The sequence below is a fragment of the Talpa europaea genome, assembly GCF_964194135.1.
Source record: "Talpa europaea genome assembly, chromosome: 1".
NCBI classification, from domain to species: Eukaryota; Metazoa; Chordata; class Mammalia; order Eulipotyphla; family Talpidae; genus Talpa; species Talpa europaea.
The window spans coordinates 8,607,728-8,679,816 of record NC_140073.1 but is presented as its reverse complement, the minus strand read 5'-3'; the positions used below and the strand labels follow the sequence as shown (position 1 = coordinate 8,679,816).

General features: G+C 37.2%; 8 protein-coding genes across 8 annotated transcripts in view; all 8 read right to left on the bottom strand.

Moving 5' to 3' along the window:
- LOC311167169 (olfactory receptor 5B2-like) overlaps positions 1-485 on the bottom strand; it is a gene marked incomplete at both ends in the record, with an annotated part of 954 nt that extends 469 nt beyond the window's left edge. The window contains one exon of the mRNA XM_084228002.1: positions 1-485. This exon is cut by the window's left edge and continues 469 nt beyond it. Within this exon, the coding sequence (XP_084084128.1) occupies positions 1-485 (485 nt within the window).
- Positions 486-5,914: 5,429 nt separating this feature from the next.
- Positions 5,915-7,230, bottom strand: LOC311170527 (olfactory receptor 5B12-like; the record flags this gene model as incomplete). Its single annotated transcript, XM_084232938.1, has 1 exon — positions 5,915-7,230. The coding sequence occupies one exon, from the start codon at positions 7,228-7,230 to the stop codon at positions 6,277-6,279; it is 954 nt and encodes a 317-aa protein (XP_084089064.1). The 3' UTR covers positions 5,915-6,276.
- A 5,412-nt stretch (positions 7,231-12,642) lies between these two features.
- Positions 12,643-13,582, bottom strand: LOC311171012 (olfactory receptor 5B12-like; the record flags this gene model as incomplete). The annotated part of the gene is given in 2 exon segments (XM_084233553.1): positions 12,643-12,669; positions 12,671-13,582. Coding segments are annotated over 2 exon segments (939 nt in total).
- A 12,652-nt stretch (positions 13,583-26,234) lies between these two features.
- On the bottom strand, positions 26,235-27,217 carry LOC311167079 (olfactory receptor 5B12-like; the record flags this gene model as incomplete). The annotated part of the gene is made up of 1 exon (XM_084227885.1): positions 26,235-27,217. The coding sequence occupies exon 1, from the start codon at positions 27,195-27,197 to the stop codon at positions 26,235-26,237; it is 963 nt and encodes a 320-aa protein (XP_084084011.1). The 5' UTR covers positions 27,198-27,217.
- An 8,214-nt stretch (positions 27,218-35,431) lies between these two features.
- LOC311167011 (olfactory receptor 5B12-like) lies at positions 35,432-36,394 on the bottom strand (the record flags this gene model as incomplete). Its single annotated transcript, XM_084227757.1, has 1 exon — positions 35,432-36,394. The coding sequence occupies one exon, from the start codon at positions 36,392-36,394 to the stop codon at positions 35,432-35,434; it is 963 nt and encodes a 320-aa protein (XP_084083883.1).
- Positions 36,395-43,731: 7,337 nt separating this feature from the next.
- On the bottom strand, positions 43,732-44,694 carry LOC311188500 (olfactory receptor 5B12-like; the record flags this gene model as incomplete). The annotated part of the gene is made up of 1 exon (XM_084259678.1): positions 43,732-44,694. One exon carries the CDS (start codon positions 44,692-44,694, stop codon positions 43,732-43,734), a length of 963 nt encoding a protein of 320 aa, XP_084115804.1.
- Positions 44,695-49,773: 5,079 nt separating this feature from the next.
- On the bottom strand, positions 49,774-69,248 carry LOC311188410 (olfactory receptor 5B12-like; the record flags this gene model as incomplete). Its single annotated transcript, XM_084259510.1, is given in 3 exon segments — positions 49,774-50,542; positions 69,056-69,059; positions 69,062-69,248. Coding segments are annotated over 3 exon segments (960 nt in total).
- On the bottom strand, positions 59,259-60,221 carry LOC311179969 (olfactory receptor 5B12-like; the record flags this gene model as incomplete). The annotated part of the gene is made up of 1 exon (XM_084247634.1): positions 59,259-60,221. One exon carries the CDS (start codon positions 60,219-60,221, stop codon positions 59,259-59,261), a length of 963 nt encoding a protein of 320 aa, XP_084103760.1.
- Positions 69,249-72,089: the final 2,841 nt, after the last annotated feature.

Genomic DNA, 72,089 nt, shown 5'->3' with positions numbered 1-72,089 from the left:
AATGTGTCCCCAACATGGATGGAGGCATTCAGGAAGCCACCAACATAGCAACTTAGGGCCAGGCGAGCACACATACCTGTGGTCATGATGGTGGTGTAATGCAGGGGTTTGCACACAGCTGCATAGCGGTCATAGGCCATTGCAGCCAAGAGGAAATTTTCCACGGTGGCAAAGGCTGCAAAAAAGAACATTTGAACAGCACATGCATTGTAGGAGATGACCTTGTCTCCTACAAGAAACCCAGCCATCACTTTGGGAGTGACAGCTGAAGTGTAACCAAAATCCACTAGAGACAGGTGAACAATGAAGAAGTACATAGGTGTGTGGAGACAGGCATCTCCAAGGATCAACATGATCATCCCCAGGTTGCCCAAAGCAGTTATGAGGTAAATGAAGGTGAACAAGATAAAGAGGGGAATCTGAAGTTCTGGGGCATTGGTTAGACCCACCAGAATGAAATTTATCACCTCTGAATTATTCTCCATGGGAATTACTAAGTTCTCTGTAGTTAAGAGAAAAGGAACATTTGGTAAACAGAAAAGTGATTGCACTAAAATTTAAATCTATAAATATCCTGTTTATTTCATTATGACAATAATTTATTCTTCATGATTCGCTGACCTAAAGCATAGATTTGAACAAAAGAACTTAGTAGATAAAATACCTCTGTACTGTCAAAGCTCTAAGCTCCTCACATCTCACATGGCCGACTTCCCACTTGTGCAAATAAACTGAGGTGTACATTTGTCTCAAGTCACATATTTGCCATAAAAATATCTTGCAAGTGAAATCACCTGAGTCTATTAACACCTTGCATTTGTACATGGTTCACTCCAAGCACACAGTTACATTAAATGTTTTTAAATCTATCAAAATATCTCAACAAACATACAAAATATTTTTCACAAGTTTACACCAGTATCAACTATGAGAGTCAAACTTTGAACAAATGCATAATGATATTCAGGATCCATTATTCTCTTAATTGAAACTTAATGAAATTTATTGTAACTATTCACATTTATTCATTGTGTTCATTAACTCAATGCTCAATGTAGATACACAGTAGAGTAATGAAGATCCACGAGTGTTGGTGGGTTGTAGACTGGTCCAGTTCCTGTGGAAAGAAGTGTGGGAGTTCCTCAAAAGATTAAAAAGGTATCTACTCCCCAAATACAAAAAGAAACATGCACTTCTGTGTTTATTGCAGCACTGATTATAATTGCCAAGATATGGAAACAACCTAAGTGCCCCCAAACAGATGAGTGAATCAAGAAGACGCGAACTATCTACATAATAAACAGTACTCAGCAATCAAAAAAAAAAAAAAAAGAAGAAGAAGGTAAAGTCATGCCATTTACAGCAAGATGGATGGAGCTGGAAGGAATTATTCTAAGTGAAATAAGCCAAAAAAAAAAAATACCAGATGGTGTCACTTACAGGTGAAATGTAGAAAAACCAAGCAAATGATCAGACAAAGACAATCTTTAAAATCAACTCTTGAGGGCCTCCCTGGTGGTGCAAGGGGTTAAGCACAGCACTCTGCACTCTGAAGCTATCCGCAGCCTCTGAAGCCTGCCTTCAATCTCCAGACTGCCAGGGAGCTGACCCACATGGCACAGCAGACCTCTCCTGTCTTGCCCACTGCTCCCCTCAGCAGTGTATTTCGTCAGTCTGCCTTTTCTGTTCCCCACTCTGTCTCTGGTGAATCCTCTCACCCCTTGCACTTCTGGCCTGTACCTTAGTTTTTGTATGAATAAATAGATAAATCTTTAAATAAAATAAAATAAAATCAATCCTTCCTTGAAAGCTAATCATAGGTATGTGGCTTTCGGAGTGGGGGTGTGTGTGAAAAACGGAGGACATGTGGGGTGGGGAGAGCACTGCGGACTTTGTTGGAGGACTATGGTGCTTCAGTGGTGGGAAGGCTACGGTGACTACACTGAGGGGGATATCCTACATTCTCACAACATTAGCAAGGATGTAAAACACAGTACTTCAACAATAAGCATAGAAAAGAAAAACCTAAAAAAATAAAAATGAGTCACATGTGAACTAGATGTGAGGAGACAATGCCACAGCAGAGAGACACAGCAACCAGAACAGCATTTCTGGAGAGAAGGTGTGGCACTGGGTGTCAGCACTTAAGCCCTTAAGCATTCAAATAGCGGCACCCCCACTTACCTGCTGGGACTCTGTGGTCCTAATATAACTTCTTTACAACTTCTTCAGTCTCCTTTTCCCTCTATAAAATAATGATGTTAATGGGGCTTGTCAGAAGGGATAATTACAGTAGTTAAATAAGTTAATACATTAAAAACACAGCATCACTATTTGGCACAGGCCTGTGTCTGCAAGGATTGAGCAAGAATCTCCAAGTTGCTTTAGGAAGTGAGTGGTGGTGATATGCAAAGTTGCAGGGGTGAGTGAGCTTGAAGTCTGCTAAACTCAGTTTGCCTTCCCATTAGCTCAAATAACTTACAATATAACTGCACTGTTGCTATTGTATTTATTACATTTCTCACTAAAAATGAATTTGGGAAATAGAAGCTTACCTGTCCCTTAGAAAGTGTTGGAAATCCTGAATGTTTTGCCTTTCTTAGTCTTCTGAAACTGTGCTAGGGAAGAATATATAAATCCTACTATAAAAGCTCTCGCGGGTACTTATCAAAAAGTGTCTTAAAATTGCCACTTAAACCTTAAGCCAAACTTAAGTTTCTTTATTTGTGAACTAGACATATCGTTAATGCAACATATTCACAGAGAGGTCTACAAAACAATTCAGTAAAGGATTATGATTTAAACTCTACTCAATGTAATTTTTATCTTGGAAGCTTTCCTGTCAATGATTGTGAACTTACATAAGTCCTGGGTTTGGAAGACCATCAGGATGTGTACCAAAGCCTCACATTCAGGCGAGTAAATAAATTATCAAAGGGACTCTGGAGATAATCGGTTCCTTCTAAGATGTTAAGCAGAACAATCACATTGGGATTTTAGAAGATAATGAATGGGAACCAGGAGGGAGTTTTAAAGACCTGGAGGTCTCAGGGGAACTGACCCCACCCACGCTTCGCACTTACTTCTATTCCTTGTATGCCACTTATCTAAGAAACATTTTTTTTTTTTTTTTTTGGTGAGCACTGATGCAATTAGTTATTGTCATTTCTTTCTTTTTCAGTTTAGGTATATTCGTTTACAGTAAATTGCATGCATTTTAGTACACAATCCTGCCAGTAGGACAAATGTATAGGGCCACGTACCCAGCACACAATCAAAATAAAGAACAGCCCCATCTGCCAAGAAATTCCCTTGTATTCTCTTACCATGAAGCTTTCCTGCCACCCTCAGGTCCTGGAAAGTGATTTTGTCCTTATGACTTTTTCTTTTCAAGAAATGCACTGGTGGTGGGCAGGGTGCGAAAGTAGATATTGTAGAGGTTTGAACCTATAGGCCCTGGAGCAGATGCAAAGGTGGAAACCTATTTTACTTCAACAAACATAATCTGGAGTAGAAAAATAAACATTACTTTCATAAAAGTGCGGTGACAATTCTATGGGCAAATAATCATAAAGTAATTAAGAACAAAAAAATAAATGTCATGTAAGCAAAATCATATAGAAACTACCTTTTTGAGTTGGATTCTTTCCTGGAGCATAATGTACTCATTGCATGTATTAGTAACTGGTTCCTTTTTATTGTCAGATAACATTCTGTTTATATGGATTTAACTTGATGGCTTATTTCTGGTTTGTATTGATTAAAGTAAACCTGCTATAAACATTTGCATACAGGTTTGTGTATGAACATAGGTTTGTATTTCACTTGATCAAATATCTTGGTCAATTATCTTGCCAGGTGGTATGGTAAGTTTATGTTTAACTTGATAAGATACTGACAAATGGTCTTTAAAAGTGATGCATCATTTTGTTTTCTCACTTGTGATATCTGAAAATCTCAGTTTCTTCATGCCATCGCCAAACCTTAGTGCTCTCTATACTAGAGAAGCGTGCTTTTGACAGAATAGATTCAGAGAATGGATAGATTCAGAAGATGGCAGCAGTTGCTAGCTACCTCTCTCCACCTGCCTTTTGGAATATGGATTTGAATTTCCTCAGTGTCCATTTTGGCACAGTCGACACTGGTCTCCAACATCCAGTACATGCTCTAGATTTGTCCCAAGCCCCAGATCCTTTCAGTCCAATGCCCCCTGGACTATTTTCAGATTATCCTCCCAAGAGAGAAGCAGGGAATCCCCTCTGGTACCTTCTTCTTCCTATCACCTAATTTCTCCTTCTGTGCATAGGTCACTTGAGTTTCACAGGAATGATAATGTGTGTGCATTTGCTTGGTGAAATAAGACAGAAAGAAAAAGAAAAATACCGGATGGTCTCACTTATAGCAGTAATGTAGAGGATTAACATAAGGGATCAGGAAAAAAAACTAATTATAATAAAGTAAAAATCAAAATCAACAGGCAACTATAAATCAGAGACACACTACAGAGGGAGAGAAGGGAGTAGGATCAAAACAAGGGTGGGAAGAGCACAAGGGACCTTTGTGATAGTTCATGGATGAATGGGTGGTGGAAATTTTATGGGGACTATAACCAAAATGAAAATGCCTACATTGTACAATAATGAAAAATGATGATGTAACAAATATATAAAATAATTAAAAATAAATAAATTTAAAATAAAAAAGAAGGGCCTCCCCGGTGGCGCAGCAGTTGAGCACTGGGTTGCAAAGCTGCCCGCAGCCTCTGCAGTGCCGGTTCGATCCCCGGCTGCTCCCCGGCCATGGAGGAGGGTCCCACATGGCGTGCAGACCTCTCCTGCCGCCCGCTGCTCCCCTCAGCAGTGTACTTCGGTCCTTCTGCCTGCTCTGCGCCCCGCTCTGGCTCTGGTGAATTCTCTCACCCTCCCGCGCTTCTGACTGTACCCAGTGCTTGTATAAATAAATAATAAATAAATCTTTAAAAAAAGATTATTAAAAAAATGAAAGAAAAGAAAAAGAAAAATTTCATATTAAGAAAAATTATTGGAATAAATTTTATTGAAGAAACATTGATTTATAACATGACATAAGTTTGATATGTACAACATTATAATTGGACATCTGTGCATATTACATAATGATCATCACCAAAAGTCTTAATTCCTTCCACTACAGTCAACTAACCATCTTCAAGTATTTCACCCACTTCTCAACTCCCTTCCCCTCAGGTAACCACTAATCTTTTCTCACCAAAAAGAGGTTTTTTTTTCCATTTTATTTGTTCATTTGTTTTGTTTATTTACATTCCCCATATAAGAGAAATCATACAGAATTTTTATTTCTTCCTCTGACATATTTCACTTAGCATGATACCCAAAACGTCTATCCACATCGTTGCAAATGGCAAGATATCAACTTTTTTGAAAGCTGAGCAGTATTCCAGTGTGTGAGTGTGGGTGTGTCTCACAACTTCTTTATCCATTCTTCCATTTATAGATATTTAGGTTGTTTCCATATCTTGCTATTGTAAATAATGTTGCAATGAATGTAGGTAAGCATGTATCTTTTCACATTAGTGTTCCGGTATTCTTCTGATAAATACCTAGAAGTGCAATAAATGGATCATATAGTGTTTCCAGTTTTACATCTTTGAGGAAACACCATACTCTTTTCCATAATGGTTGCACCAATTTATGTCCTCTCCAATGGTATATGAATGTTCTTTTTTCTCAGTCTTCTTGCTGACACTTCCTGTTTGTTATCTTCTTGATAATAGTTATTCTAACAAATGTGAGATGATTTATTAATGTGCATTTTCATAACAACAGATAATCAACATCCTTTAATTACCTCTTGGCCATTTGTATGTTTTCTTTGGTGATACATCTGTTGAGATTCTCTATCCTTTTTTTTTTTTTTGAATCAGGCTTTTTCATTGCTATTGTTGAGTTACATGAATTCTTCATGTATTTTTAATATCAACCTCTTTGTCAGACGTTTGATTTGCTAATATGTTCCCCCACTCAGGGGGTTGACTTTTTGTTCTGATAATGGTTCCTTTTGAGGAATTTTTTTAAAAAAGAATTCCATATTATTGAGTGATTCTTCTTGAAGTATTAATCCTAAATTTTATATTTTTCAAGACTTCTGCTTTATATATTTAATCAATAGCCAGGGAAATCATAACAAGAAATTAGAAATTTTGGGGCTCAGAGAAGTAAATATTTTCCCTAAATAAATCTTCTATGGATGAACTCTCTTATTATAAATACTACGTAACTAAAGTATGAATCCTACTGAAGACTTTGCCTTTCCCACTGTCTTTTTAAAGGCATTCTTAACCTCTTTATTCCTCAGACTATAAACAAGTGGATTCAGCATAGGGATAATCATGGTGTAGAATACGGATGCCATTTTGTCTGTGTTCATGGAATGGCTGGAACTGGGCTGTAAGTACATGAAGATGCCTGTCCCATAAAAGATGGAGACAGCACTGAGGTGGGAAGCACAGGTGGAAAAGGCTTTTTGGCGTCCATCAGATGAGCGTATCCTCAGAATGGTGATAAATATAAACAGGTAGGAGATCGAGATGACCAGGACAGAAAAGAGGACATTGAAACCCACCACAAAAAACATTACCATCTCAGTGGTGTGGGTGTCTGAGCAGGAGAGAGTCAAGAGAGGAGGAGCATCACAGAAGAAGTGATCAACCACATTGGACCTACAGAAGGAGAGACTGAAAATGTCCCCAGTGTGTATGGATGCATTCAGGAGACCACAGAAGTAGGACCCTGTGACAAGACACACACACACACCTGTCGTCATGGTGGTGGTATAATGGAGGGGTTTACACACAGCTGCATGGCGATCATAGGCCATTGAGGCAAGGAGGAAACTTTCAGCAGTGATAAATGCTACAAAGAAGAAGAACTGGGTGGCACAAGCATTGTAGGAGATGATGTTGTTTCCTGTGAAGAATCCTGCCGTCACCTTGGGAGTGACGGCTGAGGAGTAAGCAAAGTCCACCAGAGAGAGGTTACTGAGGAAAAAGTACATGGGTGTGTGGAGTCTGGAGTCCAACAGAATCAACTCCATCATCCCCAGGTTCCCAAGCAGAGTGATAAGGTAGATGAGAGAGAAGATTATGAAGAGAGGGATCTGCAGGTTTGGGTCATTGGTTAAACCCACAAGAATGAACTCAGTCACCTCTGTATTGTTCTCCATGAGGATCATTTGGGACTTATGTGACTGCGCTATAGTCCTGAGGAAGGAAGGACATTGAGAAACGGAGGGAAGACTATGCTGAAATCAATCAACATATCCACTCTGACTTATTTCAGTATTGTGGTAACTTGTTTCCAGAAATCTTTAAGATCCAAAGCTTGGCCATGATAGCAAAATGCAGTTTTAGATTATTTATAGATCATTGGCTATTCCAGAGAAAATGATTTGGAGGTTATGTTTCCCAATTTCCTAACTTCATAAAAGAATAAATTAAGGTAAAGAGAAGAAAGAACTTACGCAAACTCATCAGATTAGCTACTAACTGGCGCAACTCAGGCTGATAATTCAGAGTTTATAAAACAAACATTAAACTAGAATAATAGTAAAAATAATGTGAAATTGAGTTAACTTTAATTATTAATTAAATATTGAGTAGTGGAGCTAGAATTTGATGCTAAGTCACTGAAACAAAATCTTAGCTCATTATTATGAAGAAATATTTAAACTGTTCATATTTCACTGAAACTTGGTAGAACAAAGTGACTCATTTAGTTGACTGATTCATTGAGTGATTAAATATACCCTTGGAAATCAAAGTGTGTAATTAAAATCACAAACTTGGAATCAAATATATTTTCCAGTTTGTGCAAATAGCCTGCCTTTCTGGATCTCAGTTAAATAACTAGAATTAGATGTACAAAGGCTTCCAATGCACTTCAACCCCTCAAAATATCCTCAAATAATTCAGAAGGAACATGAGTCTTTAATAGAACCAAATAAATAAGCATACAAAGTGCTGCATGCTGTTCATTCTTTCATCCTTTCTACAAGCACTAAGTAACCCGGTGTGTGCTAATCCAGTCCTACAGTGATGCACAAGACACATCCCCTGACCTGAAAACAGTTATAAAAACCGATGAATATAATGTGCTATTCTTATTTTCAATTCCCAAGAGAGAACATTTTTTCCTCATCTGTTCAGAGCTGTGTTCTGGAGTTTATCTCATCTGCACTATAATTATCACTCGGCCTATATAGTAGTTTATACCTTGGGAGTCTAAAGCCAGATAAATCTTTAGAGGCAGAATTAGAACTTGAGTTTTGTGAGGGGGTGCAGTGAACTATGGTGGAAGATTATGGGTCCTTTGGTGGAGGGTGTGGTGTGTTGACATACATCTGAAGAGGTGTGACCTTGTACCTCTGAATCATATTCAGTATTGTAAATCAATGTTACCTCAATAAAAGGATAGTAAAATATAGGAAAATAAAAAAATCATTTCCATAATTAGATAAATTTTGTGTAACTTTAAACATCTTCGTTTCCGTGCATTTTATATGTGATTTTTTTTAATTGAAATAAACTGGTTTACAAATATTGTTTGTGATTCAGGGGTATAGGATCACAGTTTGAAATCTTGACTATAACTGATTTCTATGCATGATTTCCCCCTCATTGTTATTCTCCATTTCTTCTCCCTTTTCAAACATTAGTATGAGTACAGATTACAATACAACTCTATAAAGATACCCCATATTATCCTCTTAACAATTTGGAATTACTCAAAATAACTAATATTGTCATGTTCACTGAAAGAAAAATCTAGAACTGAAATCGTTTAAATAACTTGCTCAAAGTCAAATCAAGTACTCAGCTGAGCTTCAAGAGTTTCTTGTACATTCCCTAATGTCACAAGATAAATTCACATGTTCTGATAGAATATCTGTAGTGTAGACATATAAACTCTGGTTGTAGGGAAATGATACAGAATTTCAGAGCATCCTAGCCAAAGATCTGAATAAATCAAAGGAGAAATAAATGGCTTTTTGGTTGCATTTTCCCAATTAACCATATCCACGAAAAATTAAAAACAGTAGATTTGAAGCCTTACCTTATTCCCTGAAGAATACAACATCCAAATCCAGCACCTTCATAGGTGTGCAGATCTCAAAGCAGATTCCATCTGCCAGAGAAAGTAAACACCTTATTGGGATGTTCTCCAGTGTTTGATCAAAAAATTTAAAGTTTTCAGGATGCAGAAAAAAATAAAGAAAAGAAATTACTATTAGCCTTGGAATCAGCTAAGTTTTCTAGTTCAAGGTCTGCTACTCATCCTTCTTAGGTAAGTCACTTAACCTCTTTGAGCTTTGATAAAATCAACAATATAATGAAAATAGCAAAAGGCAAGCCCAACACTGTATAGACTGCTGCTAACACAACAAAATAAGAAAGTGCCTAAAAAGATTTATACTTGGTTGGGGTGATTATCATGATCTCAATATTGCTGATACTTGCAGTTGTTTTCTCTGGACATTGCTGCACATTCTTATTGGTGTCAGTTTGGAGATATGTCATTATTGCTACTGGACAACTCTTAACAAGTCAGATGAATAGGTAGATGGTCAAAGTCACTCTGGTTCTTGGGCTGCACCCTATAATATGAAGCCAAATGGAATCATGTTGGGACTTAAAAGACTAAAGAATGGGAGCCCAGAGAGACTTATAGAGTCACTGAACTCTTAGGGGACAAATACCCTAGGAGGACTGAAAAGGGCTTTATCTCACCAACTAAACAAGTGTTTAAAATGTCTGTGGGGAGCCAGTTCTGCTTGTTGAGCATTGTCATGGGCATGTCTACATTTGTAATTATCCTGTTTGATAATGCATAACTCAGACCTCAGTGTGACTCCCAGGACTGCAATGATTGACTTTGTCATTACTTAAGACAAGTGGATCCTAGGAAATAACGCTTCCCTAATTCACCTTAAATATTCACCAACCACCAAAACACACACAGCCCACCGCCATGGTCCACTGTGCTTCCTTCCCACTTTGTTCTTGCTCCTCTTCTCTCCCCCTCACACTTGTAGCAGACAGAAGGTTAGATAAAGCCAAACTAGAAACTAACCCTAGAACGCTGGCTATAGAACAGTGAGTTAATTTTTTTAAAAGATTTATTTATGCATACATGCAAGAGTTGGGGTACAGGCCAGAGGTGCGGGCAGTGAGAGGATTCACCAAGACAAGAGTGGGAAGCAGAATAGGCAGACTGACTGAAATACACTGCTGAGGGGAGCAGCAGGAGAGACAGGAGAGGTCTGCTGTGCCATATGGGTAGCTCCCTGGCCGGCCGGGGATTGAACTAGTGCTGCAGAGGCTGTGAATAGCTTCATAGTGCGGTGCTTAACCCCTTGTACCACCAGGGAGGCCCCCAGTGAGTTAATTTTTTTTAAATGTCCCATCTTTACTTGCTCCAGGTCCTCCCTGATGGTGGAAATATATTGTGATAATCGTTCTGGAATGCATATACAATGAAATTAGCTCACTTACGGGTAAGCTTATGACCAAGAAATCTGGCACATAATTTCAGGGTTGATAACCATGGAGATGGGAACAGGCTAATTCTGCTAGTGAGTACAGTTGTAGACGTTAAGTATAATTTTTAGAAATGTGTGTAAAGGCATTAAAAAACAACAGCAGTAGTCATGAATTGAGATGCCAAAGTGCTACAAAGAAGAAAAATGGACATAAAACATTTGTTTTCTTACTGAAATAAGAATTGAACATATGTCTCAAAAGCATTTTAGACACACAGTAAGAATAAACTAGTAAAGAGCTCAGTAAACATCCAAGTTAAAAAGTGGAGCAAAAAATAGATAGAAATTGAAGGGCATGAGAGACATGAAGAGCCCCATGTAAAGTTTGAAGGTTTGTGTCTTAGAGACTAAAAAAGGAAAGAGAAAGCTAATATGGCAGAAATGATAAGTAAATAACCTGCCAGGAATTTTTTCAAAACAAAAGAGAAAAAACATTGGTTGGCTTTAAGCAACAAATTTATTGTCTTACAGTTCTGGAGGTCAGAAAATTGAGATGGGTCTCAGGTCACAATCAAGGTGATGGCAAGTCTGAGTTCTCTGGAGACTAGGGGAGAACTTGTGTCCTTATCTTTTCTGGCTTCTAGATGCTCCCTGCATGGTAGATTCATTAAATGTTTTTCCCCCAAGTTCCTCTATAACCCTCAATTACGATGTCATAATCAAAACATACCAAAGGACATCGATAAATCTCTCTCAGTGTTTTTGTCTGGACTTGGTATCAGGGTAATGCTTGCTTCAGAATCCATCAGAAAGTGTTCCCTCCTATAATTTCTGAAGAATTCCATATTCATTTTTTTTACAGGGTGAAAGATGAATACTTTTATTTTCATGTGCCTGTTGACCATTTGTGCCTTCTATGGTGAAGTGTCTGGTGCTTCTGTCTGTCTGTTGTCTGTGTAATTTCTGTGTGTTCTTATAGTGGTCAAACTCATTTGGTGGGAAAGATGTTTTAAAATAAAACCCAACACAGGAAGAATTGGTCATTCAAAGAAATCATTTTTAGACTCACCAAAATCATAATTTTCTTTATTTGAAAGCAAATCTATTATTGTTATCACATCTCTGAGGGATTCCTAGTGTGATATATATCAAAATTAGAAAGCTAGGTTAGATAAAGAGATTGTTAAAGACCAATTAGTTAGACCTGTAATTTGAGCCTGCGAGGTAACCTGAGAGCAGAGATAAATGAAAGAGAATGAAATACATTCAGGAGGAGCAGTGAAGACTAAGGCTCCATCCTTACTTCAAAATCAAATGTGATTTTGTTAAGTGAATGAAAATATGCTTTAATTACTGTTTCCCTTTTTTTATTCTCTTGTCAGTTTTTCTTATTAAAATAGTGATATAAAGATGTTACGTCTTGTTACTGAGTCAATAAAAATGAAAATTAGCCCAATAAAAATACCCATGTAATCACAATCACTATCACTGAAAAAAGAACAAAATAAACAAACCTTACTAATAACCCAATATCCTGGTTAGTTGGCAACAACTTGAAGGATTAAAATAAAATAATTGAACATCTAACAATTTTAATAAAAGTTAAAAGCACATACATAAGGGATATGATATTAAAAATTATAGCTACATTAAGGAATGTATTTACAGATAACAAAATAATTAAGTTATACTATAAAAATAGAGTAATACCATTTATTTCTCATTGAAATTATTCTTCAATTTATTCATGGGGGTGTGATGTATATGGGGTTAATGAATCAGGTGTTTCTGGCACTGTACTTAAATTTGTTTGTGACTATAAATGCACATATGGGAGTGTAAATAATTCTGCAAATAAAGAAGTATTGAAATATAATTAAGGAGAACTTTTAAAAGAAGAATTACAGGTACATGTTTGATACTTCTCAAACTGAATTCCTGAAATCTCCTACTCATCAACATATTTTATAGACTTAAAGAAGACCTGAAGGATATACTTCAGGATTTTACAAAATTGCAGATAAAGAAAGTCAGTATTTTCCTGGATACATCTAAATTGCATGAAAGTGCCTTATTGTTGATTCTATGCATGTAGAAATAGGAGCCTTACAGAAGACTTGGCCTTTCCCACAGTTCTTTTAAAGGCACTCTTAACCTCTTTGTTCCTCAGGCTGTACACCAGTGGATTCAGCATGGGGATGATGATGGCATAGAACATAGACGCCATTTTGTCACTGCCCATAGAATGGCTGGAGTTTGACTCTAAGTACATAAAGAGGGATGTCCCGTAGAAAATGGAGATGGCGGTGAGGTGGGAAGCACAGGTGGAAAGGGCCTTCTGATGTCCTTCAGAGGAGTGCATCTTCAGAATGGTGACAAATATAAACAGGTAGGAGATAGAGATGATCAAAATAGAAAAGATAACATTGATGCCCACAAAAATAAATAAAACCAACTCACTTCTGTGGATGTCTGAGCAGGAGAGAGCCAGGACAGGAGGACCATCACAGAAAAAGTGATTAATGACATTGGATCCACAGAAAGACAGGCTGAATATGTTCCCGATGTGGATGGAGGCATCCACGACACCAAAGACATAACAGCCTATTATCAGACACTTACACACACCTGTGGTCATGATGGTGGCATAATGGAGGGGTTTGCACACGGCTGCATAGCGGTCAAAGGCCATTGCAGACAACAGGAAATTCTCTACAGTGAGAAAGAGTGCAAGAAAAAACAGCTGAGTAGCACATGCATTGAAGGAAATGACATTGCTTCCCATAAGGAGTTGGGCCATCACTTTGGGAGTGACAGCTGTGGAGTAACCTAAGTCCGCCAGTGACAGGTTACTGAGGAACAAGTACATGGGTGTGTGCAGATGAGAGTCCACGAGGATTAACACAATCATTCCCAAGTTCCCAATCAGAGTGATGAGATAGATGAGGGTGAATATGAAGAAGAGTGGGAGCTGCAGGTCTGGGTCATCGGTTATCCCCACAAAAATGAATTCAGTCACCTCTGTACTGTTCTCCATTGGGGTCATCTGCGGATCATGTGAATGTCCTACAACACTGAGAAAAGAGGAAGTGGGTTGCAACCATTGTTAGGGACCTCATTTTGTCCATTGGACTAATGTGACTTTTATTGGCATTCTCAGATATTAACAAGCATTTAATAACAAAATACTGTTTTTAAATATTGACAGAACATACAGTGTTCAGGATAAAAAGACTTAGGAGCTAATAAGTAACACAAACTTCTGACTTCATCAGTGATTACACAATATGATAAAGGAATGACTTAATTAAAATCAGTTATTTGTGAGAATATGTTTACCTCACAAGTCAAATTTTCAAACACTGAAATGAAATACTCATACAATAATTGAATTCATTACATTTCAATGACCACTTTGCTATTGTCTTTATTGTATAAATAACACTTATATGCTACCAAGACATAGTTTAATATACCATGTTCTTATCTTCAGTATTCTCATAAGAGATATAGAATGTGATTTTACCACACAGTGGGCTACTACAGAAATTCATGTACAAGGAATAAAGACATGGAAATAATAAAATAAAAAGTATTGGTCTAGACAAGACACTTTGGATAATGACAATGCCAACTCCAGCTCCACCACGCACTGGATGGTTAAGTTGAATCTTTCTCATTAACAATCAGCCTTCAGTTTTCTCTTGAACTCATTATCATTCCAGATATATGATGCAGACTGGTATTTAAGGTTTGACACATCAAGGTGAGGATAGATTTGTTGGTCTATATATGAACTGAAAATCTGCATGATTTAATGTAGCCATTGCACATTAAGATGAAATCTAATGTCCTGTATCCTTACCAATTCATTTGCTTATATCCACTCTCATAGTCCTTCTGTACCCTCCCTTTTTTCATACAATGGTCTTCTTCTAACTATACATTGGCTAGTCCTGCTAACCAAGTAAAAGTCTATTTTTCAAGTCATTTTGCAGAGCTATAGAGTCTGAGCCTCAGTATTCCAAAGTGTAAAATGGGAACAGAAATATAGCCTGACACTTAGCAAGCTTTCAGTTAACATAGATTTTCATAATGTTTAAGACAGTGAACAGCTTTACCTTGGGATCCATTGTGCAGGTGAGATCAAGGAGGACTTCCAGGGGAGAATGAAATCTGGGATCTCGTCAACTCACCCATTGCATTTACTTTTGCACTAACCTCACTAGTCCATGCAAGAGATGATGGTGATCTGGATCAAGGTGTTAATGACAAAAGTAAGGCGCAAGTACTCAATTCAAAATACATTTTAAATATACCGAACATTAATGGGTTCTTGAACATGGTGAAAATCTGGATCTGGATAAAACAATGTACTGAAAAACATTTCCTTTTCTAAAAAATCATCTTTCTTTTCCACAAAGTGAAAGAGAGGGTCTTAATCCAACATTTTCTGATATGTGGGTGAGAGGGATATTAATTGTAGCTCTCCTCCCTTGGTCAAATTAACCTGCTGCTAAAAATAAGAATTTGTAATTTTCCTTGAGACATTTTTGATCTCTTATAACTCAGTCTTGTAATGGGGATAGTTTTACAGATTGTACTTCCACAAACATAGTGCTCTGGACATAAATAAAAAGTGCAATCTTCCTTACATGATGTCCATGTCCTGATTCAATCTCACTATATCTTCAAGGATTGATGCAGATTTCAAAATTTCCAATAAATAATGGCAAGATAATCTCATTTACATTATAGCCCTTTAGCTGAGTCTCTAACAGTTAATCAAACTGGGCATCCCAAGTCAGAAAATATTCACAGCAGGAAAGAGAGTCCTAAGATCTCTTCATACTGTAAATTCCAAATTCTTCCATCTTGTGTGAGATTGACACATCTTTCCTCAATGTACTTTTATAATTTGTTATTGGCCTGATTTCCCCTTCACGTATTCCTTTACCATTTATACCTTCATACTATTAACATTATAGATGCCCAGTGCTGTCCATATTGTAGAGATTTTTCCTGTTGAGATCCCATTTGAAAGTGACAAATCCCAGGGACCAGCCTAAATACCTGATATCACCTCACTCCAAAAAAGGAAGATGAAACTGAGAAATGCTTAATAATATACAAGTTATAAAACATTGTACACTGCAAAACAGGGACACGATGCCCTCCTGTCTTTGCGTCTTGTGGTGTGATAAATGCATGTGTTCCCTGAGGATCTGCATGGTCATGATAGGTATCATGGTCATGATAGGTATCTTCTGTTATTAACCAAAAACAATAAAAATGCTCAACATAGTACTACTGGTTTCTGAATAAACCCAGGGGAAATGGCTGGTTTGACATGTCTGCCTGGTTACCTCTGCCCCTGCAAATTTATACAGGCTGTAAATTTGATCTAGAGGCTTACCTTGCTCCCTGAACAATGCAACAGGCAAATCTAGTACATGTGAGTCTCAGATAAGAATCCCATGTGCGTCTCAGATCAGAAATTCAGTTCATGAGAGTAAGGAACACCTTAGGAGTGGCCCTTGAGCATTTGGTCAAAAGGGTAAAAGTTCTCCAGAGCAAGGACACATTAAGAAACATTACTTGTTAGCCTTGGAAGTAGCTAATGCCCGTTCCAGATTATCTCTCTTCTCGCCTAAGTCTTCTCTCTTCTCACACAACTCACTTAGCTGATTGGAACCTCTGTGTCTCCATCAATAAACTAGATATACTAAAGACTTAGTCAACCAACCACCTCCTCACGGGAGGGCTGCAGCTCTCTTGAGAAAACCGAAGAATCCCTGTATATTTTGTACCTGAATCATCACGGTCATAATTAAGGTCATTATTATTTGCAGATTTGTCCTGGTTTGTTGCATGCTCTCATTGGAGTTCAGTTTGCAGGAAGATCATTGTTGTACTAGACAGTTACTAACAATCATGTAAATGGAAGAATGAATGATCCTAGGGTCTCTGGCCCTTCGACCCGGGACTCTAATGTAGGATCCAAAGGAGTCCTGTGGGATTTGAAAGGTTGAGAATCCTCAAGGGATAAAGTCTCAAGGCATAATACCTCTTTTCTCACATAACTGGGGAAAGCAATTAAAACAATTAAAGTGTCTGTGATGATCGAGCTCTGGCTTGTGGAGGGAGATCAACAGTTTATTTATTTACATATTTCTACTCACTCTCCTTGATAATACAAAATCAAGTGACATCATTACCTCTAGGGCAGCAATTTGACATAAATATTGGAGGAGAGGGACACGGGTTTTGTCATTAAGCAAGTCAAGTGGATACCAGGAATTATTTACTCATTTGATTCATCTGAAATAGTAGCATCATGGTGATAGTGACCCACTCATTCAACCATTTATTGATCCCAAAAGGAATTCAACACACCCTTGAGCCCTGGTGTGCAATGTCCATGCAAGAGAATCATGCTTCTACACATGATGTTTTTCAGTCTAATGGAGAAGTTAAACATGAAACAAACACAGAGATACGCATATAGTTATTAATACAACAAATGCTGACATGTGGATTGAGGGAGAACAGTAAAAATTTTCTCTTATTTGATTGATTATAATATTTTAACAAGAAAATCACCATTTCAGCCAATGCCTAACAGTATGACAAGAGAGAGTTGGAAGGTTGCTGTACACACAGTAAAAATTTTTTGTAAATACCTCAAGGTGTCAAAAGATGTGGGCAGAATCTAAAGACCCAGATTGAATGTAACAGCTGTATTTTGTTTTCATTTTCTGCTCTGGAGCAAAACCTACAAACAAATCAAAACAAAATAAGAATCTCATCCCAAAACCAAAGTTACCCACAGCGACAGGTATGGAATGGTATGTATGGATGATGCAAGAATGGTCTGGTTGTAAGAACTGAAGAAATTCTTGAAGCAAAACCCATTTGTGTTGACAATTAGCAACGAACTGAAGACTACTTTATTCCTAGCAACTTGGGAACCTGTATTATTTTGAACAGATTACCTCTGTTTGAACAAGATTCCATTATTGGCAAAAGATAATCCTTATAGACTGAATGGTTTAAAAGTCACAATGCAGCAATTCCTAGAACTTACCTTGTGATATTTAAGCAATAACATCTACCTTAGCGAAACATGTTGGATGGAATTATCATGCATCAAGGTGCTCACCACGGAATACTTACTTCTCTTATTACTAGAAATGCATTAAAATATTCCTTTCCTCTAAGTTCATTCCTCTACTAATATATTTATAGTATGGGGTTATGAGAATAATGTGCAGACACATATATCTAAAGTTAAATGATGATTTTGTTCAATAGTAATAATATTTGTATAATCCTTCAGGGGCTGGTGCTAATTTTACATGCATATTTGACAAAACCAGTGTTTCCTCAGCTACTGGGTCCTAGACCTGCCTTTTATTAAATTCCTGTTAACTTTCTATGACAAGGAGTTTAAGAGAAATGGATTCCATCTAATATGTGGAGAGCTCTTTGGAGCTGGTTTCAGGGCATGGAGCTGGTACAATTCACACAACATCCTGTGTTTAAAACATCCTGCACTGGATACAAAATCAATGCACAAAAATCAGTAGCCTTCCTATACACAAACAATAAATCTGAAGAAGAAGAAATCAAGAAAACCATTCCTTTTAGTATTGAAACAAAACAAAAAATCAAATATCTGGGAATAAACCTAACAAAAGAGTATAGGACCTATACAAAGAAAACCATAAAACACTGTTAAAAGAAATAGAAGTAGACACAAAGAAATGGAAAGAATCCCCTGCTCATGGATCAGAAGAATTAACATTATCAAAATGGCCATCCTACCAAAAGCAATATACAGATTCAATGCTATTCCAATTAAAATTTCAATGTCATTCTTCAAAGAAATAGAAAAATATTGATGAAATTCATATGGAGCCACCAAAACCCCAAATAGCCAAAACCATCCTGAAAAAAAAAACAAGGGAATGGAGGCCTAGCTCTCCCAGATTTCAAACTATACTACAAAGCCATAATAATCAAAACTGCATCATATTGGAACCAGAACAGACACACGGACCAATGAAACTAAATAGAAAACCCAGAAATAAACCCACAGATTATGGTCAACTAATCTTTCACAAAGGAGCAAAAATATGCACTGGAGCAAAGAAAGTTTGTACAATAAATGGTGCTGGGAAAACTGGGTCGCTACATTCAAAAGAATAAAACTTGACTACTACCTCACCCCATGCACAAAAACCAACTCAAAATGGATTAAAGAACTAGACATAAGACCTGAAACCATAAAATATATAGAAGGACATATAGGCAAAACACTACATGACATGCACATCAAAGACATCTTTACAGACACATCACCCAAAGCAGCGACAGTGAAGGCAAAGATAAAGAGCTGGGACTACATCAAATTAAAGAGCTTCTGCACAGCAAAAGAGACAATAACAAAAAGAAAGAGAAACCCCACCGACTGGGAGAACGTTTTTGCACACAACACTAATGATAAAGTACTGATCACAAAAATTTGCAAAGAGCTGATGAGACTCAACAACAAAGAAAATAATCCTGTCAAAAAATGGGCAGAAGAGCTAAAAGGAAACTTCTCCAAAGAGGAAATACAAATGGCCAACAGACATATGAAAAAATGTTTAACATCACTTGTAATCAGGGAAATGCAAATCAAAACTACCATGAGATACCATCTAACACCAGTTAGAATGGCACATATTAAAAAAACTAGCAACAACAAATGTTGGCGAGGGTGTGGAGAAAAAGGAAATCTTTTGCACTGTTGGTGGGAGTGCAAACTGGTCCAACCACTTTGGAGAGCTGTGTGGAGATTTCTGGACCTACTAAACGTAGAGCTTCCATATGATCCAGCAATTCCACTCCTAGGTATTTACCCAAAGGACACAGAAACATTAATTCCAAAGAGCACATGCACCCCTGTTTATAGCAGCACTATTTACAATAGCTAAGCTTTGGAAGCAACCCAAATGCCCAAAAATAGTTGACTGGATCAAGAAGATGTGGTCCATATACACCATGGAATATTACTCAGCATTCAAAAAAGATAATCACATGCAATTTGCAGCAACATGGACGGAGCTGGAAGGGGTCACGCTCAGCAAATAAGTCAGAAAGAAAAAGAAAAATACCGGATGGTCTCACTCAAAGCAGGAATCTAGAAAACCTAAATAAAAGAAAAGACCAGGAAAAAGAATAACTATAAGAAAGAAAAAATCAAAATCAACAAACAACTATGAACCAGGGACACACTATGGGGGGGAGCGGGGAAAGAAGGGATTGGGGTCAAAATAAGGGGGTTGCAATTGTATGGGGATTATAAAAATTAAAAAAATAATAATAATTAAATAAAAGGTCCTGCACTGGGTTTATTGCTTGGCTTTTCAACTGGGTTTATTAGTAAATTTTTAACAAGGAGTTCCATGTTATTTGTTCTTATGCTGGGTTCTGCAAATTATGTAACCAAACCTGATTCTTTACATTTAAATTACTTCAGATAAGATTTAGATTTTATGAGAGTAACCTGAAGGGAATGGAGATCCAGTTCTTTTTCTACAAAAAGGAAACCTTTCTCTATCAGTGTGTTGCTGTGATCTTACTTGTGGTTCTGAAGGCCATGTCCCAATATGTAAATCTCTCTACTACATCATAATACGATTTATTAACACTTCAAAGCACAAGAGTTGTAAATGTGAGACTCCAGACACGAATGCAAAAATTTTGACTTCACTCTTCCCATTTATCAGTCCAAACTCTAGAAGAATATATACACAGATTATTAGGTCTACATCTATGTATCTATCCATCCACAAAGTGTGTGTTCCAACAGTGTTCCCACTCATTTTGTGGGAAAGATATGTCAAAATATAAGCCAACAACTGGGCCTGCCTGGTGGCACAGTCAGCTGAGCGCGGAGCTGTGAAGCTGTCTGAAGCCTCTGCAGCGCAGGTTTGATCCTGGCTGGCCAGAGAGATACCCACATGGCACAGCAGACCTCTTCTGTCCTGCCCAGTGCTCCCTCAGTGTGAACAGCACTGTGCCTGTTCTGTTCCCCACTCTGTCTCTGGTGAATCCTCTCCCACTTCTGCACATATGGCCTGTACCCTGGTTCTTATATGCATAAATAAAAATATCTTAAAAAAAAAAAAGAAGCCAACCCTGGAAGAATTAATATAAAAGAAATCATTTTTAGACTAAGTAATATAATAATTTTCATTAATTGAAAGCATCTCTATCACTGTTAGCCCATCTCTGAGGGATTCCTAGTGTGACATACATCAAGATTAGAACGTTAGGTTAGATTAAGAGATTGTTAAGGACTGACTAGATCTCCACGTAATTTGAGCCTGAGTGGTGACCTCTGAGGTGTGACCTGAGAGCAGAGATGAACGGAGGAGCATGAGCCATGTCCCTGGATGAGCAGCAAAGATGAAGGGGCTGTCCTTACTTTAAAGTAAATGATGTGATATATTTTGGTGCTCCTTCGTTTGGTGAATATATGTTAATGAGTGTTATTTCTTCTTGAAGTATTATCCCCTTGATCATAATGTAATGACCACTGGGGTCTCTTTTTATCTTTTTAAGTTTGAAATCTGTTTTATCTGATATGAGTATAGCTGTTCCTGCCTTCTTTTTTGGTCCATTTGCTTGTAGAATTGTTTTCCATCCTTTAACTTTGAGTCTATTTTTATCTTTTGCAGCTAAATGTGTTTCCTGGAGACAGCAAAAGGTTGGGTTTTGTTTCTTAATCCAGCCTGCAACTCTGTGTCTTTTTATTGGAGAGTTTAGTCCATTTACATTTAGAGTTAGTATTGATATGTTAGCATCTGTATTTGCCATTGTGTTTGTCTTTCCTTTGATTTTATTTATTTATTCTTTTAATAACTTTCTTTGGCCTTCTTTTGTTGTTATTCGTCCCTCTGAGGTTCTGGCTTTAGGACTCCTTGTAGTATTTTTTGGAGTGGGGGTTTAGTTGCAATGAAATTCCGGAGTTTCTGTTTGTCTGGGAAGGTCCATATTCTTTCTTCAAAGAGGAAGGAGAGCTTTGCGGGATAGAGTATTCTTGGTTGGCATCTGTTTTCTTGGAGTCTGTTGACTATGTCCCTCCACTCTCTCCTTGCCCGTAGTGTTTCTTCAGAGAAGTCTGATGTCAGTCTGATTGGTTTCCCTTTGAATGTTATCTGTTTCTTCCCTCTTGTTAGTTTCATTATTTTTTCCTTGTCTTGGATTCTTGGGAGCTTTACTATTATGTGTCTTGGGCATCTCTGAAAACAGACATCAGAGAAAACACATACGTAGTGGGAGACTTCAACACACCACTATCAACAATGGATAGATCAACAAGACAAAAAATAAGTAAAGACACTAAAGCTCTAAATAAGGATCTAGAGTGCTTAGGCTTAACAGACATATATAGAACACTAAACCCCAAAAAATCTGAGTATACATTTTTCTCAAGCGCACACGGATCATTCTCTAGGATCGATCATATACTGGGGCACAAGACAAACATCAACAGATACACCAAGATTGAAATCATACCAACCATCTTTTCTGACCATGAAGGCATCAAACTAGAAATAAACCATAAAGAGAAGGCAAGGTATTCTCCTACCTCGTGGAGATTGAAACCCACACTACTGGAAGTCTACTGGACTAACGAGGAGATAAAAGAAGAAATTAAAAAATTCTTTGAATTGAATGACAAGGAGGACACCAATTTCCTAAATGTATGGGATGCAGCAAAAGCAGTAATAAGAGGAAAATATATAGCAATAGATGCTCACATCAAGAAACAAGAAAGAACTCAAAGAAACAACCTAATCTTGAAACTCAAAGATCTAGAAAAAGAACAACAAAAAAGCCCCAAAACCAGTAGAAGAAAAGAAATAATAAAAACCAAAGCAGAAATAAATGAAATTGAAACTAAAAAAACAATCCAAAAGATCAATGAAACCAAGAGCTGGTTCTTCGAAAAAATAAATAAAATAGATAAACCCCTTGCCAGGCTCACAAGGGCAAAAAGGGAGAAAGCACAAATAAATAGGATAATAAATGAAAGAGGAGAAATCACAACAGACACAGGAGAAATCAAAAGAATTATTAATAACTACTATGAACAGTTATATGGAAACAAGTTTAACAATCTAGAGGAGATGGACAAATTCCTACAACTCTACAATCACCCAAAGCTAGATAAAGAAGAAATAGAACACCTAAACAGACCAATTACAATTAGCGAAATTGAAATGGTAATCAAAAACCTCCCCAAAAACAAAAGCCCAGGACCTGATGGATTTACAAATGAATTCTACCAAACATTCAGAGACGAATTGGTACCTATCCTTTACAAACTCTTCCAAAAATTTGAGAAGGAAGGTATAATACCTAACACGTTCTATGAAGCCAACATTACACTAATACCAAAACCGAACAAGGACAACACAAAAAAAGAAAACTATAGGCCAATCTCCCTAATGAACACTGATGCAAAAATCCTCAATAAAATTTTAGCTATCAGAATCCAACAGTGTATCCATAAGGTAATTCACCACGACCAAGTAGGATTCATTCCAGGGACACAAGGATGGTTTAACATCCGAAAATCAATCAACGTTATCCAACACATCAACAGAAAGAAATATAAAAACCATATGATAATATCAATAGATGCTGAGAAAGCTTTCGACAAAGTGCAACACCCATTCATGATAAAAGCCCTTGAAATTCTTGGGATACAAGGAACGTACCTCAACATCATAAAGGCCATATATGACAAGCCAACAGCCAGTATCATTCTCAATGGTGAAAAGCTGAAAGCAATTCCATTAAGATCTGGAACAAGACAAGGATGTCCACTCTCACCACTGCTTTTCAATATAATACTGGAAGTCCTAGCCAGAGTAATAAGACAAGAGAAAGACATCCAAGGAATCCAAATAGGAAAAGAAGAAGTCAAACTATCATTCTTTGCAGATGATATGATATATACATAGAGAACCCCAAAAACTCCACAGAAAAACTAATTCAACTCATCAATCAGTTCAGTAAAGTGGCAGGATACAAAATCAACACGCAAAAGTCAGTAGCCTTCCTATATACAAACAATAAATCTGAAGAAGAAGAACTCAAAAAAACCATCCCTTTTATTATTGAAACAAAAAAAATCAAATATTTGGGAATAAATCTAACAAAAGAGGTAAAGGACCTATACAAAGAAAACTATAAAACACTGTTAAAAGAAATAGAAGAAGACACAAAGAAATGGAAAGACATCCCCTGCTCATGGATTGGGAGAATAAACATTATTAAAATGGCCATCCTACCAAAAGCAATATACAGATTCAATGCTATTCCAATCAAAATTTCAATGTTATTCTTCAAAGAAATAGAACAATTATTGATGAAATTCATATGGAATCACAAAAAACCCCGAATAGCCAAAGCTCTCCTGAAAAAAAAAGAAGGGAATGGAGGCATCACACTCCCAGACTTCAAACTCTACTACAAAGCCATAATCATCTAAACTGCATGGTATTGGAACAAGAACAGACATACAGACCAATGGAATCGAATAGAAAATCCAGAAACAAACCCACAGATTTATGGTCAACTAATCTTTGACAAAGGAGCAAAGACTATGCATTGGAGCAAAGAAAGTTTGTTCAATAAATGGTGCTGGGAAAACTGGGTTGCTACATGCAAAAGAATGAAGCTTGACCACTACCTCACACCATATACAAAAATCAACTCAAAATGGATTAAAGAACTAGACATAAGACCTGAAACCATAAAATACATAGAAGGAAATATAGGCGAAACACTACGTGATATGCATATCAAAGACATCTTTACAGACACATCACCCAAAGCAGTGATAGAGAAGGCAAAGATCAACAGCTGGGACTACATCAAATTAAAGAGCTTCTGCACAGCAAAAGAGACAATAACAAAAACAAAGAGAAACCCCACCAACTGGGAGAACATTTTTGCACCCAACACTAATGATAAAGGACTGATCACAAAAATCTGCAAAGAGCTGATGAGACTCAACAACAACAAAGAAAATAATCCAGTCAAAAAATGGACAGAGGAACTAAAAAGAAACTTCTCTGAAGAGGAAATGCTAATGGCCAACAGGCATATGAAAAAATGTTCAACATCACTTGCAATCAGGGAAATGCAAATGAAAACTACCATGAGATACCATCTTACACCAGTGAGAATGGCACATATTAAAAAAACTAGCAACAACAAATGTTGGCGAGGTTGTGGAAAAAAAGGAACTCTTCTGCACTGTTGGTGGGAGTGCAAACTGGTCCAACCACTATGGAGAGCTGTGTGGAGATTTCTGGACCTACTAAACATAGAGCTTCCATATGATCCAGCAATTCCACTCCTAGGTATTTACCCAAAGGACACAGAAACATCAATTCCAAAGAACACCTGCACCCCTATGTTTATAGCAGCACTGTTTACAATAGCTAAGCTTTGGATACAGCCCAAATGCTCAAAAATAGATGACTGGATCAAGAAGATGTGGTACATATATACCATGGAATATTACTCAGCATTCAAAAAAGATAAACACATGCAATTTGCAGCAACATGGATGACGCTGGAAGGGATCATGCTCAGTGAAATAAGCCAAAAAGAATAAGAAAAATACCAGATGGTCTCACTCATAGCAGGGATCTAGAAAACTTAAATAAGGGACCAGGAAAATGAATAACTATAAGAAAGTGAAAATCAAAATCAACAAAAACTATGAACCAGAGACACTTTTTGGGGGGTTGGGGGCGGGAGGGGAGGGATTGGGGTCAGAATGGGGAGATTGCAATTGTATGGGGAATATAAAAATAAAATTTATTAATTAAAAAAATAAATAAATAAATAAAAATAAAGTAAATGATGTGATTTTTTTTGAGTGATAAAATGCTTTAATTATTGTTTCCCTTTTCTTATACCCTGGTCTGTTTTTTAATTACAATTATGACATGAAGTTTTTACTTTTGGATTCTGAGTGAAGGAAAATGATCATTGAGCCCCCCACATCCCATGTAACAACAAACACTATCCCTGAAAAGAAGAACAAAATAAACAAAACCTTAGTAATAACCCAATACCCAGGAGGGTTGATACCCACTTTAAGGGTTAAAATCAAATATTTTAACATAAAACAATTTAAAATAAAAGTTAAAAGCACAAGCATAGGGCTATGCCATTAAAATTATAGCTACATTAAGGGTGTGAGAAGAGATACTAAAATCATTATATTATATTATATTAAAAATAGACTAATCTCATTTCTTGAAATCATTCTTCAATATACTTATGGGTGTGATATATATGAGTTTCAAGAATGAGGTGTTTCTGGCAATGAAGTTAAATATATTTGTGACTGTAAATGTGTAAATGTACTGTTGGGAGGATGAATAATTCTGTAAATAAAGAAGTAATGAAATATAATTAAGGAGAAAATTGAAAGGAAGAATTATAGGTACATGTTTGATTCTTCTCAGGCTGTTATTCCTATTTGTCAAGACATGTTTTGTAGACGTAAAGAGAACTAAACAGAAGTACTTTAGGATGATATAAAATTGTTGATCGAGAAAGTCAGTATTTCCCTGGATACATCTAAATTGCATGAAAGTGTCTTATTGTTGATTCTATACATATAGAAATAAGAGCCCTATGGAAGACTTGGCCTTTCCCACAGTTCTTTTAAAGGCGCTCTTAACTTCTTTGTTCCTCAGGCTGTACACCAGTGGATTCAGCATGGGGAGGATGATGGCATAGAACATAGATGCGATTTTGCCACTGCCCATAGAATGGCTGGAGTTTGACTCTAAGTACATGAAGATGCCAGTCCCATAGAAGATGGAGATGGCGGTGAGGTGGGAAGCACAGGTGGAAAAGGCCTTCTGATGTCCTTCAGAGGAGTGCATCTTCAGGATGGTGACAAATATAAATAGGTAGGAGATCGAGATGATTGTGGTAGAGAAGATAACATTGATGCCTACAAAAATAAATAAAACCAACTCACTTCTGTGGATGTCTGAGCAGGAGAGAGCCAGGACAGGAGGACCATCACAGAAAAAGTGATTAATGACATTAGATCCACAGAACGACAGGCTGAATATGTTCCCGATGTGGATGGAGGCATCCATGACAGCAAAGACATAACAGCCTATTATCAGACACTCACACACACCTGTGGTCATAATGGTGGCATAATGGAGGGGTTTGCACACGGCTGCATAGCGGTCAAAGGCCATTGCAGACAACAGGAAATTCTCTACAGTGAGAAAGACAGCAAAAAAGAACAGCTGAGTAGCACATGCATTGAAGGAAATGATGTTGTTTCCCATAAGGAGTTGAGCCATCACTTTGGGAGTGACAGCTGTGGAGTAACCTAAGTCCGCCAGTGACAGGTTACTGAGGAACAAGTACATGGGTGTGTGCAGATGAGAGTCCACGAGGATTAACACGATCATTCCCAAGTTCCCAGTCAGAGTGATGAGATAGATGAGGGTGAATACGAAGAAGAGTGGAAGCTGCAGGTCTGGGTCATCGGTTATCCCCACAAAAATGAATTCAGTCACCTCTGTACTGTTCTCCATTGGGGTCATCTGTGGATCATGTGAATGTCCTATAACACTGAGAAAACCATTCTTAGGGACCTCATTATGTCCATTGGACTAATGTGACTTTTATTGGCATTCTCAGATATTAACAATCACTTAACAGCAAAATACTGTTTTAAAATATTGACAGATTATACAGTGTTCAGGATAAGAAGACTTAGGAGCTAATACATAACCCAAACTTCTGACTTCATAAGTGATTACACAACGATACGATAAAGGAATGACTTAATCAAAATCAATTATTCGTGAGGATATTTTTGCCTCCCAAGTCAAATTTTCACAAACACTGAAATGAAATACTCATGCAATAATTGAATTCATTACATTTCAATGACCACTTTGCTATTGCCTTTATTGTATAAATAACACTTATATGCTACCAAGACATAGTTTAATATACCATGTTCTTATCTTCAGTACTGTCATAAAAGATATAAAATGTGATTTTACCACCCAGTGGGCTACTACAGAAATTTATGAACAAGGAATAAAGACATGGAAATAATAAAATGAAAAGTATTGGTCTAAACAAGACACTTTGGATAACAACAATGCCAACTCTAGCTCCACCATGCACTGGATGGTTAAGTTGGATCTTTCTCACTAACAATCAGCCTTCAGTTTTCTCTTGAACTCATTATCATTCTGGATCTATGATGCAGACTGGTATTTAAGGTTTGACACATCAAGGTGAGGATGGATTTATTGGTCTATATATGAACTGAAAATCTGCATGATTTAATGTAGCCATTGCATATTAACGTGAAATCTAATGTCCTATATCCTTACCAATTCATTTGCTTATATCCACTCTCATAGTCCTTCTGTACCCTCCCTTTTTTCATACACTAGTCTTCTAACTATACATTGGCTAGTCCAGCTAACCAAGTAAAAGTCTATTTTTCAAGTCATTTTGCATAGCTATAAAGTCTGAGCCTCAGTATTCCAAAGTGTAAAATGGGAACAACAATATAGCCTGACACTTAGCAAGCTTTGAGTTAACATAGATTTTCATAATGTTTGAAGACAGTGAACAGCTTTACCTTGGGATCCATTATGTAGGTGAGGTCAAGGAGGACTTCCATGGGAGAATGAAATCTGGGATCTTGTCACCTCACCCATTGCATTTTCTGTTGCATTAACCTCACTAGTCTATGCAAGAGATGATGGTGATCTGGATCAAGGTGTTAATGAGAAAAGTAAGGAGCAAGTACTCAATTCAAAATATATTTTAAATATACCTGAACATTAATGGGAGCTTGGACATGGTGAAAATCTGGATCTGAATAAAACAATCTACTGAAAATCTTTTCCTTTCCTAAAAATCATCTTTCTTTTCCACAAAGTGAAGGAAAGGGTCTTAATCCAACATTTTCTGATGTGGAGGTGAGGAGGATATTAACTGTAGATCTCCTCCCCTGGTCAAATTAACCTACTGCTGCGAATAAGAATTTGTAATTTTCTTTGAGACATTTTTTGATCTCTTATGACTCATCTTATAATGGGGATTGTCTTACAGATCGTACAAACATAGTGCTCTGGACATAAATAAAAAGTGCAATCTTCCTTACATGATGTCTATGTCCTGATTCAATCTCACTATATCTTCAAGGATTGACACAGATTTCAAAATTTCCAATAAATCTTCAGCAACTCCTCATGGCAAGATAATCTCATTTATATTATAGCCCTTTAGCTGTGTCTCTAACATTTAATCAAACTGGGCGTCCCAAGTCAGAAAATATTCGAAGCAGGAAATACAGTCTTAAGATCTCTTCATACTGTAAATTCCATAAATTCTTCCATCTTGTGTGAGATTGACACATCTTTCCTCAGTGCACTTTTATAATTGGCTTACTGGCCTGATTTCCCCTTCATGAATTCCTTTACCATTTATACCGTTATACTATTAATGTTATTGATGCCCAGCGTTGTACATATTATAATGATTTTTGATGTTGAGATCCCAATTTGAAAGTGACAAATCCCAGGGACCAGCCTTAATACCTTATGTCACCACACTCCAAAAAAGGAAGATGAAACTGAGAAATGCTTAATAATATCCAAGTTATAAAACATTGTACATTGCAAAACAGGGACACGATGCCCTCCTGTCTTTGAGTCTTGTGGGGTGATAAAAACACAGATCCTTGTGTGCCCTGAGGATCTGCATGGTGGTCATGATAGGTATCTTCTGTTATTAACCACAAATAATAAAAATGCTCAACACAGTAACTACTGGCTTCTGAATAAACCCAGGGGGAAAAGGCTGGTTTGACATGTCTGCCTGGTTACCTCTGCCCCTGCAAATTTATACAGGCTGTAAATTTGATCTAGAGGCTTACCTTGCTCCCTGAACAATGCAACAGGAAAATCTAGCACATGTGAGTCTGAGATCAGTATCCCATGTGCGTCTCAGATCAGAAATTCAGTTCATGAGAGTAAGGAACACCCTAGGAGTGGCCCTTGAGCATTTGGTCAAAAGGGTAAAAGTTCTCCAGAGAAAGGACACATTAAGAAACATTACTTGTTAGCCTTGGAAGCAGCTAATGCCCGTTCCAGATTATCTCTTTTCTCACCTAAGTCTTCTCTCTTCTCACACAACTCACTTAGCTGATTGGAGCCTCTGTGTCTCCATCAATAAACTAGATATACTAAATACTTAGTCACCCAACCACATCCTCACAGGAGGGCTGCAGCTCTCTTGAGAAAACCAGAGAATCCCTGTATATTTTCTACCTGAATCATCACAGTCATAAAGTCATTATTATTTGCAGATTTCTCTTGGTTTGTTGCAGATTTGTCCTGGTTTGTTGCATGCTCTCATTGGAGTTCAGTTTGCAGGAAGATCATTGTTGTACTAGACAGTTACTAACAATCATGTAAATGGAAGAATGAATGATCCTAGGGTCTCTGGCCCTTCGACCCGGGACTCTAATGTAGGATCCAAAGGAGTCCTGTGGGATTTGAAAGGTTGAGAATCCTCAAGGGATAAAGTCTCAAGGCATAATACCTCTTTTCTCACATAACTGGGGAAAGCAATTAAAACAATTAAAGTGCCTGTGATGATCGAGCTCTGGCTTGTGGAGGGAGATCAACAGTTTATTTACATATTTCTACTCACTCTCCTTGATAATACAAAATCAAGTGACATCATTACCTCTAGGGCAGCAATTTGACACAAATATTGGAGGAGAGGGACATGGGCTTTGTCATTAAGCAAGTCAAGTGGATGCCAGGAATTATTCACTCATTTGATTCATCTGAAATAGCTGAATCATTGATGACAGTGATCCACTCATTCAACCATTTATTGATCCCAAAAGGAACTCAACACACCCTTGAGCCCTGGTGTGCAATGTCCATGCAAGAAAATCATGCTTCTACACATGATGTTTTTCAGTCTAATGGAGAAGTTAAACATGAAACAAACACAGAGAACGCATATAGTTATTAATACAACATATAAACGCATATAGTTATTAATACAACAAATGCTGACATGTGGATTGAGGGAGAACAGTAAAAATTTTCTCTTATTTGATTGATTATAATATTTTAACAAGAAAATCACCATTTCAGCCAATGCCTAACAGTATGACAAGAGTCAGTTGGAAGGTTGCTGTACACACAGTAAAAATTTTTTGTAAATACCTCAAGGTGTCAAAAGATGTGGGCAGAATCTAAAGACCCAGATTGAATGTAACAGCTGTATTTTGTTTTCATTTTCTGCTCTGGAGCAAAACCTACAAACAAATCAAAACAAAGTAAGAATCTCATCCCAAAACCAAAGTTACCCACAGCGATGGGTATGGAATGGTATGTATGGATGATGCAAGAATGGTCTGGTTGTAAGAACTGAAGAAATTCTTGAAGCAAAACCCATTTGTGTTGACAATTAGCAACGAACTGAAGACCACTTTATTCCTAGCAACTTGGGAACCTGTATTATTTTGAACAGATTACCTCTGTTTGAACAAGATTCCATTATTGGCAAAAGATAATCCTTATAGACTGAATGGTTTAAAAGTCACAATGCAGCAATTCCTAGAACTTACCTTGTGATATTTAAGCAATAACATCTACCTTAGCGAAACATGTCTGGATGGAATTCTCATGCACCAAGGTACTCACCATGGAACACTTGCTTCTCTTATTACTAGAAATGCATTAAAATATTCCTTTCCTCTAAGTTCATTCCTCTACTAATATATTTATAGTCTGGGGGTACAAGAATAATGTGCAGACACATATATCTAAAGTTAAATGGTGATTTTGTTCAATAGTAATAATATTTGTATAATCCTTCAGAGGCTGGTGCTAATTTTACATGCATATTTGACAAAACCAGTGTTTCCTCAACTACTGGGTGCTAGACCTGCCTTTTATGAAATTCCTGTTAACTTTCTATGAAATGGAGTTAAAAAGAAATGGATTCCATCTAATATGTGGAGAGTTCTTTGGAGCTGGTTTCAGGGAATGGAGCTGGTACAATTCACACAACATCCTGTGTTTAAAACATCCTGCACTGGATACAAAATCAATGCACAAAAATCAGTAGCCTTCCTATACACAAACTATAAATCTGAAGAAGAAGAAATGAAGAAAACCATTCCTTTTAGTATTGAAACAAAACAAAAAATCAAATACCTGAGAATAAACCTAACAAAAGAGTAAAGGACCTATACAAAGAAAACCATAAAACACTGTTAAAAGAAATAGAAGTAGACACAAAGAAATGGAACGAATCCCCTGCTCATGGATCAGAAGAATTAACATTATCAAAATGGCCATCCTACCAAAAGCAATATACAGATTCAATGCTATTCCAATTAAAATTTCAATGTCATTCTTCAAAGAAATAGAAAAATATTGATGAAATTCATATGGAGCCACCAAAACCCCCAAATAACCAAAAAAATCCCGAAAAAAAAATAAGGGAATGGAGGCCTCGCTCTCCCAGATTTCAAACTATGCTACAAAGCTGTAATACTCAAAACTGCATCATATTGGAACCAGAACAGACACACAGACCAATGGAACCAAATAGAAAACCCAGAAATAAGCCCACAGATTTATGGTCAACTAATCTTTGACAAAGGAGCAAAAATATGCACTGGAGCAAAGAAAGTTTGTACAATAAATGGTGCTGGGAAAACTGGGTCGCTACATGCAAAAGAATGAAACTTGACTACTACCTCACCCCATGCACAAAAACCAACTCAAAATGCATTAAAGAATTAGACATAAGACCTGAAACCATAAAATATATAGAAGGACATATAGGCAAAACACTACATGACATGCACATCAAAGACATCTTTACAGACACATCACCCAAAGCAGTGATAGAGAAGGCAAAGATAAAGAGCTGGGACTACATCAAATTAAAGAGCTTCTGCACAGCAAAAGAGACAATAACAAAAAGAAAGAGAAACCCCACCGACTGGGAGAACATTTTTGCACACAACACTAATGATAAAGGACTGATCACAAAAATCTGCAAAGAGCTGATGAGACTCAACAACAAAGAAAATAATCCTGTGAAAAAATGGGCAGAAGAGTTAAAAGGAAACTTCTCCAAAGAGGAAATACAAATGGCCAACAGGCATATGAAAAAATGTTCAACATCATTTGTAATCAGGGAAATGCAAATCAAAACTACCATGAGATACCATCTAACACCAGTGAGAATGGCACATATTAAAAAAACAAGTAACAACAAATGTTGGCGAGGATGTGGAGAAAAATGAACTCTCCTGTACTGTTGGTGGGAGTGCAAACTGGTCCAACCACTTTGGAGAGCTGTGTGGAGATTTCTGGACCTACTAAACATAGAGCTTCCATATGATCCAGCAATTCCACTCCTAGGTATTTACCCAAAGGACACAGAAACATTAATTCCAAAGAGCACATGCACCCCTATGTTTATAGCAGCACTATTTACAATAGCTAAACTTTTGAAACAACCCAATGCCCCAAAATAGATGACTGGATCAAGAAGATGTGGTACATATACACCATGGAATATTACTCACCATTCAAAAAAGATAAACACATGCAATTTGCAGCAACATGGATGGAGCTGGAAGGGGTCATGCTCAGCGAAATAAGCCAGAAAGAAAAAGAAAAATACCGGATGGTCTCACTCAAAGCAGGAATCTAGAAAACCTAAATAAAGGACCAGGAAAAAGAATAAATATAAGAAAGAAAAAATCAAAATCAACAAACAACTATGAACCAGAGACGCACTATGGGGGGGAGTGGGGAAAGGAGGGTTTGGGGTCAAAATAAGGGGGTTGCAATTGTATGGGGAATATAAAAATGAAAAAAAATAATAATAATTAAATAAAAGGTCCTGCACTGTGTTTACTGCTTGGCTTTTGTCATCTGGGTTTATTAGTAAATTTTTAACAAGGAATTCCATGTTATTTGTTCTTATGCTGGGTTCTGCAAATTATGTAACCAAACCTGATTCTTTACATTTAAATTACTTCAGATAAGATTTAGATTTTATGAGAGTAACCTGAAGGGAATGGAGATCCAGTTCTTTTTCTACAAAAGGAAAACCTTTCTCTATCAGTGTGTTGCTGTGATCTTACTTGTGGTTCTGAAGGCCATGTCCCAATATGTAAATCTCTCTACTACATCATAATACAATTTATTAACACTTCAAAGCACAAGAGTTGTAAATGTGAGACTCCACACACGAATGCAAAAATTTCGACTTCACTCTTCCCATGTATGAGTCCAAACTCTAGAAGAATATATACACAGATTATTAGGTCTACATCTATGTATCTATCCATCCACAAAGTGTGTGTGTTCCAACAGTGTTCCCACTCATTTTGTGGGAAAGATATGTCAAAATATAAGCCAACAACTGGGCCTGCCTGGTGGCACAGTCAGCTGAGCGCGGAGCTGTGAAGCTGTCCAAAGTCTCTGCAGTGCAGGTTTGATCCTGGCTGGCCAGAGAGATACCCACATGGCACAGCAGACCTCTTCTGTCCTGCCCAGTGCTCCCTCAGTGAGAACAGCAGTGTGCCTGTTCTGTTCCCCACTCTGTCTCTGGTGAATCCTCTCCCCCTTCTGCACATATGGCCTGTACCCTGGTTCTTATATGCATAAATAAAAAAAAATCTTAGAAAAAAAGAGAAGCCAACACTGGAAGAATTAATATAAAAGAAATCATTTTTAGACTAAGTAATATAATAATTTTCATTAATTGAAAGCATCTCTATCACTGTTAGCCCATCTCTGAGGGATTCCTAGTGTGACATAATTCAAGATTAGAATGTTAGGTTAGATTAAGAGATTGTTAAGGACTGATTAGATCACCATGTAATTTGAGCCTGAGTGGTGACCTCTGAGGGGTGACCTGAGAGCAGAGATGAAGGGAGGAGCATGAGCCATGTCCCTGGATGAGCAGCAAAGATGAAGGGGACGTCCTTACTTTAAAGTAAATGATGTGATTTTTTTGAGTGATAAAATGCTTTAATTATTGTTTCCCTTTTCTTATACCCTGGTCAGTTTTTTAATTACAATTATGACATGAAGTTTTTACTTTTGGATTCTGAGTGAAGAAAAAAGATCATTGAGCCCCCCACAACCCATGTAACAACAATCACTATCCCTAAAAAGAAGAACAAAATAAACAAAACCTTAGTAATAACCCAATACCCAAGAGGGTTGACACACAATTTAAGGGTTAAAATCAAATATTTTAACATACAACAATTTAAAATAAAAGTTAAAAGCACAAGCATAAGGGCTATGCCATTAAAATTATAGCTACATTAAGGGTGTGTGAAGAGATACTAAAATCATTATATTATATTAAAAAAAAGACTAATCTCATTTCTTGAAATCATTCCTCATTATATTTATGGGTGTGATATATATGAGTTTCATGAATGAGGTGTTTCTGGCCATGTACTTAAACATATTTGCGACTGTAAATGTGTGTACTGATGGGAGGATGAATAATTCTGTAAATAAAGAAGTAATGAAATATAATTAAGGAGAAAATATAAAGGAAGAATTATAGGTACAAGTTTGATTCTTCTCAGGCTGTTATTCCTATTTGTCAAGACATGTTTTGTAGATGTAAAGAGAACTAGAGATAAGTACTTTAGGATTATATAAAATTTTTGATCGAGAAAGTCAATATTTCCCTGGATACATCTAAATTGCATGAAAGTGCCTTATTGTTAATTCTATACATGTAGAAATAGGAGCCCTATGGAAGACTTGGCCTTTCCCACAGTTCTTTTAAAGGCGCTCTTAACCTCTTTGTTCCTCAGGCTGTATACCAGCGGATTCAGCATGGGGATGATGATGGCATAGAACATAGATGCGATTTTGTCACTGCCCATAGAATGGCTGGAGTTTGACTCTAAGTACATGAAGATGCTAGTCCCATAGAAGATGGAGATGGCGGTGAGGTGGGAAGCACAGGTGGAAAAGGCCTTCTGATGTCCTTCAGAGGAGTGCATCTTCAGAATGGAGACAAATATAAATAGGTAGGAGATCGAGATGATTGTGGTAGAAAAGATAACATTGATGCCCACAAAAATAAATAAAACCAACTCACTTCTGTGGATGTCTGAGCAGGAGAGAGCCAGGACAGGAGGACCATCACAGAAAAAGTGATTAATGACATTAGATCCACAGAAAGACAGGCTGAATATGTTCCCGATGTGGATGGAGGCATCCACGACACCAAAGACATAACAGCCTATTATCAGACACTCACACACACCTGTGGTCATAATGGTGGCATAATGGAGGGGTTTGCACACGGCTGCATAGCGGTCAAAGGCCATTGCAGACAACAGGAAATTCTCTACAGTGAGAAAGACAGCAAAAAAGAACATCTGAGTAGCACATGCATTGAAGGAAATGACGTTGCTTCCCATAAGGAGTTGAGCCATCACTTTGGGAGTGACAGCTGTGGAGTAACCTAAGTCCACCAGTGACAGGTTACTGAGGAACAAGTACATGGGTGTGTGCAGATGAGAGTCCACGAGGATTAACACGATCATCCCCAAGTTCCCAATCAGAGTGATGAGATAGATGAGGGTGAATACGAAGAAGAGTGGGAGCTGCAGGTCTGGGTCATCAGTTATCCCCACAAAAATGAATTCAGTCACCTCTGTACTGTTCTCCACTGGGGTCATCTGCGGATCATGTGAATGTCCTACAACACTGAGAAAACCATTCTTAGGGACCTCATTATGTCCATTGGACTAATGTGACTTTTATTGGCATTCTGAGATATTAACAATCATTTAACAGCAAAATACTGTTTTAAAATATTGACAGATGATACAGGGTTCAGGATAAGAAGACTTAGGAGCTAATAAGTAACACAAACTTCTGACTTCATCAGTGATTACAAAATGATACGGTAAAGGAATGACTTAATCAAAATCAGTTATTCGTGAGGATATTTTTGCCTCGCAAGGCAAATTTTCAAACACTGAATTGAAATACACATGCAATAATTGAATTCATTACATTTCAATGACCACTTTGCTATTGTCTTTATTGTATAAATAACACTTATATGCAACCAAGGCATAGTTTAATATACCATGTTCTTATCTTCAGTATTCTCATAAAAGATATAGAATCTCATAAAAGATATAGAATTTTACCACACAGTGGGCTACTACAGAAATTTATGTACAAGGAATAAAGACATGGAAATAATAAAATGAAAAGTATTGGTCTAAACAAGACACACTGGATAACGACAATGCCAACTCTAGCTCCACCACGCACTGGATGGTTAAGTTGGATCTTTCTCACTAACAATCAGCCTTCAGTTTTCTCTTGAACTCATTATCATTCTGGATCTATGATGCAGACTGGTATTTAAGGTTTGACACATCAAGGTGAGGATAGATTTGTTGGTCTATATATGAACTGAAAATCTGCATGATTTAATGTAGCCATTGCATATTAACGTGAAATCTAATGTCCTGTATCCTTACCAATTCATTTGCTTATATCCACTCTCATAGTCCTTCTGTACCCTCCCTTTTTTCATACACTAGTCTTCTTCTAACTATACATTGGCTAGTCCAGCTAACCAAGTAAAAGTCTATTTTTCAAGTCATTTTGCATAGCTATAGAGTCTGAGCCTCAGTATTCCAAAGTGTAATATGGGAACAGCAATATAGCCTGACAGTTAGCAAGCTTTGAGTTAACATAGATTTTCATAATGTTTGAAGACAGTGAACAGCTTTACCTTAGGATCCATTGTGCAGGTGAGGTCAAGGAGGACTTCCATGAGAGAATGAAATCTGGGATCTTGTCACCTCACCCATTGCATTTTCTGTTGCATTAACCTCACTAGTCTATGCAAGAGATGATGGTGATCTGGATTAAGGTGTTAATGAGAAAAGTAAGGAGCAAGTACTCAATTCAAAATATATTTTAAATATATCTAGATCATTAATTGGAGCTTGAACATGGTGAAAATCTGGATCTGGATAAAACAATCTACTGAAAATCATTTCCTTTTCTAAAAAATCATCTTTCTTTTCCACAAAGTGAAGGAAAGGGTCTTAATCCAACATTTTCTGATGTGGAGGTGAGGAGGATATTAATTGTAGATCTCCTCCCCTGGTCAAATTAACGTACTGCTAAGAATAAGAATTTGTAATTTTCTTTGAGACATTTTTTGATCTCTTATGACTCATCTTATAATGGGGATTGTCTTACAGACCATACAAACATAGTGCTCTGGACATAAAAAGTGCAATCTTCCTTACATGATGTCTATGTCCTGATTCAATCTCACTATATCTTCAAGAATTGACACAGATTTCAAAATTTCCAATAAATCTTCAGCAACTCCACATGGCAAGATAATCTCATTTACATTATAGCCCTTTAGCTGTTAATCAAACTGGGTGTCCCAAGTCAGAAAATATTCACAGCAGGAAATACAGTCTTAAGATCTCTTCATACTGTAAATTCCATAAATTCTTCCATCTTGTGTGAGATTGACACATCTTTCCTCAGTGGACTTTTATAATTGGTTTACTGGCCTCATTTCCCCTTCATGTATTCCTTTACCATTTACCGTTATACTATTAATGTCATTGATGCCCAGTGTTCTCCATATTGTAATGATTTTTGATGTTGAGATCCCATTTGAAAGTGACAAAGCCCAGGGACCAGCCTAAATAACTGATGTCACCACACTCCAAAAAAGGTAGATGAAACTGAGAAATGCTTAATAATATCCAAGTTATAAAACATTGTACATTGCAAAACAGGGACATGATGCCCTCCTGTCTTTGAATCTTGTGGGGTGATAAATGCATGTGTTCCCTGAGGATCTGCATGGTGGTCATGATAGGTATCTTCTGTTACTAACCACAAATAATAAAAATGCTCAACACAGTAACTACTTGCTTCTGAATAAACCCAGGGGGAAACGGCTGATTTGACATGTCTGCCTGGTTACCTCTGCCCCTGCAAATTTATACAGGCTGTAAATTTGATCTAGAGGCTTACCTTGCTCCCTGAACAATGCAACAGGAAAATCTAGCACATTCCCATGTGAGTCTCAGATCAGAAATTCAGTTCATGAGAGTAAGGAACACCCTAGGAGTAGCCCTTGAGCATTTGGTCAAAAGGGTAAAAGTTCTCCAGAGCAAGGACACATTAAGAAACATTACTTGTTAGCCTTGGAAGTAGCTAATGCCTGTTCCAGATTCTCTCTCTTCTCGCCTAAGTCTTCTCTCTTCTCACACAACTCACTTAGCTGATTGGAACCTCTGTGTCTCCATCAATAAACTAGATATACTAAAGACTTAGTCAACCAACCACCTCCTCACGGGAGGGCTGCAGCTCTCTTGAGAAAACCAGAGAATCCCTGTATATTTTGTACCAGAATCATCACGGTTATAATTAAGGTCATTATTATTTGCAGATTTGTCCTGGTTTGTTGCATGCTTTCATTGGAGTTCAGTTTGCAGGAAGATCATTGTTGTACTAGACAGTTACTAACAATCATGTAAATGGAAGAATGAATGATCCTAGGGTCTCTGGCCCTTTGACCCGGGACTCTAATGTAGGATCCAAAGGAGTCCTGTGGGATTTGAAAGGTTGAGAATCCTTAAGGCATAAAGTCTCAAGGCATAATACCTCTTTTCTCACATAACTGGGGAAAGCAATTAAAACAATTAAAGTGCCTGTGATGATCGAGCTCTGGCTTGTGGAGGGAGAGCAACAGTTTATTTACATATTTCTACTCACTCTCCTTGATAATACAAAATCAAGTGACATCATTACCTCTAGGGCAGCAATTTGACACAAATATTAGAGGAGAGGGACACGGGCTTTGTCATTAAGCAAGTCAAGTGGATGCCAGGAATTATTCACTCATTTGATTCATCTGAAATAGTTGTATCATGATGATAGTGATCCACTCATTCAACCATTTATTGATCCCAAAAGGATTTCAACACACCCTTGAGCCTTGGTGTGCAATGTCCATGCAAGAGAATCATGCTTCTAAGCATGATGTTTTTCAGTCTAATGGAGAAGTTAAACATGAAACAAACACAGAGATACGCATATAGTTATTAATACAACAAATGCTGACATGTGGATTGAGGGAGAACAGTAAAAATTTTCTCTTATTTGATTGATTATAATATTTTAACAAGAAAATCACCATTTCAGCCAATGCCTAACAGTATGACAAGAGACAGTTGGAAGGTTGCTGTACACACTGTGAAAATTTTTTGTAAATACCTCAAGGTGTCAAAAGATTTGGGCAGAATCTAAAGACCCAGATTGAATGTAACAGCTGTATTTTGTTTTCATTTTCTGCTCTGGAGCAAAACCTACAAACAAATCAAAACAAAGTAAGAATCTCATCCCAAAACCAAAGTTACCCACAGCGATGGTCATGGAATGGTATGTATGGATGATGCAAGAATGGTCTGGTTGTAAGAACTGAAGAAATTCTTGAAGCAAAACCCATTTGTGTTGACAATTAGCAACGAACTGAAGACCACTTTATTCCTAGCAACTTGGGAACCTGTATTATTTTGAACAGATGACCTCTGTTTGAACAAGAATCCATCACTGGAAAAAGATAATCCTTATAGACTGTATGGTTTAAAAGTCACAATGCAGCAATTCCTAGAACTTACCTTGTGATATTTGAGCAATAACATCTATCTTAGCGAAACATGTCTGGATGGAATTCTCATGCACCAAGGTACTCACCATGGAACACTTGCTTCTCTTATTACTAGAAATGCATTAAAATATTTCTTTTCTCTAAGTTCATTCCTCTACTAATATATTTATAGTATGGGGGTACGAGAATAATGTGCAGACACATATATCTAAAGTTAAATGGTGATTTTTGTTCAATAGTAATAATATTTGTATAATCCTTCAGGGGCTGGTGCTAATTTTACATGCATATTTGACAAAAACAGTGTTTCCTCAACTACTGGGTGCTATACCTGCCTTTTATTAAATTCCTGTTAACTTTCTATGACAAGGAGTTTAAGAGAAATGGATCCCATCTAATATGTGGAGAGCTCTTTGGAGCTGGTTTCAGGGCATGGAACTGGTACAATTCACACAACATCCTGTGTGTAAAAGGTCCTGCACTGGGTTTACTGCTTGGCTTTTGTCAACTGGGAATTATTAGTAAATTTTTTAACAAGGTGTTACATGTTGTTTGTTCTATGCTGGGTTCCACAAATTATGTAATCAGCCCTGATTCTTTACATTTAAATTACTTCAAATAAGATTTAGATTTTGTGAGAGTAACCTGAAGGGAATGGCGATCCAGTTCTTTTTCTACGAAAGGAAAACCTTTCTCTATCAAACAGTGTGTTGCTGTGATCTTACACTTGCTCCTATGCCATGTCCCAATATGTAAATCTCTCTACTACATCATAATACGATTTATTAACACTTCAAAGCACAAAAGTTGTAAATGTGAGACTCCAGACACCAATGCAAAAAATTTTGACTTCACTCTTCCCATGTATGAGTCCAAGCTCTAGAAGAATATATACACAGATTATTAGAATTCTACATCTATGTATCTATCCATCTATAATGTGTGTGTTCCAACAGTGTTCCCAATCATTTTGTGGGAAAGAAATTTCAAAATATAAGCTAACAATTGGGCCTCCCTGGTGGTACAGCCAGTTGAGGGCAGAGCTGTGAAGCTGGCCAAAGCCTCTGCAGTGCAGATTTGATCCTGGCCAGCCAGAGAGATACCCACATGGCACAGCAGACCTCTTCTGTCCTGCCCACTGCTCCCTCTGCAGTGTGTTTCAGTCAGTCTGCTTGTTCTGTTCCCCATTCTGTCTCTGGTGAATCCTCTCCCCCTCCTGCACATATGGCCTGTACCCTGGTTCTTGTGTGCATAAATAAAAAAATCTTAAAAAAAAAGAGAAGCCAACACTGGAAGAATTAATATAAAAGAAATCACTTTTAGACTCAGTAATATAATAATTTTCTTTAATTGAAAGCATCTCTATCACTGTTAGCCCATCTCTGAGGGATTCCTAGTGTGACATACATCAAGATTAGAAAGTTAGGTTAGGGCCTCCCCGGTGGCGCATCAGTTGAGCGCTGGGTTGAGAAGCTGCCCACGTCCTCTGCAGCGCTGGTTCGCTCCCCGGCCACAGCCGAGGGTCCCACATGGCACGCAGACCTCTCCTGCAGCCTGCTGCTCCCCTCAGCAGTATACTTCGGTCCTTCTCCCTGCTCTGCTCTCCACTCTGGCTCTGGTGAATTCTCTCACCCTCCCTCACTTCTGACTGTACCCAGTGCTTGTATAAATAAATAAATCTGAAAGAAAGAAAGAGAGAAAGAAAGAGAGAAAGAAAGAGAGAAAGAAAGAGAAAGAGAGAAAGAAAGAGAAAGAAAGAAAGAAAGAAAGAAAGAAAGAAAGAAAGAAAGAAAGAAAGAAAGAAAGAAAGAAAGAAAGAAAGAAAGAAAGAAAGAAAGAAAGAAAGAAAGAAAGAAAGAAAGAAAGAAAGAAAGAAAGAAAGAAAGAAAGAAAGAAAGAAAGAAAGAAAGAAAGAAAGAAAGAAAGAAAGAAAGAAAGAAAGAAAGAAAGAAAGAAAGAAAGAAAGAAAGAAAGAAAGAAAGAAAGAAAGAAAGAAAGAAAGAAAGAAAGAAAGAAAGAAAGAAAGAAAGAAAGAAAGAAAGAAAGAAAGAAAGAAAGAAGAAAGAAAGAAAAGAAGAAAGAAAAGAAAGTTAGGTTAGATTAAGAGATTGTTAAGGACTGATTAGATCTCCATGTAATTTGAGCCTGAGTGGTGACCTGTGAGGGGTGACCTGAGAACAGAGATAAAGGGAGGAGCATGAGCCATGTCCCTGGATGAGCAGCAAAGATGAAGGGGCCGTCCTTACTTTAAAGTAAATGATGTGGGCCTCCCAGGTGGCGCAGCGGTTGAGCGCTGGGTTGCGAAGCTGCCCGCGGCTGCAGCGCCGGTTCGATCCCCGGCTGCTCCCCGGCCACCAGAGGAGGGTCCCACATGGCGCGCAGATCTCTCCTGCCACCCGCTGCTCCCCTCAGCAGTGTACTTCAGTCCTTCTGCCTGCTCTGCTCCCCGCTCTGACTCTGGTGAATTCTCTCACCCTCCCGCGCTTCTGACTGTACCCAGTGCATGTATAAGCAAAACAAACAAACAAACAAAATAAATAAATAAATAAAAACATGCCTCTATTAAAAAAAATAAATAAATAAAGTAAATGATGTGATTTTTTTTGAGTGATAAAATGCTTTAATTATTGTTTCCCTTTTCTTATACTCTGGTCAGTTTTTTAATTACAATTATGACATGAAGTTTTTACTTTTGGATTCTGAGTGAAGAAAAATGATCATTGAGCCCCCCACAACCCATGTAACAACAATCACTATCCCTGAAAAGAAGAACAAAATAAACAAAACCTTAGTAATAACCCAATACCCAGGAGGGTTGATACCCACTTTAAGGGTTAAAATCAAATACTTTAACATACAACAATTTAAAATAAAAGTTAAAAGCACAAGCATAAGGGCTATGCCATTAAAATTATAGCTACATTAAGGGTGTGTGAAGAGATACTAAAATCACTATATTATATTAAAAATAGACTAATCTCATTTCTTGAAATCATTCCTCAATATACTTATGGGTGTGATATATATGAGTTTCATGAATGAGGTGTTTCTGGCCATGTACTTAAACATATTTGCGACTGTAAATGTGTAAATGTACTGATGGGAGGATGAATAATTCTGTAAATAAAGAAGTAATGAAATATAATTAAGGAGAAATTTTAAAAGAAGAATTATAGGTACATGTTAGATTCTTCTCAAGTTGTTATTCCTATTTGTCAAGACATGTTTTGTAGACGTAAGAAAGAACTAGAGAGAAGTACTTTAGGATGATATAAAATTGTTGATCGAGAAAGTCAATATTTCCCTGGATACATCTAAATTGATTAAGAATGTCTTATTGTTGTTCTATACATGTAGAAATATGAGCCCTATGGAAGACTTGGCCTTTCCCACAGTTCTTTTAAAGGCACTCTTAACCTCTTTGTTCCTCAGGCTGTACACCAGTGGATTCAGCATGGGGATGATGATGGCATAGAACATAGACGCCATTTTGCCACTGCCCATAGAATGGCTGGAGTTTGATTCTAAGTACATGAAGATGCCAGTCCCATAGAAGATGGAGATGGCGGTGAGGTGGGAAGCACAGGTGGAAAAGGCCTTCTGATGTCCTTTAGAGGAGTGCATCTTCAGGATGGTGACAAATATAAACAGGTAGGAGATCGAGATGATCGTGGTGGAAAAGATAACATTGATGCCCACGAAAATAAATATAACCTTCTCACTTCTGTGGATATCTGAGCAGGAGAGAGCCAGGACAGGAGGACCATCACAGAAAAAGTGATTAATGACATTGGATCTACAGAAAGACAGGCTGAATATGTTCCAGATGTGGATGGAGGCATCCATGAAAGCAATGACATAACAACCTATTATCAGACACTCACACACTCCTGTGGTCATAATGGTGGCATAATGGAGGGGTTTGCACACAGCTGCATAGCGGTCAAAGGCCATTACAGCCAAGAGGTAAGTTTCTACAGTAAGAAAGACAGCAAAAAAGAACAGCTGAGTAGCACATGCATTGAAGGAAATGACATTGCTTCCCATAAGGAGTTGAGCCATCACTTTGGGAGTGACAGCTGTGGAGTAACCTAAGTCCGCCAGTGACAGGTTACTGAGGAACAAGTACATGGGTGTGTGCAGATGAGAGTCCACAAGGATCAACACGATCATCCCCAAGTTCCCAATCAGAGTGATGATATAGATGAGGGTGAATACGAAGAAGAGTGGGAGCTGCAGGTCTGGGTCATCAGTTATCCCCACAAAAATGAATACAGTCACTGCTGTACTGTTCTCCATTGGGGTCATCTGCGGATCATGTGAATGTCCTACAACACTGAGAAAAGAGGAAGTGGGTTGCAACCATTCTTAGGGACCTCATTATGTTCATTGGACTAATGTGACTTTTATTGGCATTCTCATATATTAACAAGCATTTAACAACAAAATACTGTTTTAAAATATTGACAGATCATACAGTGTTCAGGATAAAAAGACTTAAGAGCTAATACATAACCCAAACTTCTGTCTTCATAAGTGATTACACAACAATATGATAGAAGAATGACAATCAAAATCATTTATTCATGAGGATATGTTTACCTCCCAAGTCAAATTTTCAAACACTGAAATGAAATACTCAGGCAATAATTGAATTCATTACATGTCAATTACCATTTTGCTATTGTCTTTGTTGTATTAAAAACAGTTACATGCTACCAAGATAGAGTTTAATATACCATGTTCTTAGGTTCAATATTCTCATAAAGAGATATAGAATGTATTTTACCATACAGTGGGCTACTACAGAAATTTATGTACAAGGAATAAAGACATGGAAATAATAAAATGAAAAGTACTGGTCTAGACAAGACACATTGGGATGCCAACTCTAGCTCCACCACATACTGGATGATCAAGTTAGATCTTGCTCATTATCAATCAGCCTTCAGTTTTCTCTTGAACTCATTATCACTCAGGATATAGGATGCAGACTGGTCTTTAAGGTATGACACAGCAAGATGAGGATATATTTGTTGGTCTTTGTTTGAACTGAAGGGCTGCATGTTTTAATGTAACCAGTGCATATTAGAGTGACATCTAATGTCTTTTATCCTTACCAATTCATTTGCTTCTATCCAAATTCCTTCAACTCTCATATTCCTTCTGTACCCCCTTCACGGATTTTAACAATATTCCTGTTCTGCCTATATAGGGGCCTCTCCAGCTATCCCAAGTAAAAGGCCATTTATTTCTGAGTCATTAATCATAAATATTGTGTTGAAGCCTTACTTTTCTGTGTGTCAAATGGAGATAATATTGTCTGCCATTTGATAAGCATTCAATAACATAGATTCTCTTCAAGTTTGAAGACAGTGGCCAGTTTTACCTCGGGACCCATTGTGTAGGTGAGGTCAAGGAGGGCTTCCATGGAGAATATCTGGGATTCTGTCATCTCACACATTGCATTTTCCTTTGCATTAACCTCATTAGTCTATGCAAGAGATGATGGTGATCTGGATGAAGGTGTTAGTGAGAAAAGTAAGGCCCACGTTTCCAATTCTACATATATATTCAATATATCTAGAACATTAATGAACACTTGAACAATGACTAAGTACATAACTTGCTTCGTGAAAATCTAGGCCTGAATAAAATGATGTACTGAGAAGCATTTTCTTTTCTAAAAAATCACCTTTCCCAGGAATGGAGGACTTTTGCTTTACACAATGGACAATACCTGGAGAGACTGGTTTGCTTTCCCAATGGGAACCCTGAGAAAAATTTTCATCTGAGACTGTACCCCAGCATGCATACATTTGATCTTCAACACCATAGAAGTGGTGGCTAAAAGTGAAAGGAGGGAATTGTTAGGGGGGAAGGATGTCCTGAGCTAATTCCATACAGGCTTTGTGGATGCCACCCCTACTCCATCACCACACTGGGAACTCATTTACATTATAGTCCTTTAGCTGGGTCATCTAACAGTTAATCAAACTGGGCATCCCAAGTCAGGAAACCTTCAGGACAAAAAATTCAATCCTAAGAGCTCCTCATACCTTAAATTCCATAAATTCTTCCATCTTGTGTGAGATTGACACATCTTTCCTCAGTGCACTTTTATAATGGTTTATTAGCCTGACTTCCCCTTCATGTATTCCTTTACCATTTATACCTTTATACCATTAACATTATTGATGTCATGTGCATCAAGGGGATAATGCCTGCTTTGACATGTCTTCCTGGCTTTCTCTGTCCCTGCAAATTTATACAGGCTGTAAATTTGATCTGGAGGCTTACCTTGTTCCCTGAATAATGTAACAGGCAAATACAGTACATTCCCATGTGAGTCTCAGATCAGAAATTCAGTCCATGAAAGTAAGGAAACACCTGATGAGAGGTTCTTGAACATTTGGTCAAAAGAGTAAAAATTCTCCCGAGCAAGGTGACATTAAGAAAAAGTACACATTAGCCTTGGAAGTACAAGTACCAATTCCAGATGATCTCTCTCCTCACATGACTCACTTAGCTGATGGAGCGTCTGTGTCTTCATCTGTAAACGAGAAATATTAAATAGTTAGGCCCCAATCACCTCCTCACAAGAGGTCTGCCGCTGTCACGAGAAAACCAGAGAATTCCTGTGATGACTTTTACCTGAAAGGGGTGAATCATCATGTACTTAACAAAGGCCAGATATTTGTCCTGGCCTTTGTTACATGCTGTCATGGGAGTTCAGTTTGCAGGAAAGTCATTGTTGTACTAGACAGTTGCTAACAGTCATGTGAATGGAAGAGTGATTGGTTCACGGGACTCTGGCGCTTAGACATGGGAGTCAAATGTAGTATCCAAGGAGTCTAGAGGGACTTGAAATGTTAAGAACTTCCAAGAGATAAAGCCCCTTGAGAGCAACAGCTCTTCTCTCACACAACTGGAGAAAAGCAATTAAAGTGTCTGTGGAGATGGCTCTGCTTGTGAAGGGAGATCAAGAGTTTACTAGCATTATTTGTACTAATGCTCTTTAATAATACAAAATCAAGTGGCATCATTACTTCTATGGCAGAAATTTGACACAAATATTAGAGAAGAGGGATATGGGCTTTGTCATTAAGCAAGTCAAGTAGATGCCAGGAATTATTGCCTCATTTGATTCACCTGAAATATTCGCATCATTGATGATTGTGATCCACTCGTTCAACCATTTACTGATCCCAAATGGATTTCAACCTCACCCTTGGACCCTGGTGTACAATGTCCATGTAAGAGAATCATGCTTCTTAGCCTCAGGTTTTTTGGTCTAATAGAGAAGCTAATCATGAAACAAACACAGAAATAGTATATATATATATATATATATATATATATATATAATATATATATATATATATATATACACACACACAATTCTTAATATGAAAATGATGATAGGAGGATTTTGGGAGAACAGTAAAAACTTTCTTCAATTGATTGATTATAGTATTTTATGAAGAAAATCAACATTTCAGCCAATGCCTAACATTATAACAAGAGGGAGTTGGGAAAGATTGTTCTACACACTTCTACCCACAGTGAAAACTTTTTTAAAGGACCTCAAAGTGTCAAAAGAAGTGGGAAGAATCTAAAGACCCAGATTGAATATAACAGTTAACAGGATTTTGCGCTTTTTTGTAACTATCTATAAGTGGAGAGCTCTTTGGAGCTGATTCCAGGGCATGGAGCTGGTACAATTCATACAACATCCTGTGTTTAAAAGGTCCTGCACTGGGTTTACTGCTTGACTTTAGTCAACTGGGAATTATTAGTAAGTTTTTGACAAGGGGCTCCATGTTGTTTTTTCTTACACTGGGTTCTGCAAATTATGTAACCAGCCCTGATTCTTTACATTTAAATTACTTCAGATGGAATTTAGATTTTGTGAGAGTAATCTGAAGGGAATGGATATCTGATTCATTTTCTATGAAAGGAAAACCTTTCTCTATCAAACAGTGTGTTGCTGTGATCTTTTACTTACTTCTGAAGGCCTTGTCCCAATACGTAAATCTCTCTACCACATCATTATATGATTTATTAACACTGAAAATCACAAGAGTTGTAAATGTGAGACTCCAGACATCAATGCAAAAAAGATTGTCTTCACTCTTCCCATATAAGAGTCCAAGCTCTAGAAGCATATATATAGACAGATGGATAGATCTGTACCTGTCTATCTCTCTATCTCTCTATCTCTCTATCTCTCTATCTATCTATCTATCTATCTATCTATCTATCTATCGATCTATAATGTGTGTGTGTTCTAAGAGTGTTTCCACTCATTTCGTGGGAAAGACATGTTAAAAGAAAAGCCAAGACAGGAAGAATTGATCATTCAAAGAAATCATTTTTAGACTCAGTAAAATAATAAATTTCTTTATTTGAAAGCATCTCTACCATTGTTATCACATCCCTGAGGGACTCCTAGCATGATATACATCAAAGTTAGAAAGCTACGTTAGATTAAGAGATTATTAAGGACCGATTAGATTGCCCTATAATTTGAGCCTGAGTGGTGACCTAGAGCACAGACAAAGGGAGGAGCATGAGACACTTCCCAGGATGGGCAGTGAAGACAGAGGGTCATCCTTACTAAAAGTAAATGTTGTGATTTTAAGTGAATGAAAATATGCTTTAATTACTGTTTCCCTTTTCCTATATCTTATCAGCTTTTCTTTGTAAAATCTGCATAATGAATCATTGAAAATGAAAATTGTGCTGCCTAAAAAATGCCTAAAAATGCCCATGTAATCAGAATCACTAGCACTGAAATTAGAACAAAATAAAAAAAAATCCTTAGTAATCACCTAATATCCAGGATGGTTGACACCAACTTGAAGGGTTAAAATAAAATATTTTGACCTCTAACAATTTTAATAAATGTTAAAAGCACATATATAAGGGTTATATTAAAAATTTTAGCTACTTTAAGGAATGTAATTACAGACACCAAAATCATTAAATGGTACTATAAAAATAGACTATTCCCATTTATCTTTTGAAATCATTCCTCTATTTATTCTTGGGTGCGTGATGTATATGGGTGTCATAAATGAAGTGTTTCTGGCCTTGTGCTTAAGTATATTTCTGACAGTAAAAGTACATATGGGAGTGTGGAAAATTGTGTAAATAAATGAAGTAATGAAATAAATTAAGGAGAAATTTTAAAAGAGGAATTATAAGTTTATAGTTGATTCTTCTCAAACTGTTATTTCTGAGATCTCCTACTTGTCAAGACATGTTTTATAGATAAAAGAAGACCTGGAAGGATATACTTTCGGATTTTACAAAATTGCAGATCAACAAAGTCAGTATTTTCCTGGATACATCTAAATTGCATGAAATACCTTATTGTTAATTCTATGCATGTAGAAATAGGAGTCTTATAGAAGACTTGGCCTTTCCCACAGTTCTTTTAAAGGCACTCTTAACCTCTTTGTTCCTCAGGCTGTACACCAGTGGATTCAGCATGGGAATGACTATGGCATAGAACACAGATGCCAATTTATCAGTGCCCAGGGAACGGTTGGAGTTTGATTGTAGATACATGAACACAACTGTCCCATAGAAGATGGAGATGGCAGTGAGGTGAGAAGCACAGGTGGAAAAGGCCTTCTGATGTCCTTCAGAGGAGTGCATCTTCAGAATGGTGACAAATATAAACAGGTAAGAGACCAAGATGATTGCGGTAGAAAACATAACATTGATGCAAACAAAAATAAATATAACCTTCTCACTTTTGTGGATGTCTGAGCAGGAGAGAGCCAGGACAGGAGGCCCATCACAGAAAAAGTGATTAATCACATTGGCTCTACAGAAAGACAGGCTGAATATGTTCCAGACATGGATGGAGGCAGTCAGGAACCCAAGAGCATAACAGCCTATTATCAGGCCCTCACATACACCCGTGGTCATGATGGTGGTGTAATGGAGGGGTTTGCACACAGCTGCATAGCGGTCAAAGGCCATTACAGACAACAGGAAATTTTCTACAGTGATAAAGACTACAAAAAAGTACAGCTGAGTAGCACATGCATTGAAGGAGATGATGTTGTTTCCCATAAGGAACTGAGCCATCACTTTGGGAGTGACAGCTGTGGAGTAACCTAAGTCTGCCAGTGAGAGGTTACTGAGGAACAAGTACATGGGCATGTGGAGATGAGAGTCCACAATGATCAACACGGTCATCCCCAAGTTCCCAATCAGAGTGAGGAGATAAATGAGAGTGAATATGAAGAAGAGTGGGAGCTGCAGTTTTGGGTCATCAGTTATCCCCACAAAAATGAATTCAGTCACCTCTGTACTGTTCTCCATTGGGGTCATCTGCAGATCACGTGAATGTCCTACAACAATAAGAAAAGAGGAAATGGGTCACAACTATGCTGAAAGACATCATTATGTCCAGTACAGTGTTATATAGGAATTCTCAGATTTAACATGGACATAACAATAAAATATCATTTTTAAATAGTGAAAGATTTTGCTTTTATAAACCATTCTTTTATTTTCATAAGTGATTAAGAAGGAAAGTAATAAAGGCTTAACTTACACAAAATCCAGTAGTGGTTATGACGATGATGTGTTTGCCTCCCAATGCAAATTTTCAAACACTGTCAAGGAATATCAGTGCAAGAGAGTAATTTGCTTCATTTCACTTCAATTATGACTTGCTATTATCTTTATTGTGTGAAAAGCAGATTTATATGCTGCCTAGAGACAGTTTAATGTATTTTGTTCTATAGTGGGATACTATAGAAATTTGTGTAAAAGTGATGAAGTCATTTAAATAAAACAAGTAAAAAGTGTGAGTCCTGACAAAAGACACTTGCATGCAGACTCTAGCTCTTCCATATACTGAATGGTTACCTTGGGTCTTGCTCATTATCACACAGCCATCAGTTTCCATTGAACTCACTGAAACTCGTTATCATTCTTGATATGTGATGCAAGCTGGTATATTAACTTTTGCAAATTAAGACCAAGGTTAAGCTTTCTATGTATGCATTGAAGAGATGGATATTGGGACAGAGCCATTCCAGATTTGGGATAAATCCAATTTATCCTCACCCATTCCATTTGCTCCTATCAAATTCCTTCCACTCTCATATTCCTTTGGTACCCTCCTCCAATTTTACAACAGTATCTTCTGATACCTATATAAGGATTGGCCGGCTATACCAAGTAAAAGTCTATCTTCCAAGTCATTTTGCATAATGAATGTCAGTATTCCTGTGTGTAACATGGGCATAACAATATTGCCTGATACTTACAAAGAATGCAATAATAATAGATTTGCATAATGTTTGAAGACAGTGACTAGATTTACCTTGGGACCCTTTGTGTAGGTGAGGTTAAGGTGGGCTTCCATGGGAGAATGAAATCTGGGGTCGTGTTATCTCACCCATTGCATTTTCTTTCATTAACCTCATGAGTCTATAGAAGCGATGGTGGTGACTTGGATCAAGGTGTTAGTGAGAAAAGTAAGGAGCAAGTATCCAATTCTAAATGTTTCCAGTATATCTAGAAAGATTAAAAAAAAAGCTTGAACAATGATTAATTCCATCTTTTGCATCATAAAAATCTGAATTTGGAAAACAGGATTTACTGAAAAGCATTTCCTTTTCTAAAAGGTCATCTTTCTTTTCCACAAAGTGAAGGAGAGGATCTTAATCCAACATTTTCTATGGGGTGGGCGGTACTAATAGGAATTCTTCTCCCATGATCAAATTAATCTACTGATGAGAAAAAGAATTTAAAATTTCCTTTGAGTCATTTTTTGATCTCTTATAACTCTTTCTTCTAATGGGGGGGCTCATAGATTGTAATTCCACAAACATGGTGCTCTGTACATAAGTAAAAAGTGCAATCTTCCTTACATGATATTGATGTCTGATTCAATCTCACCACCTCTTTAAGGATTGACACATGAAACCTTCAGCAACTCCTCAGCTTTAAACACTGCTTTGCCACTAAAATATGGAGGTCATGATTATTTACTTTGTTACTTGCAATAATTTGTCTAAGCTTAAATTAAGCTTTATCTTCCCATACAAAGGATTAATACTGATCATTGGACATGCAAATTTCAAGACTGACTAAAACTGTGGTAGGATTTTTCAAGCACTTGGTTTTTGGGGGCACCATGTGCATCCATGTATTCCCATTAATAATCTTGTAAAGGGTGAGATATTTTCCCCATTTTAGATATGGGGAAGCTGAAACTTGGGGTAACAATGAATTATACACTGGAGACCATAAAGCTAGCAAGTAGGAAAGCTGAAGTTTGAAACTATAGAATTCTGAATAACAATCTTTGCTCTAGTTCTTGGGAATTAAGAAATAGTTCTTTAGCATTCACCCACGGTCTAAATTGCCCTGCTTTAGCCCAAGTCATACACACAATTATTTTCTTGCCTTATCCTTTAATGACCAACTTACTGCTTATGATATTCAGTCATTGTAAGAAATTTGAAAGTATCACCTTGGAAATTTATAGACTTACACCTAATGAGAATTTGGGCAAATTATCAATCTTTCTGAACCCAGCCACATGATAAGGACAAGATCCACAATTGCTTACAATGACTTCCTCTCTGCTCCCTCAAAAAAAATCATCTAAAATTAAAAGAAGCAAAAGATTCTTGTAACATGCATTCCCTCAAGTCCTACAACTAGTTTGTGTGTGAGTCATAAGTCCTACAGTGATGCACAGTCCCAAGGTGCAGGGTGAAGTGGCCCAAGACAGACACTAACTGATGATGATTGTGTGAGTTATCCTTATCAGCTAGTGCCAGGTAAAGGTCATGGTTTTTGTGCTTCAGGCCAGTGTCACAGCATGATAATCTCATTTACATTATTGTAGTCCTTTAGCTAGGTCTCTAACAGTTCATCAAACTGGGTGTCCCAAGTCAGAAAATCTTCAGGACAAAAAATTCAGTCCTAAGAGCTCCTCATACCTTAAATTCCATAAATTCTTCCATCTTGTGTGAGAGTGACATATCTGTCCTCGGTTCACTTTATAATTGGTTTGTTAGCTTGATTTCCACTTCATGTATATCTTTATTGATATCTTTATACCATTAACATTTTAATGCCAGGCACTTTCTATATTGTAATGAATTTTCATGTTGAGATCCCATTTGAAACTGAAAAAATCCAGGGACCAGCCTAAATAGCTGATGTTTCCACGCTCCAAAAGAGGAAGATGAAACTAACAAAGGCTTAATGACTTGTCCAAGTTATACTAATTTGTACATTGCAAGGCAGGGACTTGATGCCCTCAATTTCTTTGAGTCTTGTGGTGTGATAAATGCATACATTCCCCTGAGGATCTGCATGGTGGTCACCATAGGTATTTTCTGTTATAAACCACAGATAAATAAAAATGCTCAAAATAGTCACTATTGAGTTTGGGATATGCCAAGGGCATAATGACTCTTAGATATATTTTGGCTACCTCTGTCCCTGCAAATTTAAACAGCTTTGAATTTGTCTATAGACTTACCTTGCTACATGAACAATGCACAGACAAATCCAGCATATTCCCATGTGAGTCACAGATTAGAAATTCAGTCCATGAGAGTAGGAAACACCTTACGAGAGGTTCTTGAGCATTTGGTCAAAAAGGTAAAAGTTCTCCAGAGCAAGAAGAAATTAAGAAAAAATGCTTGTTAGCCATGAAAATAGCTAATACCAATTCCAAATTTTCTCTCTCTTCTCACCTAAGTCTTCTCTCTTCTCATGTGACTCATTTAGCTGATTGGAGACTCTGTGTCTACCTCTGTAAACTAGAAATAATAAAGAGCTAGGCCCCCAATCACCTCCTTGTTGGAGGTCTACAACTATCATGAGAAAAACAGGGATTCCCTGCGATGTCTTGTACCTGTAAGGAGTGATCATCATGGTCATAATTAAGGTCATAAATAAGGACAAATACAGATTTGTCCTGGTGTTTGTTGCATGCTCTCATTGGAGTTCAGTTTGCAGGAAGATCATTGTGTGCTAGACAGTTACTAACAGTCATGTGAATAGAATAATGAATTGTCCAAGGGACCCTGGCACTTAGACCTGGGACTCTAATGTAGGGTCCAAGGGATTCTTGTGGGACTGGAAATGCTAAGAACTCCCAAGGGCTAAAGCCCCTGTGAGAGCAACAGCTCTTCTCTCACGAAACTGGAGAAAAGCAATTAAAGTGTCTGTAAAGATGGCTCTGGCTTGTGAAGGGAGATGAAGAGGTTATTTACATATTTCTACTCATTCTCTTTGATAATGCAAAACCAAGTGACACCCATTACCTCTAGGGCAGAAATTTGATGCAAATATTAGAGGAGAGGGGCGCGGGCTTTGTCAACAAGTAAATCAAGTAGATCCCAGGAATTATTGCTTCCCTATCTTCACCTGAAATATCACATTATTGATGTTATTCACTCATTCAACCATTTATTGGTCCCAAATAGGTGTCACCTCACCTTAGGACCCTGGTGTACATTGTCCATGCAAGAGAATCATGCTTCTCAGTCTCAGGTTTTTCAGTCTAATGGAGAAGTTAATCATGAAGCAAACACAGAGATAGGCATATAGTTATTAATACAGCATGTGCTGACATGAGGATTGAGGGAGAACATTAACAATCTTCTTTTGATTGTGATGATATTTTATCAGGAAAATCAACATTTCCACCAATGCCTAGCAGTATGACAAGAGGCAGTTGGAAAGATTGCTCTACACACAATGAAAAGTTTTTGTAAACACCTCAAGGTGTCAAAAGAAGTGGACAGACTCTCAAGACTCAGATAGAATGTAACAGTTAGCAGGACTTTTCAAGTTTTTGTCATTGTCTCCTCTAGGACAAAATCTGTAAACAAATCAAAACAAAATAAAAATGCTCATCCCAAAACCAAAGTTATCAACAGTGATGATTGGTGGATGATACAACCAGATTGGTCAGGTTGTAAGAACAGCTCAAATCTTGAAGCAACAACCACCCCTGTTGACAGTAGTGACAGACTGAAGACCATTTATTCCTAGTAACTTGGGAACCTGTACTATTATACACAAATTCATGACCTCTGAACAAGAAACCATCATTGACAAAAGATAATCCTTATAGTCTCTGTGCTTTAAAAGTCACAATGGAGTAATTCCTGTAACTTACCTTGTGATATATCGAACATTAACATCTATCTTAGTGAGACATGACTGAGTGGAATTCCCATGCATCAAGGTACTCACCATATTCATTTCTCATTCACCATCTTACAACAGAAGTTTTTTGGTTTTGTCTTAACAGGAACACCTGCTGCTCTTATTACTGGAAATGCATTACATTCTTCCTTTCCTCTAAATTCATTCTTCTACAAACATGTTTGTAGTATGTGGGATATGAGCATATAAAGTATAGACAGATAAATCTAAAGTTAAATGGTATCAATAGTTATAATATTTGTATAATATTTTTATGGGTTGGTACTAATTTTACATGCATATTTGACAAAAACCATGTTTCCTCAACTTTACTAAGTCCTGGACCTGCCTTTTATTAAATTCCTGCTAACTTTCTATGAAAAGGAGTTTAAGAGAAATGGACTTCATCTAATATGTGGAGAACTCTTCAGAGCTGGTTTCAGGGCATGATGCTGGTACAATTCACACAACACCCTGTGTTTAAAAGGTCCTGCACTGGGTTTACTGCTTGACTTTAGTCAACTGGAAATTATTAGTAAAATTTTAACAAGGGGCTCCATTTTGTTTGTTCTTACACTGGGTTCTTACATTTAAATTATTTCAGGTAGGATTTAGCATTGTGTGAGAGTAACCTGAAGGGAATGGAGATCCAGTTTGTTTTCTTTTTTTTTTTTTTTTTAGTTTTTTTTTTTTTTATAAATTTTATTGTTATATTCCCCATACAATTGCAGCCCCCCCATTCTGACCCCAATCCCTCCCCTCCCGCCCCCGCCCCCCTAAAAGTGTCTCTGGTTCATATTTTTTATGTTGATTTTGATTTTCACTTTCTTATATTCATTTTCCTGGTCCCTTATTTAAGTTTTCTAGATTCCTGCTATGAGTGAGACCATCCGGTATTTTTCTTTTTCTTTTTGGCTTATTTCGCTGAGCATGATCCCTTCCAGCGCCATCCATGTTGCTGCAAATTGCATGTGTTTATCTTTTTTGAATGCTGAGTAATATTCCATGGTATATATGTACCACATCTTCTTGATCCAGTCATCTATTTTTGGGCATTTGGGTTGTTTCCAAAGCTTAGCTATTGTAAACAGTGCTGCTATAAACATAGGGGTGCAGGTGTTCTTTGGAATTGATGTTTCTGTGTCCTTTGGGTAAATACCTAGGAGTGGAATTGCTGGATCATATGGAAGCTCTATGTTTAGTAGGTCCAGAAATCTCCACACAGCTTTCCACAGTGGTTGGACCAGTTTGCACTCCCACCAACAGTGCAGAAGAGTTCCTTTTTCTCCACACCCTCGCCAACATTTGTTGTTGCTAGTTTTTTTAATATGTGCCATTCTCACTGGTGTAAGATGGTATCTCATGGTAGTTTTCATTTGCATTTCCCTGATGACAAGTGATGTTGAACATTTTTTCATATGCCTGTTGGCCATTTGCATTTCCTCCTCAGAGAAGTTTGTTTTTAGCTCTTCTGCCCATTTTTTGACTGGATTATTTTCTTTGTTGTTGTTGAGTCTCATCAGCTCTTTGCAGATTTTTGTGATCAGTCCTTTATCATTAGTGTTGGGTGCAAAAATGTTCTCCCAGTCGGTGGGGTTTCTCTTTGTTTTTGTTATTGTCTCTTTTGCTGTGCAAAAGCTCTTTAATTTGATGTAGTCCCAGCTGTTTATCTTTGCCTTCACTATCACTGCTTTGGGTGATGTGTCTATAAAGATGTCTTTGATGTGCAAATCACGTAGTGTTTTGCCTATATTTCCTTCTATATATTTTATGGTTTCAGGTCTTATGTCTAGTTCTTTAATCCATTTTGAGTTGATTTTTGTGTATGGTGTGAGGTAGTGGTCAAGCTTCATTCTTTTGCATGTAGCGACCCAGTTTTCCCAGCACCATTTATTGAACAAACTTTCTTTGCTCCAATGCATAGTCTTTGCTCCTTTGTCAAAGATTAGTTGACCATAAATCTGTGGGTTTATTTCTGGATTTTCTATTCGATTCCATTGGTCTGTATGTCTGTTCTTGTTCCAATACCATGCAGTTTTGATGATTATGGCTTTGTAGTAGAGTTTGAAGTCTGGGAGTGTGATGCCTCCATTCCCTTCTTTTTTTTTCAGGAGAGCTTTGGCTATTCGGGGTTTTTTGTGATTCCATATGAATTTCATCAATAATTGTTCTATTTCTTTGAAGAATGACATTGAATCCAGTTTGTTTTCTACAAAAGAAAAACCTTTCTCTATCAGTGTGTTGCTGTGATCTTTCACTTGCTTCTGAAGGCCATGTCCCAATATGTAAATCTCTCTACCACATCATAATATGATTTATTAGCACTACAAACCACAGGAGTTGTAAATCTGAGACTCCAGATACCACATGCAACAAAGGATGTCTTCACTCCCTTCCTATATAACAGTCCATGCTCTAGAAGTAGATATATAGACCAATGGATAGATCTGTATCTGTCTGTCTATCTATCTATCTATCTATCTATCTATTTATCTCTCTCTATATATATATATATATTTATTGATATATAATGTGTGTGTGTTCTAATAGTGTTCCCACTCATTTTGTGGAAAAGACATGTTAAAAGAAAAGCCAAGACAGGAAGAAATGATCATTCAATTAAATCATTTTTAGCCTCAGTAAAATAATAAATTTCTTTATTTGAAAGCATCTCTATCATTGTTATCACATCTCTGAGGAATTCCTAGTTGATATATATCAAAATTAGAAAGCTACGTTAGATTAAGAGATTGTTAAGGACCAATTAGATTACCCTGTAATTTGAGCCTGAGTGGTGACCCCGGAGTGGTGACCTGAGAGCAGAGACAAAGCAAGGAGCATGAGACACATCCCAGGATGAGCAGTGACGATGGAGGGTCATCCTTCCTTTAAAAGTAAATGTTGTGATTTTTAAGTGGATGAAAATATGCTTTAATTACTGTTTCCCTTTTCTTATACTCTTGTCAGCTTTTCTTATTAAAATCATAACATGAAGATGTTATTTCTTCATAGTGAGTCAACGAAAATGAAATTTACGCTCCATAAAAATGCCCATGTAATCACAATCACTATCACTGAAAATAGCTCAAAATAAACAAAACTGTAGTAATAACCAATATCCAGGATGGTTGACACAAACTTGAAGGGTCAAAAAAAAAAATTCAACATGTAACAATTTTTTAAAAATTAAAAGCACATACATAAGGGCTATATTAAAAATTGTAGCTACATTAAGGAATGCATTTACAGATACCAAAAATCATTAAATTACACTATAAAAATAGACTAATCCCATTTACCTCTTGAAATCATTCCTCAATTCATTCATGGATGTGTGATGTATATGGGTGTCATGTATGTAGTGTTTCTGGCCATGTACTTAAGTATATTTGCAACTGTAATGTACATACGGTAATGTAGGTAATTCTGTAAATAAATGGAGTAAGGAAATATAGTAAAGGAGAAATTTTAAAAGACGAATTAAATTTATGGTTGATTCTTCTCAAGCTGTTATTTCTGAGATCTCCTACCTATCAAGACATGTTTTATATCATAAAAAAGAACCGGAAGGATATACTTTAGGATTTTACAAAAGTATTGAGCAGGAAAGTCAGTATTTTCCTGGATACATCTAAATTGCATGAAATGCCTTATTGTTGATTCTATGCATGTAGAAATAGGAGTCTTAGGGAAGACTTGGCCTTTCCCACAGTTCTTTTAAAGGCGCTCTTAACCTCTTTGTTCCTCAGGCTGTACACCAGTGGATTCAACATGGGGATGACTATGGCATAGAACACAGATGCCAGTTTATCAGTGCCCATGGAACGGTTGGAGTTTGATTGTAGATACATGAAGACGGCTGTCCCATAGAAGATGGAGATGGCGGTGAGGTGGGAAGCACAGGTGGAAAAGGCCTTCTGATGACCTTCAGAGGAGTGCATCTTCAGAATGGTGATAAATATAAACAGGTAAGAGACCAAAATGATTGCGGTAGAAAAGATAACATTGATGCAGACAAAAATAAATAAAACCATCTCATTTTTGTGTTTTTCAGAGCATGACAGAGACATGACAGGAGGCCCATCACAGAAAAAGTGATTAATCACATTGGCTCTACAGAAAGTCAGGCTGAATATGTTCCAGACATGGATGGAGGCAGTCAGGAACCCAAGAGCATAACAGCCTATTATCAGGCCCTCACATACACCCGTGGTCATGATGGTGGTGTAATGGAGGGGTTTGCACACAGCTGCATAGCGGTCAAAGGCCATTACAGACAACAGGAAATTTTCTACAGTGATAAAGACTACAAAAAAGTACAGCTGAGTAGCACATGCATTGAAGGAGATGATGTTGTTTCCCATAAGGAACTGAGCCATCACTTTGGGAGTGACAGCTGTGGAGTAACCTAAGTCTGCCAGTGAGAGGTTACTGAGGAACAAGTACATGGGCGTGTGCAGATGAGAGTCCACAAGGATCAACACGATCATCCCCAAGTTCCCAATCAGAGTGATGAGATAGATGAGGGTGAATACGAAGAAGAGTGGGAGCTGCAGTTTTGGGTCATCAGTTATCCCCACAAAAATGAATTCCGTCACCTCTGTACTGTTCTCCATTGGGGTCATCTGCAGATCATGTGAATGTCCTACAACAATGAGAAAAGAGGAAGTGGGTCGCAACTGTGCTGAGGACATCATTATATCCAATATAGGTGTTTGATAGGAATTCTCATATTTTAAAATAGATAAAATGACAAAATATCATTTTTAAATAGTGACAGATCATACAGAGTTCAAGATAAAAAGATTTGCTGTTATAACCCATCCTTCTATTTTATAAGTGACTAAAGAAGGAAATTACAAGGCATAACTTACAAAATCCAGCATTGGTTTGACGATGATGTGCTTGCCTCCCAATTCAAATTTTCAAACACTGTCAAGGAATATTGATGCGAGAGAGTAATTTGCTTCATTTCACTTCAGTTACAACTTGCTATTATCTTTATTGTGTGAAAAGCAGATTTATATGCTGCATAGAGACAGTTTAATATATTTTGTTCTATAGTGGGATACTATAGAAATTTGTGTAAAAGTGATGAAGTCATTTAGATAAAACAAGTAAAAAGTGTGAGTCCTGACAAAAGACACTTGCATGCAGACTCTAGCCTTTCCATATACTGAATGATTAACTTCGGTCTTCTTCATTATCCATCAGCCATCAGTTTCCACTGAACTCATTATGATTCCTGATATACAATACAAGTTGGTGTATTAACTTTTTGCAAATTAAGACTAAGGTTGAGAGCCTCCCTGGTGGCACAGAAGTTGAGCGCTGGGCTGCGAAGCTGCCCACAGCCTCTGCAGTGACAGTTCGATCCCTGGCCACCAGTGAGGGTCCCACATGGCACGTAGACCTCTCCTGCTGCCCACTGCTCCTCTCAGCAGTGTACTTCGGTCCTTCTGCCTGTTCTGCTCCCCACTCTGGCTCTGATGAATTCTCTCACCCCCCACCACGCTTCTGACTGCACCCAGTGCTTATATAAATAAATAAAAATAAATCTTAAAAAAAAAAAAAGACTAAGGTTGAGATATCTCTGTATGCCTTGAATAGATGGATATTGGAACAGAGCCATTCCAGATTTAGGATAAATCTAATTTATCCTCACCCATTCCATTTGCTTCTATCCAAATTCCTTCTACTCTCATATTCCTTTGGCACCCTCTTCCAATTTTACACACAGTATTATTCTGCTACCTGTGTATGGATTGTCCAGCTATACCAAGTAAAACTCTATCTTCCAAGTCATTTTGCATAATGTTGAGTCTGAGCCTCAGTATTCCCATGTGTAACATGGGGATAACAATATTGCCTGACACTTAACAAGCATGCAATAAACATAGATTTGCATAATGTTTGAAGACAGTGACCAGCTTTACCTTGGGATCCATTGTGCAGGTGAGGTTAAGGAGGGCTTCCATAGGAGAGTGAAAACTGTGGTCCTGTCACCTCTCCCTTTGCATTTTCTACTGGATTAACCTCATGAGTCTATACCAGAGATGATAGTGACTTGGATCAAGTTGTTAATGACTAAAGTAAGGAGCAAGTGTCCAATTCTGGATATGTTCCAAGTATATCTAGAAAGCTAATAAAAGCTTGAACAATGATTAATCCCATCTCTAGCATCATAAAAATCTGGGTCTGAAAACAGGATTTACTGAAAAGCTTTTTCTCTTCCAAAGTCATCTTTCTTTTCCACAAAGGGAAGGAGAGGGTCTTAGTCCAACATTTTCCTCTAGGGGTGAGGAACTAATAACAATTCTTCTCCCATGACCAAATTAAACTACTGATAAGAATAAGGATTTACAATTTCTTTGAAGAATTTTTTGATCTTTTATAACTCTTTCTTCTAATGGGGATGTCTTATGGACGTCCAAACATGATGCTCTGGACATAATAAAAAGTGCAATCTTCCTTACATGATGCCTATGTCCTGATTCAATCTCACAACCTCCTCAAGGATTGACACAGGTTTCAAAGTTTCTATGAAACCTTCAGCAACTCCTCAAATTTAGACACTGCCTTGCCACTAAAATATAGAGTTTATGATTATTCACTTTGTTACTTATAATAATTTGTCTTAGCTTAATTTAAGCTCTATCTTCCCACTCAAACGATTAATACTGATCATTAGACATGCAAATTTCAAGACTGTCTGAAACTGTGGTAGGATTTTTCAAGCACTTGATATTTGGGGGCACGATGTGCATCCATGTATCCCCATTAATTATCTTGCAACCAGTGAGATATTATCCCCATTTTAGATGTGGGGAAGCTGAAACTTGGGGTAACAATGAATGAAACACTGAAGATCACAAAGCTAGCAAGTAAGAGAGCTGAAGCTTGAAACTATAGAATTTTGAATTAAAATCTTTGCTCAAGTTCTTGGTAATTAAGAAATAGTTCTTTAGCATTCACCCACAGTCTAAACTGCCTCGCTTCAGCCCCAGAGTCATACACACAATTATTTTCTTGCCTTATCCTTTAATGACCAACTTAATGCTTCTGATATTCAGAGTCAATGGAAGGAATTTCAAAGTACCACCTTAGGAATCACATATACTTATTACATAATGATAGTTTGGGCAAATAACCAAATCTTTCTGAACCCCGCCACATGATAAGAACTAAATCCACAATTGCTTACAATGACTTCCTCTCTGCTCCCTCAAAAAAAAAAAAGCATAAGATTCTTGTAACACCCTGCCCTCCTCAAGTCCTACAACATGGAGAACCAGGTTGTGTGTGAGTCATAATTCCTACAATGATGTACAGGTCCAAAAAAATGCAGGGTATGGAGTGGACCAAGGCAGACAGTAACTGATGATTCTTGTGGGTTATTCATATCCTCTAGTGCCAGGTAGAGGTCATGGTTTTTGTGTTTCAGGCCAGTGTCATGGCAAGATAATCTCATTTACATTATAGCCCTTTAGCTGGGTCATTTAACAGTTAATCAAACTGGGTGTCCCCAGTCAGAAAATATTCACAAGAAATATAGTCCTAAGAGCTCTTCATACTGTAAATTCCATAAATTCTTATATCTCGTGTGAGAGGGACACCTCTTCTCTCAGTGTACTTTATAATTGATTTATTAGCCTGATTTCCCCTTCATGTATTCCTTTACCATTTATACCTTTATACCATTAACATTATTGAAGCCAGGTGCTCTCCATATTATAACAAATTTTCATGTTGAGATCCCAGTTGAAACTGACAAACCCAGGGACCAGCTTATATAGTTATTGTTACCAAACTCCAAAAGTGGAAGCTTGAAACTGAGAAAGGCTTAATAATAACTTGTCTATATTATGCAAGTATACAAGCTTGTACATTGCAAAACATGGACACGATATCCTCCTGTCTTTGAGCCTTGTGGGGTGATAAATGCATATTTTCCCTGAGGATCTACATGGTGGTCATGATAGGTATTTTCTATTATATACCACAAATAAATAAAAATGCTCAAAACAGTCACTATTGGGTTCTGAATAAACCGGAAGGTGAAATGGCTACTTTGATATGTCTGCCTGACTACCTCTGCCCCTGCAAATTTATGCAGGCTCTAAATTTGATCCAGATTCTTACCTTGTTCCCTGAACAATGCAACAGGCAAATCCAACACACTCCCATATGAGTTTCAGATCAGAAATTCAGCCCATGAAAGTAAGGAAACACCCTAGGAGAGGTTCTTGAGAATTTGGTCAAAAGGGTAAAAGTTCTCCAGAGCCAGGTGACATTAAGAACCCAAAGGACACAAAAACATTAATTCAAAAGGATACCTGCACCCCTCTGTTTATTGCAGAACTGTTTATAATAGGTAATATACGGAAACAAACTAAACATCCAAAAATAAATGACTCGATGAAGAAGATGTGGTGTATATATACAGAAGAATATTACTCAGCAATCAAAAAATGTAAACTCATGCCAGTCACATCAACATGGATGAAACTGGAAGGGATTATGCTCGGTGAAATAAGGCAGAAAGAAAAAGAAAAATAGAAGAACCAAATAAAGGATCAGGGGGGAAAAGTAATTAAAATAAATTAAAAATCAAAATCAATGGCAACTATAAATCAGAGGCATTCTAAGGAGGTTGGGGACAAAGAAAGATCAAAACAAGGAGGGAAGAGCACAAGGGACTATGTTGATGCCTCACAGATAAATTGGTGATGGGGATTCCCAGGGACTACACCTGAGGGGAGAAAGCATGCATGGTACGAAAATGAAGAATGATGTAAAAAAAATATATATATATATATATATATATATACACTGTTCTCTAATATTATATATATGTATATATAATTAGAAATTTTTTTAAAAAGGAAAAAGTACTTGTTAGCCTGTAAGTACCTAATATCAATTCCACATTATATCTCTTGTCACCTAAGTCTTCTCTCTTCTCACACAACTCACTGAGCTGATGGAGCTTCTGTGTCTCCATCTGTAAACTAGAAAAAAATAGAGTTAGCCCCCCAACCACCTCCTCGCGGGAGGGCTGCAGCTGTCATGAGAAAACCAGAGAATCCCTGTGATGTCTTGTACCTGAAAGGGATGAATCATCACAGTCATAATTAAGGCCCAATTATTTGCAGGTATTTGTCCTGGTTTGTTGCAGGCTCTCATCGGAGTTCAGTTTGCAGGAAAGTCATAGACATTTACTAACAGTCATGTGAATGGAAGTATGACTGGTCCAAGGGGCTCTGGCACTTAGACCTGGGACTCTAAAGTAAGGTCCAAAGGAGTCCTGTGGGACTTGAAAGGTTAAGAACTCTCAAGGGATAAAACCGCTTGAGAGCAACAGCTCTTCGCTCACACAACTGGCGAAAAACAATTAAAGTGTCTGTGAAGATGGCTCTGGCTTGTGAAGGGAGATCAAGAGTTTATTAGCATTATTTGTACTAATTCTCTTTGGTAATACAAAATCAAGTGGCATCATTACCTCTAGGGCAATTTGGCACAAATATCAGAGGAGAGGGACAAGGGCTTTGTCACTTAGAAAGTCAAGTAGATGCCAGAATTATTGCTTCATTTGGTTCACCCGAAATAATTGCATCATCCATGATTGTGATCCACTCATTCAACCATTTATTGATCCCAAATGGATTTCAACCTCACCCTTGAACCCTGGTGTACAATGTCCATGCAAGAGAATCAAGCTTCTTAGCATCATGTTTTTCAGTCTAGTGGAGAAGTTAGACAGGAAGCAAATGCAGAGATAGGCATATAGTTATTATACAGCAAATGCTGACATGTGGATTGAAGGAGAACAGTAAAAATTTTCTCTTATTTGATTGATTATAATATTTTATCAGGAAAATCAACATTTCAGCCAATGCCTAGCAGAATGACAAGAGGCAGTTGGAAAGATTTCTCTAGACACAGTGAAAACTTTTTGTAAATACCTCAGGATGTCAAAAGAAGTGGGCAGAATCTAAAGACCCAGATTGAATGCAACAGTTAGCAGGACTTTGCACTTTGTTTTCATTGTCTGCTCTGGGACAAAAATCTGTAAACAAATCAAATCAAAATAAAATGCTTATCCCAAAACCAAAGTTACCCACAGCAACGACTGGTGGATGATATAACCAGATTGGTCAGGTTGTAAGAACAGCTCAAATTTTGAAGCAAAAATGCCCTGTGTTGACAGTTAGCAGCAGACTGAAGACCACTTTATTCCCAGTAACTTAGAAATGTGGATTATTATGAACAAAGTCATGACCTCAAATTGAACAAGAATGTATCATGGCTCAAAGATAATCCTCATAGTCTGTGCGGTTTAAAAATCACAATGGAGTAATTCATGGATCTTACCTTGTGATGTTGAGCAATAACATCTATCTCAGTGAGACCTGACTGAATGGAATTCCCACACACCAAAGTAGTCACCGTGTTCATTTCTCTTTCACCATCTAACAACAGAAGTTTTTTTGTCTTGTCTTAGCAGGAAACCCGCTGCTCTCATTACTAAAAATGCATTAAAATCTTGCTTTCTCCTGCCGCCCGCTGCTCCCCTCAGCAGTGTACTTTGGTCCTTCTGCCTGCTCTGCTCCCCGCTCTGGCTCTGGTGAATTCTCTCACCCTCCCGCGCTTCTGGCTGTACCCAGTGCATGTATAAACAAACAAATAAATAAACATGCCTCTATTAAAAAAAAAAAAGTTAAAAAAAATCTTGCTTTCCTCTGAATTCATTCTTCTACCAATATCTTTATCATATGAGGGATATTAGCATAATGTGCAGACAGATAAATCTAAAGTTAAATGGTGATTTTTGTTCAGTATTTACAATATTTGTATAGCCCTTCATATGTTGGACTAATTTTACATGCATATTTGACAAAATCAATGTTTCCTCAACTACCGGGTCCAGGACCTGCCTTTTTATTAAATTCCTATTGACTTTCTATGAAAGGGAGTTTAAGACAAATGGACTTCATCTAATATGTGGAGAACTCTTCAGAGCTGGTTTCAGGGCATGATGCTGGTACAATTCACACAACATCCTGTGTTTAAAAGGTCCTGCACTGGGTTTACTGCTTGGCTTTCGTCAACTGGGAATTATTAGTAAATTTTTAACAAGGGGCTTCATGTTGTTCTTACACTGGGTTCTGCAAATTATGTAACCAATCCTGATTCTTTACATTTAAATTACTTCAGATAGAATTTAGCATTTTGTGAGAGTAACCTGAAGGGAATGGAGATCTGATTCTTTTTCAACGAAAGGAAAACCTTTCTCTATCAAACAGTGTGTCACTGTGATCTTTGTTTCTGAAGGCCATGTCCCAATATGTAAATCTCTCTACCACATCATTCTGATTTATTAACACTAAAAACCACAAGAGTTGTAAATCTGAGACTCCAGACACCACATTAAAAAAGGTCATTTTCACTCTTCCCATATGAGACTCCAAGATCTAGAAGTGTTTATAGACAGATGGATAGATCTGTCTATCTATCTATCTATCTATCTATCTATCTATCTATCTATCTATCTGTAATGTGTGTGTGTTCTAATGTTGTTCCCACTAATTCTGTGGCAAAACATGTTGAAAGAAAAGCCAACATAGAAAGAACTGATGATTCAATGAAATCATTTTTAGACTCAGTAAAATAATAAATTTATTTAATTGAAAGCATCTTTATCATTGTTATCACATCTCTGAAAAATTCCTAATGTGATATCAAAATTAGAAAGTTTCTTTAGATTAAGAGATTGTTAAGGACCAATTAGATTGACTTGTAATTTGAGCCTGAGTGATGACCTCTGAGTGATGACCTGATAGCAGAGATAAATGAAGGATCATGAAATATGTCCCAGGATGAGCATTGAAGACAAAGGATTCATCCTAACTTTAAAAGTAAATGTTGTAATTTTTTTTAATTGAATGAAAATATGCTTTAATTATTGTTTACCTTTTCTTATATGTTTGTCAGTTTTTCTTATTAAATTGTGACATGAAGATGTTTTTTCTGGATACTGAGTCAAGAAAAATGAAAATTAAGCCCAATAAAAATGCCCAATAAAAATGTAATCACACTCACTATCACTGAAAAAAGAACAAAAATAAACAAACCTTAGTAACAACCCAATATCCAGGATGGTTTAATTGAAGAGTTAAAATAATTTAACATGTAACAATTTCAATAAAAGTTAAAAGTATATACATAAGGGCAATATTAAAAATTATAGCTACATTAAGGAATGTATTTACAGATACCTAATCATTAAATTATACTATAAAAACAGGCTAATGCCATTTATCTCTTGAAATCATTTCTCAATTTATTCATGGTTATATGATATATGGGATTCCCTGAATGAGGTAAATTCTGGCCATATATTTAAATACATTTGTGACAGTTAATGTACTTATGGGAGTGTGGATAATTCTATAAATAAATGAAGAAATGTAATATAATAAAGTAGAAAATTTAAAAGAAGAATTATGGGTTCATTGTTGATTCTTCTCAAACTGTATTCCTGAGATCTCCTACTTGTCAAGACAAGTTTTATAAATGTAAAAAAGAACTAGAGGGAAGTACTTTAGAATTTTACAAAGTTGTCGATTGAGAAAATCAGTAATTTCCTGGATACATCTAAATTGCATGAAAGTGCCTTATTGTTGATTCTATACATGTAGAAATAGGAGCCCTATGGAAGACTTGGCCTTTCCCACAGTTCTTTTAAAGGCACTCTTAACCTCTTTGTTCCTCAGGCTGTACACCAGTGGATTCAGCATGGGGATGATGATGGCATAGAATATAGATGCCATTTTGTCACTGCCCATAGAATGGCTGGAGTTTGATTCTAAGTACATGAAGATGCCAGTCCCATAGAAGATGGAGATGGTGGTGAGGTGGGAAGCACAGGTGGAAAAGGCCTTCTGATGTCCTTCAGAGGAGTGCATCCTCAGAATGGTGATAAATATAAACAGGTAAGAGACCAAGATGACCACATTAGAAAAGATAACATTGATGCCCACAAAAATAAATAAAACCAACTCACTTCTGTGGATGTCTGAGCAGGAGAGAGCCAGCACAGGAGGACCATCACAGAAAAAGTGATTAATCACATTGGATCTACAGAAAGACAGGCTGAATATGTTCCCAGTATGGATGGAGGCAGTCAAGACACTAAGGATATAGCAACCTATTATCAGATACTCACACATGTCTGTGGTCATGATAGTGGCATAATGGAGGGGTTTGCACACAGCTGCATAGCGGTCAAAGGCCATTGCAGCCAAGAGAAAATTTTCTACAGTGAGAAAGAGTGCAAGAAGGAACAGTTGAGTAGCACATGCATTGTAGGAAATGACATTGCTTCCAATAAGGAGTTGGGACATCATTTTGGGAGTGACATCTGTAGAGTAACATAAGTCCGCCAGTGAGAGGTTACTGAGGAACAAGTACATGGGTGTGTGCAGATGAGAATCCACGAGGATCAACACGATCATCCCCAAGTTCCCAAACAGAGTGATGAGATAAATGAGGGTGAATATGAAGAAGAGTGGGAGCTGCAGTTCTGGGTCATCAGTTATCCCTACAAAAATGAATTCAGTCACCTCTGTACTGTTCTCCATTGGGGTCATCTGCAGGGTGTATGAATGTCCTACAACACTGAGAAAAGAGGAAGAGGGTTGTAACCATTCTTAAGAACCTTATTATGACTAATGGACTAATGTGTGTCTTTAAGTGGAATTTTCAGATTTTAACATGCATATAACAAGAAAATGTCACTTTAAAATATTGATAGGTCATGCAGTGTTCAGGATAAAAAGACTCAGGAGTTAATACATGACCCAAAATTCTGTCTTCATAAGTGATTACACAAGGAAATGATAAAGGAATGACTTAATCAAAATCAGTTATTCATGAGGATACGTTTGCCTCCCAAGTCAAATATTCAAACACTGAAATGAAATATTCATGCAATAATTCAATTTATTACATTACAATTACCACTTTTCTATTTCCTTATTATATTAAAAAAACAGTTATATGCTACCAAGAGATAGTTTAACATACCATGTTATTGTCTGCAATATTCTCATAGGAGATAAAATGTGTTTTATCACACAGTAGAATACTACAGAAATTTATGTACAAGGAATAAAGACATGGAAATAATAAAATGAAAAGTAAAGTCTAGACAAGTCACATTGGGATGCCAACTCTAGCTCCACCACGTACTGGATGGTTTACTTGGCTCTTGCTCATTTTCAATCAGCCATCAGTTTTCTCTTGAACTCATTATTACTCTGGATATATGATGCAGACCAATAGTTTAAGGTATGACACATAAAGACGAGAACAGATTTATTGGTCTACATATGAACTGAAGGACTGCATGTTTCAATGTTACCATTCCATATTAGGGTGAAATCTAATGTCCTATATCCTTACCAGTTCATTTGCTTCCATCAAATTCCTTCCACTCCTATTCCTTCTGTACAATCCTCCTATTTTTCAAACAATATTCCTCTTCTATCTATGAAGTTTCTAGTTCAGCTATGCCAAGTAAACATCCACTTATTTTCAGAGTCATTTTTCATAACTATTGTGTTGAAGCCTTACTTTTCTGTGTGTCCAATGGAGATAACATTGCCTGACTCTTAACAAGCATTCAATAAACATAGATTCTCTCAATTTTTTAAGACAGTGACCAGCTTTACCTTGGGATCCATTGTGTAGGTGAGGTCAAGGAGGGTTTCCATAGGAGAATGAAATCTGGGATTCTGTCATCTCACCCATTGCATTTTCTTTTGCATTAACCTCATTAGTCTATACAAGCGATGATGGTGATCTGGATGAAGGTGTTAGTGAGAAAAGTAAGGACCAAGTGTCAAATTCTAGACATATTATATACATATATATATATATATATAAAAAACATGAATGAAAGCTTGAGCAATGATTAATAACATATCTTGCTTCGTGAAAATCTGGATCGGGATAAAATAATGTACTGAAGAGCATTTCCTTTTTCTGAAAAATCATCTTTCTTTTCTACAAAGTAAGAGAGTCTTAAATAACATTTTTCTAGGGACAACTAATTATAATTCATCCCCCTGGTCAAATTAAATTTCTGATAAGAATAAGAATTTGAAAATTTCTTAAAGGCCCTTTTTTATTTCTTATAACTCTTTCTTCTAATAAGGAACATCTTGTGGTTTCTACGTCTACAAACATGGTTCTCTGGACATAAATAAAAAGTGCAATCTTCCTTACGTAATGTCTATGTCCCAATTCAATCTCACCACCTCCTCAAGGATTGACACTGGGTTCAAAATTTCTATGAAACATTCAGCAATTCTTCACCTAGAGACACTGTCTTCTCACTAAAATACGGAGTCTGTGATAATTTACTCTGTTACTTGCAATAATTCATCTTAGCTTAATTTAAACTTTATCTTCCCATTCAAAGGATTAATACATGCAAACTTGAAGACTGAAACTGTGGTGGGCATTTTCAAGCACTTGCTATTTGGGGGCACCATGTGTGTCCATGTATCCCAATTAATTATCTTGCAACAGGTGAGATATTATCCCCATTTCACATATGGGGAAGCTGAAACTTAGGGTAACAATGGAGGAAACATTGAAGACAATAAAGCTAGCAAGTAGGAGTGCTAAAGTTTGAAACTAAAGCATTTTTAATTAAAACTTGTGATCTAGTTCTTGGTAATTAAGAAATAGTCCTTTAACATTCATCCACAGTCTAAACTGTACTGCCTTCACCCTAGACACATACACAAAATTATTTTATTGTCTTATTAATAACTTAATGACCAAGTTATTTCTTTGATATCGGAGTCATTTTAAGAAATTTAAAAGTATCATCTTGCGAATCATCTATGCTTACACCTAATGAGAATTTGGGCAAATAACCAATCTTTCTGAACCCAGCTACATGATAAGAACTAGATCCACCATTGCTTACAATGACTTCCTTTCTGCTCCCTCAAAAAAAAAATCATCTAAAATTAAAAGAAGCATAAGATTCTCATAACATTCACAAACTGGAAAACCAGGTTGTGTGTAAGTCATAATGCCTACATGATACACAGGTCCCAAGATGCAAGATGTGCAGTGGGCCAAGACAGACACTAACTGATGCTTATTGTGGGTTATTCTTATTTCCTAATTCCAGGTAGAGGTCATGGTTTTTGTGCTTCAGGCCAGTGTCATGGCAAGTTAATCTCGTTTACATTATAGCCCTTTAGCTGGGTCATTTAACAGTTAATCAAACCGGGTGCCCCAAGTCAGAAAATCTTAACAAGAAATATAGTCCTAAGAGCTCTTCATACTGTAAATTCCATAAATTCTTCTGTCTTATGTGAGAGTGATACATCTTCTGTCAGTGCACTTTATAATTAATTTATTAGCTTGATTTCCACTTCATGTCTTCCTTTACCATTTATACCTTTATA